At 37.3% G+C, this 72,089-nt stretch overlaps 2 protein-coding genes across 5 annotated transcripts in view; both read left to right on the top strand.

Moving 5' to 3' along the window:
- The window catches only part of FILIP1 (filamin A interacting protein 1), a 303,731-nt gene extending 279,789 nt beyond the window's left edge, over positions 1-23,942 (top strand). For 2 of the 4 annotated variants that reach the window (XM_058734500.1, XM_058734501.1), the window contains exons 5-7: positions 1-2,040; positions 5,409-5,632; positions 20,112-23,942. The exon at positions 1-2,040 is cut by the window's left edge and continues 766 nt beyond it. In XM_058734500.1, the coding sequence (XP_058590483.1) occupies positions 1-2,040; positions 5,409-5,615 (2,247 nt within the window). In that variant the 3' untranslated portion in view covers positions 5,616-5,632; positions 20,112-23,942. Of the gene's footprint in view, positions 2,041-5,408; positions 5,633-6,095; positions 7,088-20,111 lie in introns of those variants that run through there. The other 2 variants (XM_058734498.1, XM_058734499.1) reach the window with 2 other exon arrangements.
- Positions 23,943-32,822: 8,880 nt separating this feature from the next.
- Positions 32,823-71,889, top strand: TMEM30A (transmembrane protein 30A). Its single transcript, XM_058734510.1, has 7 exons — positions 32,823-33,222; positions 56,660-56,767; positions 59,451-59,558; positions 64,526-64,613; positions 65,744-65,887; positions 66,553-66,759; positions 69,210-71,889. The coding sequence occupies exons 1-7, from the start codon at positions 32,986-32,988 to the stop codon at positions 69,401-69,403; spliced, it is 1,086 nt and encodes a 361-aa protein (XP_058590493.1). The 5' UTR covers positions 32,823-32,985; the 3' UTR covers positions 69,404-71,889.
- The last annotated feature ends 200 nt before the right edge of the window (positions 71,890-72,089 follow it).

Here is a 72,089-nt window from a genome sequence, read left to right as displayed (position 1 = left end):
CTGCTAAATGAGCTGGAGGTGGTCAAGAGTCGAGTTAAAGAACTGGAATGTTCTGAAAGTCGATTGGAAAAGGCTGAATTAAGTCTAAAAGATGACCTTACAAAGTTGAAGTCATTTACTGTGATGCTGGTTGATGAAAGGAAAAATATGATGGAAAAAATAAAGCAAGAAGAGAGAAAAGTGGATGGACTCAATAAAAATTTTAAGGTGGAACAAGGAAAGGTTATGGATGTAACTGAAAAACTAATTGAAGAAAGTAAGAAGCTTTTAAAACTGAAATCTGAAATGGAGGAAAAGGTGTACAATTTGACAAAAGAAAGAGATGAGTTAATAGGTAAACTGAAAAGCGAAGAAGAAAAATCCTCTGAATTAAGCTGCAGTGTTGACTTATTAAAGAAGAGACTTGATGGAATAGAGGAAGTGGAAAGGGAAATAACAAGAGGAAGGTCTCGAAAAGGATCTGAGCTCACCTGCCCAGAAGATAACAAGATTAAGGAACTAACACTTGAAATTGAGAGACTGAAGAAACGCCTCCAACAATTGGAGGTGGTTGAGGGGGATCTGATGAAGACGGAGGATGAGTATGATCAGTTAGAGCAGAAATTTAGAACTGAGCAGGACAAGGCTAATTTCCTCTCTCAACAACTGGAGGAGATAAAGCACCAAATTGCCAAAAATAAAGCAATCGAGAAAGGTGAGGCTGTGAGTCAGGAAGCAGAGCTGAGACACAGATTTCGGTTAGAAGAAGCTAAAAGTCGAGACTTAAAAGCCGAAGTACAAGCTCTTAAAGAGAAGATCCATGAATTAATGAACAAAGAAGATCAACTTTCTCAACTTCAAGTGGATTATTCTGTCCTTCAACAAAGATTTTTGGAAGAAGAAAATAAGAACAAAAACATGGGGCAGGAGGTCCTCAATCTGACCAAAGAGTTGGAGCTTTCGAAGCGTTATAGCCGAGCTCTTCGACCCAGTGTGAATGGGAGAAGAATGGTGGATATTCCTGTGACGTCAACTGGAGTGCAGACTGACGCGGTGAGCAGTGAGGCGGCAGAGGAAGAAACACCAGCAGTATTTATACGGAAATCCTTTCAAGAAGAAAATCACATCATGAGCAATCTTCGACAGGTAGGATTGAAAAAACCTATGGAACGATCCTCTGTTCTAGATAGGTATCCTCCAGCAGCAAATGAGCTCACTATGAGAAAGTCTTGGATTCCATGGATGAGAAAAAGGGAAAATGGGCCCCCAATCACTCAGGAGAAAGGGCCTCGAACAAATCCCAGTCCAGGGCACCCAGGAGAACTGGTCCTTTCACCAAAGCAAGGCCAGCCTCTGCATATTCGAGTGACACCAGACCATGAGAATAGTACTGCAACTTTGGAAATAACAAGCCCAACATCTGAAGAATTTTTTTCTAGTACCACCGTCATTCCTACCTTAGGGAATCAGAAACCAAGGATAACCATTATTCCATCGCCAAATGTCATGTCTCAAAAACCAAAAAGTGGAGATGCTACTCTTGGCACAGAACGAGCCATGTCCCCGGTCACGATTACTACATTTTCTAGAGAGAAGACCCCAGAAAGTGGAAGAGGTATGTTTGCAGACAGGCCCACATCCCCCATTCAGATAATGACAGTGTCTACATCAGCAGCACCAGCTGAGATTGGAGTCTCTCCTGAATCCCAGGAAATGCCCATGGGAAGGACTGTCCTCAAAGTCACCCCAGAAAAACAGACTGTTCCAACTCCACTACGGAAATATAACTCCAATGCCAATATCATAACCACGGAAGACAATAAAATTCACATTCATTTAGGTTCTCAGTTTAAACGATCCCCTGGGACTTCAGCTGAAGGAACAAGTCCAGTTATTACTGTCCGACCTGTCAACGTGACAGCTGAAAAGGAGGTTTCCACAGGCACCGTCCTTCGCTCCCCTAGGAACCATCTCTCATCGAGACCTGGTGCGAGCAAAGTGATGAGCACTATCACCATAACACCGGTCACAACCTCATCTACTCGAGGAACCCAGTCAGTGGTGAGTAGAAGAGGCTCCAGAGTGGAGGCTGAGGGAGGGAGAAGTGACTTGTGAGAATCACCCAGTGCCCAAAGTACAACAAAAGCACATGCCTCTCGCTCTACCTGAGCCCACTAGCAGATGTTTCCTAGAGGACCAGCTACACCAAGACATGAAAATAAAAAGTGGCCTAATGTTTTAATAAATTGAACTCATTTTGAGGGAAAATTTCTTTTTTTTATGTAAAGTATGAAGACCCCCCAAATTCTTGCAAATATGGCCTCTTTATAATGTCAGCATACGATAATAATCAGGTTTAAAGTTTAGTTTTTTGTTTAAAATACTTTTAAAAATGGAGACTGAGAGAAATGGTCAATATGCAGGAAGAATTAAAACTGCCTCCTGGGTTATATTTCTATAACTTAAAATATTCAATATGTGGTTATGTATGGCCATAGTCATATTTTTTCCAAAAATAAGATTAAAAGTTCTTAATATTAACTTTTTTAAAAGTAAAAAAAAATGGGTTTATATGTCTAAGCACTATATTTTATTAATAGTATCTTTCAGAGAGCAGATGCTTGATAAATATTTATTTAATAACTAGAAGGCTAAATGAGTGATTATGAAAAAGCATGTCTCAGACATAAAAACCAGAGCTTAAAAATAAATCCTGTTTTTAGAAATACTTCCAGTGATTGTCTTCATTTACTTGGAACAAATTAGTAAATTAAATTATAGAAGAACATGTACTGTTTAGATTTTAATTTAAACCAATAAACTAGAAATTATTATTCCTAGATTCTGAACAAATTCTGTTCCATGTATTAGAAACTCTTAGGAAAGACAGGAAGCTTATTATTTAAGTATAGAAACTGTGGCTTATTGTCCCATATCCTCAATTAAATTTACTTTAATTTTCTGTGTACCAACACAGATTCAAGACAGACTTCAAAGTGTGAATTACTAATTGCTTTGTTTGTAAAGCTTTTCATTACTGGCTCTATAGGAGCTAAATAGCATTCAGAATTGCTCACACTTCTTGAATGGTTCAATATAATATTGCTTTTTAAGCAACACAGAGCATAGTTTGCTTGTGCATGGTCACTTCTCTCTAATAATTTTTATAAAAAAGATAGTGGAGGTTTAAGTTGTAGCTCAGAGCAGATTTTCTGCTGAAACATCTTAGTACCATTTTAAGGGTCAGATCAAAATAGCTTTACTTTCTTTAGCAACATTGTTGGCTACTGATTAAACCCATATACAAACAAGATTTCAAAACAACTGTTTAGGATTTATAGGCCTAAAGGATGGCCCACTTAATTCAGATATGTCAGATTCCATAAAATCAAGGATAACAAAAAGTTTGGGACGCCTCTCTTAGAAATAGAATAGTGAGACTAGTTCATTTGTACATGTATTTATTCAACATTTATAGGGTGTTTAGCTACACTCTGGGCACTGGGTTTGGTGCCCAACTGCAAAGAGGACCTTTAGAAGTTCCAAAGGCAGGATTGGAACCTACCTAGTGGTTCTAGGATAGAGGTATGTACAAAGGAACCCAGAGAAGACTTCCTGGAAGAGGAAGTTTTCACAGATAAGGAGAAATTTTTTAAGAAGGAAAAGGGAAAGAGTATGTAGAGAGAACAGCCTGTGCAAAAGTGTGGCTCTGTGAAGAAGCCTGACATGTTCCAGGAAAGGTGACCATTCCTATTGTACTGCAGCAGTTGGGTGTAGGGACATAATGCAAGAACAGAAAATACAGAGGCAAACTGGAGTCAGATACTGAAGAGACGTATGTGGCGTATTATGAAATTGACATTTGATCTCATAGAGTAGACAAAGGGAGCCATTGAAGGGGTATTGATAATTTAAAAAAACTACATTACTTATGTTTTAGAAACATATGTCTATAAAACAATTTAAAAATAAATTGGAAGGGACAAAGACTGACAGGGATACTGTTGCAATCTTCCAGGCTAGAGACGGTGTAGGCTTGAACTGTGGTAGTGAAAATGAAGACAGAGATATCTTAAAGATAGGATCGAAGATTTCGTGACAAACTGAGTATAGAGGGTGGCTCTGAAGTTTCTGGTGTGGCTCTATGGGTAGATAGGATGAAAAACATAGGAAGGCTACTCTTTGGGGACAATATAAGTCATGTTTGGGGCACTTATATTTGAGATGTCTGCAAGACAGTGGTAATGTCTGGCAAGTGGGAAATATAGATGTGTATTCCAGAAGATCATTGAAGGGACTGGAGCTCATCAACACATGGGGTGACAAATGAGGTGATTCTCAGGGTAAATGTGAAAAATTAAAAGAGAGCTGAGAATGAAGCATGGTGACACCCACGTTTAGAAGAAAGGCAAGCTATGACAAGGAGCCAACCAGAGACTGAATAGGAGTCATCAGACAAGAGGTGAATGTGTGAGACTCCAGGAAGAAGGTATCATGGGCAAGAGAGTTTTAAAAGAACTTCAAAAAGAAGGGTATGGCCAGCAGTAACTGTAAAAAATGAAAAGAGGGGCACCTGGGTGGCTCTGTCTGTTGAGCGTCTGACTCTTGGTTTTGGTTCAGGTCATGATCACAGGGTCATGGGACTGAGCTCCACGTTGGGCTCCGTGCTGAGCGTGGAGCCTGCTTGAGATTCTCTCTCTTTCCCTCTGCCCCCTCCCCTGCTCACATACTCTCTCTCTCTCTCTCTCTCTCTCTCAAATAAAAAAATAAGGGGCACCTGGGTGGCTCAGTTGGTTGAGTGTCTGACTGTAGCCCAGGTCATGATCTCACAGTTTGTGAGTTCAAGCCCTGTGTCGGGCTCTGTGCTGACAGCTCGGAGCCTGGAGCCTGCTTCAGATTCTGTGTCTCCCTCTCTCTCTGCCCCATCCCCACTCATGCTCTGTCTCTGTCTGTCTTAAAAATAAATAAAACATTAAAAAAATAAATAAATAATAAAAAAAAATTTAAAAAAGTCTTTAAAGAAAATGAGAATCCAACATCATTAAGAGGTGGAGGGAGAGCTGCTTCATCCACTCCAAGAAAGTGCAGATAATTTGGGGGACAGTGGGAGTAAAGTTGCCTGAGTTTATGCCAGATGGCTGTATTTTCTCTGTGAAATAGGAGTTAAGGTCACTTCTGGAAGGGTAGATAGAGGAAGTGGGTCAGAGGCTTGAGAAGAGAAGGAAGTTTGGCGTAGGTGTTTCAGGACATGGAAAAGGGAGGCAATCAGAGTGGATTAGATCCCAGCTCCAAGTTTCTAACCATTTTATCTGGGGGGGGGGGGGTTGTCATCTGTGGGCATTCCTGTCTTGCTAATGCTCAGGTTGACGGCAAATCCAGGTGGAAACTCACCAGTATCTCCCTGTGTCTCTATATTTTCTCTCTTACAGTCAGGACAAGACGGGTCATCCCAGCGACCTACACCCACCCGCATTCCTATGTCAAAAGGTATGAAAGCAGGAAAGCCAGTAGTGGCAGCCCCAGGAGCAGGAAATCTGACCAAATTCGAGCCTCGAGCTGAGACTCAGTCTATGAAAATAGAGCTGAAGAAATCGGCAGCCGGCAGCGCTACCTCTCTTGGAGGGGGGAAGGGCTGAGGGCAGTGGCTGAGGGGGTATGTTGTGCAGATGCTACTGCTGCCATGAAAACGGACCTTCGTCTGTTTGTGCCAACTCTCTACATGTACTAACAAGTTTTAAATATCTTGTTTATAAAATAATCGACTAATAGCCATGTGTGTTTCCTATTTTGTAAATTTGTTTTGATGCTAGAGAAAAGAACTAACCAGCAGAACTACAGTTTGCTGTGTGCTTTGTTGAGGATGCTGGGCCTGAGGCAGGGCCTGACTTCTAGTCCCATTTTTGCTTCTAGAAAGTGGACCCACCAGTTAATCCATCTGAGCCTCAGTCTCTTTGTCAGTAAGATATGTGAGCTGGATCTCATCATCTCCAAAGACAGATCCCGTATTTCCTAATTGTAAATCAGATTTAATAGGCCTATCTCCACAATAATTGATTTTTCAGAAATTCTATTATGAAATAGGAAATAGTTTAACAATTGTCATTTGCCTCTATCAGATCCTGAATTTGCTTCATGTGCTGGAAAAAACACCTCCTAGCTCTCACAGGGCCTGGACCTCTAAAGTTTTGCAAAACTAAAGCCTCTGGGATGATTTCAGGAAATAATTTGAATATGAAATAAAATGGAAATGAAATATGGAATCCTAAAAACAGAGTTTTACTTATTTGTGTGTGTCTGTGTGTACTAAAGAGGTTTTGGCCATCTCCAAAACATTCCCAGAATTTTAGAGATGATAATTTTAGAACCACTAATGTCAAACTCATGCTCTATTCAAGTGTGCAATTGATTTAAATTGTGGAGCAGTTTGAATAGAGCTGCCAAATGGCCCTTCTATCCATTACAACCTCAACAGAGGTTGTAATGGATAGAAAATAGAAGAAAGTAATTGTGATACACTAATGCCAAGAAAAAAAAATGACATCATGCACAGCTTAATTGAATTCAAATATTTTCCTCAGTTGAATGTGGACTTTACTTGCAAATATAGAACCAGTTCATGATTGTGGTGTGTGTGTGTGTGTGTGTGTGTGTGTGTGTGTGTGTGGTGTGATGAAATGAATTATTATTCCTGTCAGTTTTACTTATATTTGTATTATTTTCATTAATTTCAAGCATGTTTTAATAAGCATGAAACTGTGTGAATGCAAAATGCCAGGTGTCTTTGTGAGAGGATTAACCATGTTATTAAAGTGGACATTGTGCTTCCTGGTCAAATAACCACAAATGAGCTCAAGGCTAATAACCCGCAGCTTAGCATCTGAGGTCTCATGTAGGCAGCACCTTTGCCAAAATTTTTAAGCCAATTGAGTGAACTTTATAAAAATACAATAACTATAAAGTTACAGGTTGTTATTTTTCCACTTCTGAATTGTGAGGGTTCCAAAATTATTTGTATAGTCCCTGCTGTTGATATTTGGGGAAAGATAGATTTTTTAAAAAAAGATATTTGATTAGCTTTTATCATTAAATCATCATGCTTCATAATAAAGAGGCTCTTCTTTGAGTTCTTTCCATACCAATTTCCTATCTCTTGCAGAACTTGGACTTGAATTGTATATGATGGCAGTAGATGCCTCACAGAATTCATACATTTTTTTAATGTTTATTTATTTTGAGAGAGAGAGAGCACAAGCAGGAGAGAAACAGAGAGAAAGAGAGGGAGAGAGAGAGAGAGAATCTGCACTGTCAGCACAGAGCCCAACATGGGGCTTGATCCCACAACCCTGGATCATGACCAGAGCCAAAATCAAGAGTCGGATGCGTAACTGACTAAGCCACCCAGGTGCCCCCATATTCTTTTTAATCAGCTATCTTATTGCCTGTAGCTTATCAGTTCTCAGCATATGTATTAAAAGATGTTGAGTAACCATACTAACATGCCATAATAATGGGATTTCAAGGTAGCAGGAGAGAGACTGAGAAAAATGATTTTATAAAATGTGATTTTGAGGGACACCTGGGTGGCTCGGTTGGTTAAAGGTCTGACTCTTGATATTTGCTCAGGTTATGATCTCATGGTTCCTGAGACCCAGCCCCTGGTGGCCTCCACACTGACAGCACAGTGTGGAGCTTGCTTGGGATGATTCTCTCTCTACTTCTCTCTCTCTGCCCCTCTCCTGCTTGCACACTCAAGCCTTCTTTCTCTCTCAAAGTAAATAAATAAACTTTAAAAAATGTGATTTTTGGGGGGCGCCTGGGTGGCTCAGTCGGTTAAGCGTCCGACTTCAGCTCAGGTCATGAACTCGTGGTTTGTGAGTTCGAGTCCCGCGTCGGGCTCTGTGCTGATAGTTCAGAGCCTGGAGCCTGCCTCAGATTCTTTGTCTCCCTCTTTCTCTGCCCCTCCCCTACTCATGCTCTGTCTCTCTCTGTCTCAGAAATAAACAAACATTAACAAAAAATTTTTTAATGTAATTTTTAACAAGTTTAAACAAGATATCTTTCCATTTCCAATACTGACTTGTATTTTCTTAAAAGGAAATTTTCCCCTTTTATAAAGTGCACAACCACCCCTTTGAGGAAAGAAAAAAAGGATATTCACTCTTTTTTGAAATGCTTCTTTGGCATTTAGGGTATTTAGTGTTACTGTGAACAAATGGTGTCAAAAATGAAAACTGAGACATTATATTACTTCTGACTCTACCTGTCATTCTCCAATGACTTTTATTATAATCTATTGTCACCGATGCTGTTTTCTGCTTTTACCCACTCATACCATGCTTATTTCATTCCTGCCTGGAAGTCCATACCTGCCATCTGCAGGGAGAGTGCCCTGAAAGGCTTAGCAGTGCATGTACAGGATGTTTATATATCTGGATGCTGGAATAGAGTCATCTACAAAGTACAACTGCTAGGAAAACTTGGCAGAACAGCACATTCACTTTTAAGAAATGGTAAGAGCAGCCATGGCAGTGTTTCTTCGTAATTTTATTTTATTTATTTATTTTTTTAATGTTTACTTATTTTTGAGAGAGAGAGAGGAGGGGCAGAGAGAGAGAGAGAGAGAGAGAGAGAGAGAGAGAGAGAGAGAGACAGGGAGACACAGAATCCGAAGCAGGCTCCAGGAGCCTGACGTGGGGCTTGAACTCACAAACCATGAGACCATGACCTGAGCCGAAGTCAGACGCTTAACCAACTGAGTCACCCAGGCGCCCCTATTTTAGAACCAATTCTACATTTATTGGATAGCTTTGTTTTTTGTTTTGTTTTGTTTTTTATTTTTTTTTTTAACGTTTTATTTCTTTTTGAGACAGAGACAGAGCATGAATGGGGGAGGGGCAGAGAGAGAGGGAGACACAGAGTCGGAAGCAGGCTCCAGGCTCTGAGCCATCAGCCCAGAGCCCGACGTGGGGCTCGAACTCACAGACGGAGAGATCATGACCTGAGCTGAAGTCGGACGCTTAACCGACTGAGCCACCCAGGCACCCCAGGATAGCTTTGTTTTAAGCCACATATTAGAAATGAAATCCACTGAGAATAGGAAGTAGAGGATTAAATGCACTCCAATTCCAGCTTCCATGTGTGAGGATAATGTTTTTACAGTGCAACTTGATGGGCTTTTATAAGAATGAATGGGATTAAAAGGTTAGAGTCTTTTCCCTGTCCTGGAACACAGTATTGTTCCAGGGCCTCACCAAGGCTGCTGTGTACAGCTGCTATGCAGGTCCCACCCTAGGGTTGGGGGGAGTGTGATGGCTCCCCCTGGGGTTGTGCAGGGCACAATCTGCACAGCTACACAGGAAGCACTGGTCTTCCCCTCCAGAGAATAGTTTTTATGGGTTGACTATTTCAGCACGCTATGATGGTGGCCATTTAGCATGCATGGTATAAGAAATGTTCCTGGGGCGCCTGCGTGGTTCAATCCATTGGGCATCAGGCTTCGGCTCAGGTCATGATCTTGCAGTTCATGGGTCCGAGCCCTGTGTCGGGCTCTATGTTGACAGCGCAGAACCTGGAACCTGCTTCAGATTCTGTGTCTCCCTCTCTCTGACCCTCCCCTGCTTGTGCTCTGTCTCTCTCTCTCTCTCTCAAAAATAAACATTAAAAAAAAATTTTTTAAAGACATGTTCCTGTATGGGATATGGCCCTAAGGGTATTTATCATTTCTTGAAAATGACCTTTCTGTCTAGGACACTTGCTTAAACAGACATATTCAGTTTCTGCTGGTAATTTTGTTACATTTTCAGTGAGGGCAAGTTAATGGATAGCAACCAGACTCCAGAGGTTTTAGCGTATTCATTAACAGCAGGTCTTACTAGATCTCTTACTTGAATGTCTTCAAGAAAGAAGTGAAAGAATGGCTTTGATGTGTCATGTGGGAAGAGTATAGTTGCAGGGAAATGAAAACATATCCAAGAATATAAGATGTACAAAGATTTGAATTTCTCATTTCCTCATAGGTTTAGAACACTGAGGAAAGCATGAGACTTCCCTGATCAGAAAAACCCAGGGATGTTAGATAAGAAGACTGCGCTTATGTGGGAGGTTGGAGGGCAGAGAGAAGGATGGACACAGAGGGGGCTTCCCAGTAAACAGGATACACAATTCCAAATTTTCCCCAACCCAGATGGAATTCAGGGTTTCCCCTCCACAACCTCCTCTAGGGTTTCATTGTTGGTTATGTCCTCATCCTCCGCTGTTTCAGTTTCTCCTTTTTACCTGCTACTTCCGCATAGGATATAAATATGCTCTGGACTCTTCCATTGGAGCACAATTCTTCCTTCAGCCATGCAGTACTCTATAGCTGCTGCCCTGTCTCCTTTCTGCCCAGTTAAGCCACAGACCAAACACTCAACCTTTTCTGCCTCCACCTCCACATTTCCATTTATTCCTTAACTCTTTTTTTAAATTAATTAATTTATTTTGAGAAACAGGGAGAGAGAGAGAGAGAGAGGAGAGAGAGAGAGCAGGGGAGGGGCAGAGAGAGAGGGAGAGAGAGAATCCCAAGCAGGCTTTGCACTGTCAGCGCAGAGCCTGAGTGGGGCTTGAACTCATGAACTGTGAGATCATGACCTGGGCTGAAATCAAGCATTGGACGCTTAACTGACAGAGCCACCAGGTGCTCCAACTCCTTTAAAATTTTTTTAAAAGTTTATTTATTTATTTTGAGAGAGAGAGAGAGAGAATGAGCTGGGGAGGAGCAGAAAGAGAAGGGGACAAGGGATCAAAGCAGGCTCTGTGCTGACTGTGGAGAGCCCAACACGGGGCTTGAACTCACTAACTGTAAGATCACGACCTGAGCTGAAGTCTGATGCTTAACTGACTGAGCCACCCAGATGTCCCTCTTTTAAAAATTTTATTAGTATAATTCATATACAGGGGCACCTGGGTTACTCGGTTAAGCATCTGACTCTTGATTTCGGCTCAAGTCATGATCTCACAGTGTATGAGTTCCAGCTCTGTGCTGACAGAGAGGAGCCTGCTTGGGATTCTCCCTCTCCTTCTCTCTCTGCACCTCCTCCACTCACTTGAGTGCATACTCTCTCACTCTCTCTCTCAAAAACAAACAAACAATTAAAAAAAGGTAATTCATATACAAGGTTAAACTATCAGCCAGCACTAAAAGAAAATTAAAACCATTCTTCCTTATCTCACTCCCCTTTTCCCTCAGTTTTACTCCCTGGAAAACATCATTTCTAACTCTTAGCTGTTTTTCTGGTGTTTATCTACATATTTCTAAATAATATACTTGTATTCTTTGTCAATTTAGACATTATTTTCTGTCTTCCCATTATTGCTTTGATGGTTGAGGATGCTCTCATATGTCACCTCTGTCCTTTTTCCCCATCCTCCCAGTATGATTACAACACGAATTTTTTGATAAATTATCAGTCAGCATTTATATGTTTATGTGTTTATATGTTTACAGTGTAAATTTAAACAATGTTCCCTGTTGGGGCAACTGACTGGCAGAACTCATGACTCTTGATCTCAGGGTTGTGAGTTCGAGCCCCATGTTGGGTGTAGAGATTGCCTAAAAATAAAATCTGTAAATAAATAAATAAATAAATAAATAAATAATAAATATTGTTCCCTGGTGAGGCATATAGTATACTATGCTTGTGTTTCCTTTCTCTTGCCACTTTTCACCCATCAATAGGATAATTATTTTAATTTTTCATCTACTTTGTTTTCTATGTATCTTTTTTTAAAATGCTCCTATAGATCTGCCAAACACCTATCAATGATTTTTCCAAACACTTAAACACATAAGTTTCTTAATTTTGCCTTGGGACTTTCCTAGTTCAGCCCGTTAGTTTCCTAGTTTAGCTCTCGCTTCCCTACTTAGCCTTGGATTGGTCATGCTCTAGGCCAGGTTATGCTATTGTCCTATTGTTCTTTTGCCTGAGTTGAATCCTGTTTCCTGCATTTTTTCTTAGCATTTTGCTTACACGTCTATCTGCATATCTATCTATTGAAGTACAGTTAATCCTTGAAAAATATAGGAGTTAATGGCATTGACCTCTAGTGCAGTGTAACTTTTGACTCCCCAGAAACTTAATTACTAATAGCCTACAGTTGGCTGGAAGCCTTACCAATTGCATAACCAGTCAATTAATACATATTTCATATGTTACATGTATTATATATCGTATCCTTACAATAAGAGACAAGAAAATATTAAGAAAATCATAAGGAAGATCAAATACATTTATAGTATTGTACTGTATTTATGAACAAAAATACACATAGAAGTGGACCTGCACAGTTTAAACTTGTATTGATCAAGGGTCAACTGTACATCTTCCAGTAGTTTTTGAAGAAAAAAAAATCCCTCGGTAACCTTCTTGGGGCAGGCTACATGTATTCTGGGAATAGATCAGGGAAGGTGAGATGAAGAATCTCACAGTAAAGTGTGCAAACATTTTTATTCCCTTGCATTTAGTCTATGCTTCTCTTCATATGCGTAGGTCTAGAACTTCCTAGGTTAGTTTTTTGTTCTTTGTTTTTGGTTTTTGGTTTTTTTCCTAGAAAAATAAACCTTGGGTTCTGGTCAGGTGACTAAGACATCTAATCTCTTTTGGTTTTCCTTTCATCTCTCTGACCACTCCACCTCAGTCTCTTTTTCTGGCTCCTTATTTTATGCATACAATCTAAATGTCATTGTTTTCCTTATCTCTCCCAATTTCCTACAATACATGCTCATTCTGGTTATTTTATGCACTCCCATGGCTTCAGTTAATCACCCATATGTTGATGGCTACCAATCCTCTATCTCCAAATGCTTATCCAACATTGTACTATATATCTCCAAGTTAATTTGTTTGGAAACAATTCTTGGGGTACCTGGGTGGCTCATTTGGTTGAGTGTCCATCTTCGGTTCAGGTCATGATCTCATGGTTCATTAATTCAAGCCCCCCATCAGACTTGCTGCTCTCAGTGAGGAACCTGCTATGGATCCTCTGTCCCCCTCTTTTTCTGCTCCTCCCCTGCTTGAGCGAGCTCTCTCTCTCTCAAAAATAACTAAACCTTAAAAAAAAAAAAAGCAATTCTCAACACCTCCTCCATCCTTCTTCCAAGTCTTCTTCTCCTTACTATTCTGCATTTCAGCAGATATCCACTGATCCACTCAGTCGCCCACACAAGAAACCTGGTAGCCATTCTAGCCTTCTTCTCCTACATCCATCAAGTAGACTCATTCAGCACGTCTCTCATAGTCTGATCCCCTATCACTTCTATCAGCTGGACTCACATCTCCATTTCCCCTGCTACTGCCTAAGTTGAGGTTTTAATTACTTCTCATCTGGATTCCTCCAATGTGCCCCTAACTGGTCTCAAAATCTCTAGCTTCAAAACTCTCAGATTCATTTTTCATTTTGTTTTCCAAAGTTCAAGTTGATCATATCACTCCTCTATTTGAAAACCCTTCAAAGGCTCCTCATTACCTAAAGAACACAATGCCAACAACTCCATATGGCCCTTGAGGCTCTCTGCGACCCGGCTCTATCCCTCCCTGATCTTTGAGCATCCCTCCCCTTCCCTTTCCCTTGCCTGGACTCCTGTTCCCCAGCTGGACAGAATGGCTTGTATACCAGACCAGTCCACCTTTCCTTGACTTGTTCAATTTGTCCCTTCTCCCTACTTTTCCTTCTGGTGGTTGTGGCCATCTCTGTTTAAAATTTCTTTTAAAAACATTGCCTCTACTAGAAAGACAAGCCATTATTTCAGAATCTAACCTGGGTTTTAAAGCCTGTCGACTTCGTAAAAAACTTGGCACTTTACTGTAGAGAAAGAAAACCAGAAGTTGATGGCTGGAAGTTGCAGAAGAAAGAGGTGTTCTCGCTTCCTGCCTTTGTCTGCAACGCAAACCTGTGAGAATGTGGAGGGTCCTGACAAATCATGCGTGAGAACATGGACATAAAGAGATGGTGAAATTAGAGGAAATTCAGGTACTGCCATTCTGGGTAGTGTGAGTTATGTCTATTTCCCTTCAAAGTCATGATAGGCCCATAATGGGTGCAGAACAGCCAGGGATCCTGGACTGGGGAGTTGTCATCTCTGAAGCCATCACACTACATGTGGAGAACTTAGGAGCACTGAGAGCTTTCTCACATAGACAGATACTTGAATGAATTACAAGTTGCTCTTTCCTCACCCTCTTGAACTCTCCCAGAGGCACATGAAAGACACTTCTGGGAAGAGAAATTTTCAGGTGATTTGTCACGCTCTTCAGGTTCACGAAGGACCTTCTAAAATAGGTCAGGAGAGGCTCTTGTTTTAAAGGACCAAACAACATTACCAATAGGCAGGATTTAGATTTAGGATAGATATTAAGGTGAACACCCAGAGAAAGTGGATTGCTGAACAATGGACTAGATACCTGATATAGACCTGAAAACCTGGAGATCAGAGTAAGGTTGTGTGACCTTTGGCAAATTGCCTTACTTTAGCTTATGGTTTAACATTTAGCTATAACCATTTATGATTCTGGCATTCCTCCTTATAGTCAAATGATAGGCTTCACTATTTAGCAAGCAACTTAAAACATTTTACCATAGCACTTTTCCTAAGAACTAATAAATAATTGCTTATCTGGTAAATGTAGTTTTGGCCTTTCTACTTGTGCTAATGTTATATATGTATGATAGAATTGCAAAATCAAGTGCTGGTAATAGTGGAACCAGACTTTAGAGGTCAAGAAGATAATTATCTCTATGATTAAAGATGGAAACAAAATCAAAACCAAGAACAAAACAAAAAAATTCCAAGGTTTAGAGGCATCCAACCATCTTATTAGTGATGGTGCCAGGTTTTCCGTGCATTATTCATTATTTCATATGAGAAACAACCTCAGGTGAGCGAAGTATGTTTTCATATATAGACTAAAACATCCACACTCACTAGGCCAAAATAATATGGCCAAAGGATTCTGAGATATTGAGATAGCTATGTAGAAGCTGTATGTGTCAAAGTTTCCATAACAGTACTTTGATAAATATTGTTGTCCTTATCTAAAAAGCACAGGCCATTCCCAAGTTTCACATATAATATTATTTTCTATGCTATTCTGTGACCAGCCATAGACTGAGATCAACCTAGGCATTTAGCATTTGTGTCCAAAAAGGTAGAACATAAGCAATCTTAACTCAAATGCTTAACTATTTTCCACCATTGAACTTTGACTTATAGTTAATGTTATATGTGAGATAATTATTTCCAATTTACTTGTATATAGAAATAGTAAACTATGTGAGAGATAAGGATTAAGTTGCCTAAAAAAGAAGTTACCAGTCATAACTGATATTGGTAACTCTGCAACTGGAGAGGTAAGGGGATGGTTTGGGCTGATGATGGAGTGGGAAATGTTTTGGAAGGAAGCAAATAAACTATTAGATGGTTGAGAAACCCCAAGGGAGTGTATTTCATCTGGTTCAAAAGTTTCCTCAAGCAAATGACAGAACTGATTAGCGGAAGTATTTTTAATTAGCTGAGCTGAATCCAAAAGAAAAGAAGGAATACAAGTCCAAGTCAACAGAGGAAGTTTATTGGACTTCCTATTTAAAACAGATGTTTTCTCAGAACTCTGATTAATTTCTGAATGTGATAATAACAGGAATGAATACTGAAATAGTTTATTAAAATGAGAACCTTAAAAGAAAACAATATCTAGGCACTTTAGAAAACAATATCTAAAAGGTCTAGGACATTTTTTAGGTGAATAAATCACTCTGCAGACAGCATGTTAAAGCTGGTGTTGGGTCCTAGTGGAGAGGAAGAACAGCACAGCCCTAAGCCTGTGCATTGCCCTTTAGGCAGAGCCCACAGGGAGTAGGGAGCCATGAAACAAGGGAAACAGGTCATAAGCCAGCCAAACTGAAGCAAAATCCAAGAGGAAATGTTTTCTGTAGTAATTTGGTGTGCAGTTTCCTGTGGATAAAGCAGCCCTCCTTTGCAGAGAGAAAGTCCTGCTATAAATTGAACTTCTATCTTAGTCTTTAGTGTGTGAACTTAGAGGCTATCTATTAAAGCAATCTTGTCTCATTTACTAGAATAGACTTTTAAAATTCAGAGCTCAAGTGTCCCCTTGCAGAGAGTTTGGCAGAGTATAAACATATGTACTGCTTGGGAGGAAGACATTGACTTTCCAGGGAATACATCTTTCCTACTCCACAGCCAAGGAGCTCTCCTGGGAAGAATCAAACTTGCAATTTTTTGCCATGTTGCCACACTCTAGCACTCAAGAGAGAGTCTCCCCCAAACTTCTCCCCAAATCCCATCTTGCATATATAACTTTGGATCTCAAGTCATTTGGCTGGCCAGTAGTTTGGGATTACCACCCAAGGAGCATGAAGAGTAAGATCAAGTGTAATTAGGAATTGATAATATGTTGAACTTCCTTTCCATGGACATCATCTAATAGCTGGTGTGTTCATGTTATGAATTCATGTTATTGTGAAACATCTTTTCACAATAATATCATAATTACAAATAATGTATTAATGTGTTACCTGAGAACACATCAAGATAACACTTGAAAGAAACATACAGAGGAAAGTGTCTGTAAGGGCTTTTGGTAAACTGTTAATGTCAAAAATACATAAAAATCCAATGTCCCCATGTGTGTATGCTGATTAAGATTTACAGTTTTCTCCTTCTTCCAATTAGGGAAAAAGGAAATGATGTTATTAACTGTTGGCACATCAGAAGGCCCTAAATTTAAGTACTTTGCTATTTTGAGTTTGCGATAGAAGTAGAAATTAACTGGGGCGCCTGGGTGGCGCAGTCGGTTAAGCGTCCGACTTCAGCCAGGTCACGATCTCACGGTCTGTGAGTTCGAGCCCCGCGTCAGGCTCTGGGCTGATGGCTCAGAGCCTGGAGCCTGTTTCCGATTCTGTGTCTCCCTCTCTCTCTGTCCCTCCCCCGTTCATGCTCTGTCTCTCTCTGTCCCAAAAAATAAAATAAACGTTGAAAAAAAAAAAAAAATTAAAAAAAAAAAAGAAATTAACTATGGCCTTTGGTCTCAAACTGTCTATTATATTCTCTACAAATTACTAATGTCAGAAAAATGGTGTCTGTAAAAAGAGAAACCTTATTGAAGAATAATACCTGATTTTACTCAGGTTACTTCAGAGGCCCCAAATGACCTGTATTTGGGTCTAATTCTGAGATGAAATGAAGACAAGCAGGAAATGGAATAAGATTTGCTCACTGACTTTGTAACTTCAGTAAAATTTATATCATTATTTTATTGTACTGAACCATAAAAAAAGCCAAGGAAAGACTTGAAACTCTGTCCTTTAAAAAAAAAAAAAAACCATAAATAATGGCATCATCCCTAAAGCATTTTTTTTTTTTTTTTTTTGCTGACAACCAAGGACTCTGTATGCACCAGATAGTTTTGCTGTGTAATGAGTCACCTCAAAATCTACTGGCTTAAAGCAACATTTCTTTTTAACGTTTATTTATTTATTTTGAGAGAGAGAGAGAGAGAGAGAACATGGGAGAGGCAGAAAGAGAGAGAGAGAAAGGGAGAAGTAACATGTTTTTATCTCTCACAATTTGCTGTAGTGGCAGGGTGATTATTTTCTGAGTCAGTTTACAGACTTGGGGAAAACAGATAATAAGCAGATGTAGATTTAATAAATATGTTTAGTACATTTCAATTCATAGAGCTTCTATTATATAGATATTTTTTCACTATCTCTAGAAACAAGATGAACTGTTTTCATGTGTATAAAACAAAATAACTTGGGCTTGATTGTATTCCTTTAAATAAAGCTTATGTATATAAAAATAAAATATCCTCTTTTATTATTAAAGTAGAATAAAATAAACTGTTACTTAGCATTGTCAAGTATTTTTAAGATAGTTGTTTTAGAAAGCAGACTGATTAATAGCGTTAGTATATATATCATGCGGGATTGTTAGTTTGCTAATTTAAATGTAATAATAAAATGTAATGGTCCAACCAAGACATTGTTTCTTCTATGTATGGACCCTTTTGCCATATGTATTTTCACCAATTACTGAAAATTCCGAATTCTGAAAATTCAAATTCTGCAAAGCTATTATTATGATGAGGATTGCAAAATGTTAAGATTAAGGCAACTCTAGGAATTTTGAGGTTTGCACACTCAAGGTGAGAGAAGGTATTCTAGTAACACAAAATATTTACACTGCAAAGGACTTTAGTGATGATCTCTAATACCCTCATTTTGTGGTGAGGAAACAAAGACATGCCCGTTCTAAATCACATCTAGGATAATAACAATTCTGGATTTCACTCTTTTAAATTTAAGTTCTCCATGCTTTCCTATGGGAGGAAAATGGGCCAGATACTTTAATTCTTTTAGGGAGACTTGAGATCTGTCTTTTCACTCTTTGAAAACTACAGAAATTTTAAAAAGGAAAAAGTGTTGAGTGAGAAATAGAATTTGAACCTTAGATCCTGATTTTTGACTGCATAGTATTTTAACTAGTGCTTTTAGTTTTTGGATGAAGATTTCAACATATTTTTAGGCATTGAAAAAATTTAGAGATAGACCAATTTTCCAATGAGAAAAATGAGATGATTTTTAAGGGTTTCTCATTGTGAAAAATCATATGTGGGTCTTAAAAGCATTACAAAGCCTTCATTGCTAAATATTATTAAATATATAAAACTTTTATTGATTTCGTTCTACTTTGCTTTCCCATCTGTTTTATCCCAAATTCAAATCGAAAGGTTGAGGGAAGGAATGGGAATATCTCCATCTAGTGGTCAGCATGAAGTCAAGTTAATAAAATCAAATTAAACTTTTTGACAAAGGATCCTCCACTGTATATAATTAGCACAAATCTATAGGTCTATGATATAATGTGCTTTAATTAATGTTTACTTAGATGTTAACTACTTAAGTAAAAATAAAATGTAAATATTAATTATTTGATATTAAAGTGAAAATAATAGATGAAAATGTCCTTGGTATTGACTAACCCTGACATTAGTTTCTAAGCTTACCACACTGCCACATGCTGACAGGGAGGTATTACATATTTCAGGTGAAGGAACCATTTGAAGCTTAGTTATTTCTTTGCTCTGTTCTTTATAATCTCAGCAAATGGCAGGACTCTCTCTCATTTTGATCACTTATATAGTTCCATGCTTAGCACAGCGATGGACACATAGTAGTGCCTAATAAGCAATCCTTGGGGGCACCTGGGTGGCTCAGTTGGTTGAGCGTCTGACTTCGGCTCACACACCCATAACATGGCTGGTACTATCTCAAGCTATTTTTTTTTACCCTTATAAGAATGAATCTAGATTTAAAAGCATATACATAACTTTGCAAAAAGAAGTAGTCCAAGACAAATGTGAGTTGTCTGTGTTTAGTGACTTCTTAGGAGTAGATAATGACTATTTCTTTATTAAAACTCAAATCCACACACATAAAAAAAGAAGTAAAAAATATGTGAATATTGCTCAGATTAGAAAGAGTATGGGGGTGCCTGGGTGGCTCAGTTCGTGGAGAGTCCAACTTTAGCTCATGATCTTGCAGTTCATGAGTTCGAGTCCTGTGTAGGGTTCTGTCCTTACAGCTCAGAGCCTGGAGACTGCTTCAGATTCTCTGTTTCCCTCTCTCTCTCTGCCCCTCCCCCACTCACACTCTGTCTCTCTTCCTCTCAAAAATAAGTAAACATTACAAAAAAAAAAAAAAGAAGAAAATGTATGGCTAGAGGAGTATAGTTATTTCTGGAAAATAGTCTAGCTTCCCAGCATGGGGCTTATATGCAGTAATTAATATCTTTGTGTTCAGTTCTTTCCTGGGGGTAAAATCAACCTACTATCATTAGAATATTAGACATAGTTTCTAAAAGGCTTTGAGAATTTTGGAGGTAAAGCACATATGTCAATATAAAGAAATTACCCAAGACTAGTAAAGAACTGCAGGAGAAGCTATTGGGCTCATGTATCTGTTTTTGTTTGTTTTGTTGTTTAACATCTAGTCTTTAAGTGAGATAATGTAGTATTGATCCCACATAAACTACTGAGTTTTCAGTTTAATTGAAAATACTGTCTTTCTTCTCTTTATAGAAAGCATCGTCATTCACCAGTTACGAATGAACTCCAGATGAAATGGTAAACCAAGCACATACTGGGTGTGTGTACTTCCTCTGAATCCCTGTTGAATGAATAGTATTTCTACAGCCCTTCATCATCACTAAGGTCCTCTGTGCTACTGATCACTACTGGGAATAATTTTCTACTTCCAGTGATTTTTTTTTTGAAGATATAATGTAAAAGCTGAAAATGGCATTGCTGATAATATGAAAATAGGTAGCAAGAGCAATTCACTCTTTGTGTCAAAATAAATTTCTCTGCCTTTTGTAAAGCTTTCAGGTCCATGGGCACATGCTATGTAATTTATTTTTATAATATACTCTGTAATGTGATTTTTTTCCTAAAGTGTTTCCTTTTTCGTAGTCTATGGCACATATACCTGTAGAATACACTATCAGTTATTCAAAGTATTGGTACTGGTGCATTCAAAATGGAAACCTATAATTATTTTCCTTTATCAATTTGTTATTTTTCTGAAGGAAAAGAAAGTACAACACTCTATATATTTCCTGGGGTAAATTCAAAACATAAAGTAGAAGCAGGAGATTCTAGAAGAGATTTTATTATTGCCGTACAATACTGTGTCTGATCATGGCTCCACAGTAATAACGCTGATTTAAGAGTTTAATTTTAAATACCTAGAGCCAGTTTTAAAAGTTGCTCTTTCTAGTGTTCTGTGCCAAAACCCCTGGATGAATTGAATTTCATACGGAACAAATTAATAAAAGGAGATATGTAAGTTTAACCAGTAAGCGTTATGGGAATTGCTTTGACTGACAGTTCAATTATATTTCTGTTTTCATTATTTGCTTATATATACAAGACTTATATTAAGGACTGTGATATCAAGATATTTCTCACAGTCTGCCCAAATGAAAGCCCGAAAAATAAAAAATGACCTAGGTAATGTCTGCATCTTTTAAAAAAATGGTAAGAGAAATCTCATGATAGATAACATTTTTTCTTCTCGATAGGTAGGATTTAGATATTTTTTCATAACTGCATATAGGTTGCAGAATATATTCTTTAAAGATAAAAGCACAATGTGCTTTACTCAAATCTCAGTGTCAGAGCTGCTGTCGAATTTAGGTTTATGGAAAAATGTGCATCTAAAGTCTACTTGAAACCCTAATAACAAAGGTTTTTAAAAAAAGACTTTGCTAACGTGGATATGTTTTCAATAAGGTGTTTAAAAAGATAACTTTAAAGGTAAATGAAGAATTGACATACTAGTTTCTGAATGTAGAAATCATATATCATGTAACTCTACTGAGATTAAAGAAAGAATGCTTCCCAGTGTCACATGAATACCTAAAAACCACGCAAACAACACTGTTGGCTCATTTCTCTAGTTGACAGGTTGTATCCAGGTTATAAGCCCATAGAGGTGAGTCCACAATGAGTCCCTGGAATAGAAAAATTAATTTGACTTCTTCCCCCTAGGTACCTTTGGAAGGTTTTAAGGTATACTTTGTGGAATTAGCAATCATATTTGGTAGATATTATAAATTAAATTATATTTTATGTAAAATTAGTTTGATTTTTGTAAGTAAAAGAAATGCTATGGTAGGCTTGTCCTAGCTTGAATGATTGTGAAAGTATCACATATCCTTCAGAGCTTTTGATTAACGATTAAGCAAACTAGAGTGTGTATGTGTGAAGATTTTAAAAACTGTTGCTAGGAATTTTGTTTTCTGAAAATGTTTCTGAACTGTAAAGGCATTTTCAATTAGAAAAGGGTTTTATCTTGTATTGTTATCTTTTTTTGACACACAGTTAAGTTACCTATTTGCCCATGGTTATACTTCTGATGGCAAAATATTCTGATATATCACAAATTAGCATTTGAAGCAATAACTTTTTCTCAACTTGCAGGAATTTTATTAAGCTAACAGTGAAAAGGCTAGAGAATGAGACTTTACCTCTGGAATTTAAAATATTACAAGTAATTCACTTGGATCTGAAGTTTTAATTTCTCTTGACTTTATAATAAAATTTGGTACTTGCGATGCAAAGTATGGTGGTGCGATCAGAGTCACTTAGATGGATGCTGAGACCTTTTCTGCTCATGCTGTGATCAAGTCCTCTGTGCAAACCTAAATGGAATCTGAGTGACAGATGAGTAAAACTAATAAAAATTAATACAAAAATTGTTCTGAAATAAAAAAATATTAAAAATTAACAGAAAAGTGAAACCACCAACTAGTTGTATCCTTATCTAATGAATAAACAAATAAGATCATAAATAGTCTTATCCCAATATCCACATCCAATTGAAAAAATTGCCTCCATGTGCAACCCTGGAACCATCCTAGACTCACATAATTTCTATATCTTTCATTGTAAGTAAATCTCCAATCATCAATATGAAAGATAATCAATTTTGAATGGAAGAATTGTATTTTCTGAAATGATTCCAGTTTAAAGTGCAACAATTGAACTACCCATTATTTTACCCCCTTTTTTTTGATAAGAGCATTTTTTGAGGTATCTTCTGTAGAGATTTTTTGAGGTATGTTCTGCAGACAGTGGATAAATTTTCCAGATGATAGATGCCTAGAATGTTCACAAAATGTGAAGAATTAATTGTCTCTTAGGACAACCATAAAAAAAAAAATTCATGATGTGGAATACCTAGCTTAAGCATTAAAAAAGACACTAGCGCTATTGAAATAATTCACAGGTTCTAAAAACCAGTGGTAGAGCAAGAGTAAATGTTGGATCAGACAAAATGACAGACAATATTTTGATAATATCAGACAATATTTTGTCAATATTTTGACAATTTCAGACAATATTTTGTTCTTTCTCTTTTTGCTGTGGTTGAATTTTCCTGGAAGTGAATAAAAACCAGCAAAAGTTGGGTGTGTTATGAATCTGATGAGGAACAATTCTAAAATAACAACAATGCAAAATGGAAGTTAAAAAAATCCCACAACTGGCACCTGAGGCATACAACCCCCCTTGGACTCCAGTGCTAAGCTCCTGCTAAAGATACTAATTAGAAGGCAAAGAGGAAAACAATAAAAATTATTGTAATAAATTCATAAAAATTAGGAAATTTTCCTGAAATTAATTAGTGTTTAGTGACCACTAATATTTTATTGTCTTACATTGTCAACATTTACTCCATAACTATATGATAACATAGGGAAACATATGATACATAGGGAAAATGTTACAGATTAATAAATTTGAATAGAAATGTTTATAGGTGTCATCACATAATACGTTTATTTTTTGGTGTTGTTTTTTCATTTATATCGTTTAGGTAATTTTGCCTTACCATTCACAGATTTTGTTATTTTTACCAGTGCAGATTGTATTTATTTAGATTTTGTTTAAAAAATATCAGATGTCAGCCTCTCCATTATAAGAGGCTTACATGGTGATCAGATATTCTTACAAGTCTTGCAGTTTAATTAATGGATTTACGAAAGCAAAAAAGTGCATTGAGAAATTTTGGTGTTACATTATATTTTCACAGCATTATCAATTTTGTCTCCTTTAAGTTTTATTAAGTACATGAGAAGTTTGTTATTTTTCACTCCAGCCAAGTGAATTTATGGGTATCTACTTGTCTTTTATATGAATGTAATATCTTGCTTTCAGTTCTTCAAAGGTTATTGAAATTATTTAGCCAACTAAGGTGTTCTCTTTGTGTCATTTCCAAAGTCAACCATGTTTATCCAAGTCTCACTAGAGAGTGAGAAAAAGAATAATTGTGATATAAAAACATTGTGCAATATTCTTTTTTGAGTTGGAACATAATATTCGTAAAATTAAAATCATTTAAAATGAGGATTCAACCTTCACCTTATTTTTATTTAAAATTATTTGCTTTAAGATAGTTTTCACTTCTGCATTTCATGTTTTCTTAAAAATATGTTTTTCACTGTGAATAAGCAGAAGTGGTACAGCAGATCTGCCAAAATGAGATACTTTTCCTCTGAGTTACATCATAGTCTGATTCTTTAGTAAGATGAAAACTGCAAGACACCAAGAGATGGAACTGGTTATAGGGTTTCCCTCAGCCCTTTATCCTCATCAAATGCAATGCCAGTCAGTATTCAGATTTTCCTCTACTACTTTCTGCTGTCAATCTGAAGGTAGATTGCTCAGTAGAGCAAATGCTCCTGAGGTTTTGCCAGCAATCCATAGCCCCTCTTCCAGAGAGGCAGTTGGGTAATGCTTTCAGCAAGGTGGGCCAGGGGGACAGTGGGGCTATTCTCCGGCCCCTTTTATTGTGTCAGAAATGGTGGTCTGTAGCCAATCTCTACTTATCTTTGCCTTATTTGGAACAAAGGAATGGTTTTCTCCTGTTTATTATTTAAAGATCAAAAAAGCAGGCAAGGATGATGTCTAAACAAAGATGCTTTCTATAGGAAAGTTGCAGATGTTAGGGGTCTTACCCAAAAAGCAGCTCTGTGGCCCCTTTTTGGAGGAGTGGAGCCCTTTGGTGCACATAGTTTAAGAGCACTGGCCAAAAGTCGTCGTCTGTTTATTTCGTGACTTCCCAGGAGAAGGAAGGTCTCAAGCTTTCTACCATATTTGCTTAAATAAATTTGTTCCCCTTGAGCCCTGGGCTAGAGTTACTTTTTTGTTTTTAACTGTTTGTTTTTGAGAGAGAGAAAGCAAGAGCAGGGGAGGGGTAGAAGGAGGGAGACATAGGATCCAAATTGGGCTCCGTGCTAACAGCAGGAAGCCCAACATGGGGCTTTAACTCATTAACCTTGAGTGAGATTGTGACCTGAGCCAAAGTCAGAAGCTCAACCGACTGAGCCACCCAGGTGCCACTAAAGTCACTCTTAATGAGCACCAGCCTATTCTCCTGTACACAGAAACTGGAACAAGTTCCCCGGGCTCCATGCATGTTGGAAATAGGGTACATTGCATCATACTTGTTTTCTTTTTTTTGCATATCATTAAAATTTACTTTTGAAATTTGTATTTAACAGTATCCCACGGAACCTATAAAAGATGTCAAGCTTTGAGACCTCCCCTCAATTCCCTTTGAGATCAACCCTCACTGACTGCACAGTTCCAGGGATAGCTACCTGATCCACAGATAATGGTTGGGTCCCAGTTCCCTGGAGTTCCCAGATAACTTTTTTTTTTTTTTTTTTTTAAAGATAATCAGTCCTTCTTTAATTTCCCCTGGAATTATCTTCAGCATTTCTTTCAGAGATAAGCATCTCTAAGAAGAAAATATTTTTTTCCTTTCTCTTCAGTAGTCCATTTTCCCATTCTTATATTGCCTTATATTGACTGGTATTGGTGTACAAAGTTATTCTCCAGTTGGCCCGTAAGCTTCTTAAACACAGAACTTGCATATTCCTCATAGTGAATCTAAGATACTGTATAAATGTTTGCAAAGGGCAATATAATTCCTTCTAGGGAGAGGCCTTTTCCCACTTTTCTTCCAGATGCTCTATCTCCTTTTCCCCAATCTTTACAGACCTTTTCCATGACCATCATCATTCTCATTTTTGGCTTCTGGCTCCTAGGACACATTTCTTTCTTCTGACAGCAGGATATATTTAGTCAAAGTGGCAGGGTGTTTTGTAGGCACCCAATTACTTACTTAACCCCAAAGGGTTGCTCCTCTAGGAGTAGTACCTTAGCCAAAGTATTCTGTGCCAGATCTTCCTTACCAAATTATTCTGCCTGCTGATCCTTCCCTTGTAGAAACCTCTGTGCCCACTGAAGGTTTTAGATGCAGAGTTTAGATGCAGAGTATTAAACAAGACTCTCCATCACTGATCTTAAGGGAAGATAGGCTCTCTGCAAAGACAAAGGGCTTTCATCTTATCAGACTACCATATGGCCTATGCCATTTTAACAAGAAAAGTGTATTCAGTCATTTTCAATTCACAAAGAGGCCAAGCATTTGTTCCCACATGGAGCGTTGTTGCAAGTAGATAAGTGGCACAAATGGACTACATAAGCTAACAGAGTATTTCCCCAAAATGGAGGGTACCAGAAATCTTGGTTTCCAGCGAAACAACCTAAGCCCCTGAGAAAAAGCACATGATCAGCTATGGTATGGAGTCCTGCAAATCATTAATAATGAGTGTAGTATAAGGTTCAACTTTCTCTATGTTCTTTTAGTTTTGATCCTATTCTTTCCTGCATGGAGAGCCATAATGTCACTCAGGCCTTAGGACCCACTTCTTCACAGTTTAACTTTTGACATCACAAAGAGAATGAGGTATGGCATCCCCTGTAACTCCTTGTGCATACATCTTATATGGCACTGACCTCTGTATTTTTCAGTTGTTTGTTGCCAAGATGTCTCTTCCACTAAAATGTGAGTTGAGCGTAGGTCAGGTTAGTTCAATAGGATTTACTGAATACCTTTAAGACCTTGGCATTTTTCCAGGTGCTGTAACTATCGAGACAAATAAAAAGTCTCTGACCTTGAGCAGCTTATTATCTAATAGCAAAGACAGACAAAAACATATTTTTCTGTGCTACAGTTAAGTGCAAGAATAGAGGTATGTACAAGTTGCCTTGAACTCAGAGAGAAACTGTTAGCTTAGCCTGAGGGACAAAGAAAGACTCCTCAAATTGGCTACTGTCTTGCATCTTGAAGGATGAGTAGGAATTAGTTAGCAAGGCCACTTCAGCAGAAGTGGGGTCTGAAGTGGGGGAGCAATAGGTTGGACAGGTTAGGAATTGAAGACAGTGAGTACAGATTCTTCTCAGAAGATTCAGTGAAAATAAAAAATGTTGTGAACAGTCTGTTGAACCCCTACCTTGTCCCTCACCACGCACTGGTCAGAGGGAGGTCCTAGGAGGTCTTGGCTATTTGTTGTCATAAATATTTAGTTCCATTGACAAAAAAAATTGTTTCACTTCTCAGTCTCAATAGAAGTTGACTTCCACATTTAAGTTAATTTTGTGAAAGTCATCCTTCAAAAATATGTTAGAGCTATTTTAAAGAAGTGACCCAAGTGTTTAAAAAAACAAATAATAATGAAATGCCTGCTAATTCTCCCTCCCCTCAGACTTCCCATAATTTAAAACCTGGAAAAACAGAAAAATGTAGGTATGTCTAAAAATAGTCCAAACGTGATTTGTAAGAGGTTTTTTTATTTATTTTTGAGAGAGAGAGAGAGACAGAGCACGAGTGGGGGAGGGGCAGAGAGAGAGGGAGAGACAAAATCCGAAGCAGGCTCCAGGGCGACTGAACCACACAGGCAGCCCAAGAAGTTAAACATTTCCCCCGTATCTTTCTATTCTCATGGAGTAATAAGTCTCTTCTTTTGACTCTCTCCTTTAAAAACTAATTTCACTATTATACATGTAACATCTGTCAGTTGGCCGTCAACTGAGAGATGGTAATGTCATATTTGAAGGAAAGACCTTATCTATAATTGATGGCACCTATTGGAAAATATATCCCATGGGATGTAATCAACTGAGAGAGTCCATACAGTGGAAGTCATAAAGTCTGAAATCTTACTAGGGTTATATTTTTTCATTTAAATAAAGTGTGGAATTATGAGAAATGAAACCTTATTTCCTTCCCTAAACAAAGTTCTTAGGCTGTCTACTCTTTCTTCTAATGAGACAAACCATTAAAATATTTTGTTTGACTGTGTTTCTGACTACTATGATTATTATTCATGAACTTTCAAAAGCTTTCAGCACAATGACCTCAGGCTAACCAGATCTCTCAGTGTGAAAACAAAAGAATTTTCTTAAATGCCTAACTGAAAAGGTTTAATAAATACACAACAAAAAAGGCAGGAAGAAGTCAACTTTAAAAGTAGTAATTTTTCAATGTCAGTTGGAATCGATTTCTGATGCAATAAATATAACAAATTAAATTTATTTTACAAATTCTATATGATCTTTTTCCTAAAAATCTTATCAATTACAAATGAATATTTAGTCCCACCAAAGTTCTCTAAAGTAAGCTGCCATTAACTGAACAGAAAAAAAATTTTTTTGCTTCAAAAATAAACAAGCAAAAATATTACACAGTCACTAAAAACAATTCAAACCACTTCCAGTCTCTAAGAACTTTCTCTTAAATTCATGCTGGTAAAAATTATAGCACATTTCTTAGGTCTCTTTAACTTGAGGTCTTGGAACATTGTTATGCTACACATGGGAATGAAATGGCTTAAATATGGCTAGAAGCTAGAGAGCTAAAGCAGACTCAAATACTCAAAAGAGTCTAATGAGCAAATCTGGCACTTTGGCTAAACAGTAAGAAGCCCAGTTTCAGTTTCCTCTTCTTAATTCTTTAAATTACTCAATAATTATTCAATATTTTTTACCTTAATGTTTCTGGTTAACTAGTTCAGTAACTTGAACAGAGCAATTGAGCTAAAAAAAAAAATATTATAAAACTACCCTGCCAAAGGCTATTTACGTACATCTTTTCAGATCATGGGGTTTGACTGCTTTATTGTTTTGGATTTACTTTTATATTTGGGCTTATGCAATCATTGCATACTTATAACAATGATCTGGTAGTTGGCATTAATCAAAATCATTTAGCCACATAAATTCTTTTACTAGGAATCAGCAAATGAACAATCATTTGAACAACACAAATGTTATCTAAATGTATCAATACCCACACATACACACACACACACACACACACACACACACACACACACACAGTCATACCTACAGTGAGAAATGCATATACTGGTAATCCACTATGAGAACAACCACTGGCTTTTGTTACCCTAGAAATGCTGACTAACATTTTCCTTTAAGAATTTCTACTTTATGGGGCACCTGGGTGGCTTAGTCGGTTAAGCGGCCGACTTTGGCTCAGGTCATGATCTCGCAGTCCGTGAGTTCGAGCCCCACGTCGGGCTCTGTGCTGACAGCTCAGAGCCTGGAGCCTGTTTCAGATTCTGTGTCTCCCTCTCTCTGACCCTCCCCTGTTCATGCTCTGTCTCTCTCTGTCTCAAAAATAAATAAAACGTTAAAAAAAAAAAATTAAAAAAAAAATTTCTACTTTATCAGATTAAATTAAAAAACAAAAACAAACAAACAAACAAAACCTACCTGGTAAGGATTATCATAAAACAATGTGTAACTACGGAAATTATAAAATTGAGTCCCCTGAAATAATGATGTGGATATAAAAAAAATGTTAGCTCGGTAAAGCAGCATATTGTGACGGCACAGTACAAGGAGGAAAAGGAACTGTAAGAGCAGAAACCTCTTTGACCTTGGCCAGAGCAAGTTCTTACTAGACATGTAAAGAAAAGTAAAAATGAACTATTGGGACTTGATCCAGAAAAAAGGTTTCTGCACAGTGAAGGAAACAATCAACAAAACTAAAAGGCAGCCTGTGGAATGGGAGAAGATATTCGCAAATGATATATCTGATAAAGGGTTAGTATCCAAAATCTCTAAAGAACTTATTAAACTCAATACCCAAAAAACAAACAACCCAGTTAAGAAATGGACAGAAGACATGAATAGACCCTTTCCAAAGAAGACATCCAGAGGGGCTAACAGACACATGAAAAGATGCTCAACATCACTCGTCATCAGGGAAATACAAATCAAAACCACAATGAGATATGTCACACCTATCAGAATGGCTAAAATTAACAACACAAGAAACAACAGGTGTTGGTGAGGATGCAGAGCAAGGGTGACCCTCTTGTCCTGTTGGTGGGAATGAAAACTGGTACAGTCACTCTGGAAAACAGTATGGAGTTTCCTAAAGAAACTAAAGATAGAACAATTCTATAATCCAGCAATTGAACTATTAGGTATTTACGCAAAGGATACAAAAGTACAGATTCAAAGGGGTACATGCACCCCAATGTTTATAGCAGCATTATCAACAACAGCCAAATGATGGAGAGAGCCTAAATGTCCATCAACTGATGAGTGGATAAAGATGATGTTGGTTTGTGTGTGTGTGTGTGTGTGTGTGTGTGTGTGTGTGTGTATACACACAGTGGAATATTAGCCATCCAAAAAATGCAATCTTGCCATTTGCCATGATGTGGATGGAGCTAGAATGTATTATGCTGACCGAAGTCAATCAGAGAAAGACAAATAACATATGATTTCACTCATATGTAGAATTTAACAAAACAGATGAACATACAGGAAGGAGAGGAAAAAAGAATAGAGGGAAACAAATCACAAGAGACTCTTAATGATAGAGAACAAACTATGCGTTGACAGAGGGAGGTGGGTGGGAGATGGGCTAGATGGGTGATGGGTACTAAGGAGGGCATTTGTTGTGATGAGCACTGGGTGTTGTATGTAAGTGATGAATCACTGAATTCTACTCCTGAAACCAACATTGCACTGTATGTTAACTAACTAGAATTTAAATTAAAAAAGGAAGGAAGGAAGGGGGGAGGGAAGGAACTCTAAGGTTATCATCAAGAGATTTTAAAAAAGGAAAATGTAAGGAATCTAAGGAAGCTTTCAGTTTTACAACTGTTTCAGTCAAAATAGAATTTCTAATAAGAAAAAAAAAAAGAGACAAGTTGTTAATCTTTACTATGACAAACACAACTGAAAAAAAAAAGCAGATAAACATATTGCCATCATTCAGATCACTAGAACTGATAGGGAAAAACCTGTTATAAGATGGCCAACAGGATCGATAGGGGAATTGCAGTCCCTGCCTGAAGACTCCTCTTCTGGGTTCTTCTTCCCACCCTGCTCGTGGCTGGCGCCAAATTACTACTAATGAAGAATGTGGAAGTAACAGACTATCAACTGTCCCCTCTGTTGATGCTCTCGACTCAGACCTCTGAAGAATGATCTCTGAGCCCACCGGTGTAAAATAAACCTCCTGCCTTCCAAGATATCCAAGTGTAGCTTGGTTCTTCCGTGGGGTGATCCAGACCAGGTTCCGTAACAGAACAACAAAAATCTTAGGGCAAAATAACTGACCATTTACACAGAATGCTGAAATAGCAAATCTCTTAAGGAACTATGACATTTAGTGGATGTGATAATATAGGCCAAAACGGGGAGAAAAAAAATGTGCCTCATACTTTATATTTTTGCAGTATGTCTAATGTTGTTATACACAGTTTTACTAACTGACAGAACTTAGCAAAATAAAGGTATTCCATGCCTTCTCCATTAACTGTGATAGATGAATGTTTTCCATTTGAGCCTTAGGTTAAAAGTAAACTTGCATAGATCAAAACAAAATAGACCCACCTATGTCAATAGGGCTAAGAATGTGAGAGATAATGGATGTCATATAAGGGCAAAACCAAGCAAGCCAATTATCTGCCAGATCTTAATTGGCTCACATCTTGAGACTTGTAGTCATTGTGAAAATGTATTTAATTTTAAATTATGAGGCCCAAAGACTCTTTTCATTTCCCTTTCCTTGGCTTACCTTACAAAAGGCATAAATACAGACAAAGCCTGACAGATAATAAAGTTTGGGTATTTGTTTTCGGATACTATAATTTACTTTCTGGTTTCGGTTTCAAAGACTCCAATATAATGTGACTTGTATAAAATTAAAAAAAAAAAAATGGGGCGCCTGGGTGGCTCAGTCAGGTAAGCATCTGATTCTTGATTTTGGCTCAGGGCATGATCTCACTGTTCCTGAGATGGAGCCCCTCATGGGGACTCTGCGCTGACAGCTTGTAGCCTGCTTGGGATTTCCTCTCTCAGAATAAATAAACTAAAAAACAAAAACAAAAACAAAAACAAATATATGCTTATTGCAGGAATTGTGGAAAATACAAAAGTGCAAAAAACAGCGAAAAAGTATCCTCCATCCAGTCAATGGATATTACCACTATTTACTTTTTAGTTGGGCTTTATACTATTTAGGTGTAATTTAGTTATTTTTTATATCAGGAATATTTCCGAGGGTCATTAAGTACTCAGCAGTTTTAAGGTGTCTACATAGTATCTCATTTTATAGTGTTGCCATAATTCGTTGAGGTTTTTTTATTAACAGTAAAATAAAAAGCTACAGCTTCTTACAAGAGACTTCTTAAAGTGCAAAGGAGAAACGCAGACACAGAAAATAAGGTAAAAGTTAACATAAAGACCATTAATGGAGGAGAAAATAGCTTAGAGGTAAGCTAAAAGGGTTCACCATCTGGTAGGATTTATTCTTACAGTACAATAGGGTCACTCATCACGCATCTCACTTTAACGTTTACGTTTGCGCCTTGAGTAGAGGTTTATATATTTAAGAGAAAGTCGCGGTTTTATAACCTAAGCAAATACTGCCAATCCCACCAGGCTTGGTGTGGTCTTTCAAATGCTCGGATACCCCTCAGAGGGCTTCGAGGCAAGACAGAAACCTGTTTGGCGCCAAAGCCACCAGAAAGACTTCAGCAGCTCCAGGGCTGAGGAAGGTGATTTGGGCCCAGTGGGCTGGACTTGCGTCCCAAAACGGCCCTCGCCATGATAACCACAGCAACAGTCAGGTGAGAGAGCAGAAGCTTCGGCCCGAGGAGCTAAAACAAGCGTACGGCGTAAGCGTCGAGACCTCTTCGCTCCCAGGGCGGCGCAGGCGCAACGTAGGTCCACGCTCTGGGGGATTGAGGCCCTCACATTGTCGTCACAGGGCAGATGATCAGGGTGCGTCCGCCTCTTCCCTCTCCCTTCTACCCTCCTCCCCTTTCCCCTCCCCTTGTCCCTCAGTCTTCTCCCTCCTTCCTCTCTCCCTCCCTCTGGCGTCCCCAGCCGTCTCCCGCTTCCGGTCGGCGGCAGTCTGCGGAAGGGTGTCCCGCCTCTTCCGCCTTTACAGAGGAGGTGGCGGCGGCGGCGGCGCCTGCGCGTCTTCTGTCAGGGTCAGCAGGCGGGTCCCCTGGGTGGTCCACCTGCGCTTCGCGGAGCCGCGCCGTGGGGGTCGATGGCGATGAACTATAACGCGAAGGATGAAGTGGATGGTGGGCCCCCGTGTGCTCCTGGGGGCACCGCTAAGAACCGGAGGCCGGATAACACGGCCTTCAAACAGCAACGGTTGCCGGCTTGGCAGCCCATTCTTACGGCTGGCACGGTGCTACCTACCTTCTTCATCATCGGCCTCATCTTCATCCCCATTGGCATCGGCATCTTCGTCACCTCCAACAACATCCGCGAGATCGAGGTGAGGGGAGGGAGCGGCGGTGAGAGTTGGCGCTGCTCTGGAGCGGGGTCCTCCCTGTCCGCTCCACTCCAACCTCAGCTCCCTGGAGGTTGACAGGCGGGCTCCGCCCTCCCCCGCGTCTTCCCTCTCTTCTGTTTCTTCTTTTTCTGTGTTGCTTTCTATATTTGCAGTTTTGTCCGAGTTTCCTCTTGCGATTTACAGGGTTACGGACGGAATGGATGTTTAATGCAGGGAGTGGGTCAGGTGAAGAACGCCCGCCCCTTCAGTGCGCGGTTTGTGTGGTTCGGTCGGGGTTTTCGCCTCCAACGGAGGTTTAAAAAAGGGGGGTGGGGGGGAGAAGTTAGATCTGGATGTAACTCCGGAAGAACTGATGTGGTCAGAGTCATTACTCGTGTAGGGATTACAGAGATTAACACGTTGGCCATTGTTAGGAAAGGAGCCAGAGTCATAGAGGTATTGATGATTTTTATGTAAAGTTGTCGTGTTATCAGGTCACATATTCGGACACGTAACCGAAGTGCGCACAGAAGTTTTCATTTGGGGCTAATAAATGCTCTTACTTGTAAGGCATGATATAGGTTAAAGGTAACCAGAATCTTCAATTCTGGTTTGCTTTTAAACTACGCTTAATCACTGTGAAATACATCGCTCTAGTACCCCCCCCCCCCGAATTTAAATTTGGAAAAGAGTCAAGGGCTATACGCAGAGAATTGGGTGTACACTATCTACTGAACATTTTACTGTTATAAACATGACATAGAAACTTGGGAAAGCATCTTGACTGTCGGAGCCGAATCATAGTATCTTCATCTATCTGTAGTGGTGAAGATAGGTTGATACTGGAATGTAAATGCTTTGTAGAGATGCCCTGTATTAAAATCTGCCCATCCTCTTGTATATCGAAGGGTATAGTTATCTGTTTGGAAGGGCAAGAACTGGTATCTTCTCATGATTCCTTCTGTTCTGTTAGGTTATGCCTTTTTTTTTTTTCTAATTTCATTAAATACTTTAAATATGTGCATGTGATTTAATGGGTCTTTCAGAGTAATTTTATTTCAATTAATGGAATAGGAACAAAGATACCTATTTTATGGTATAATTTACGATGTTACTTCTAAAGCAAAATCCGTTTGTCTTTTAATTGTACAGTGCTCACTTTGATGTTAATAATACTAATGAGAATAGTATCAATAGCATAGTTTTTAAATGTTTTACTAAAAATTCATTTTTGTTTAGTAACAGGAGAAAGTGCTACAGTATGTTTCTTCAGCATGTATTTTTTGTTTTATCCTTTTTACCTCCCTAAGTGTCCTGCATATGTAGATAGTACTTGTTCACCCAACCACAGTAGGATCACACATATTAGGATCTGAGCAAAAACAGTGTAATGCAAGGGCCCATGGGCTCTAGGTTGGAGTTAGGCAGAGGTGGGGTTAAATTCCAGCTCATCTACTAACTAACTAGCTCAGTTTCTTGGAAAATTTAATCTCTCCAAGCCTAAGTTTCCTCACCTGTAAAATAGGTGAATGATGCCTCTCTTCTAAAATACGAGAATTAGGAACAATATAGGTAATATTCCTGGCACTAAGTTTTTACAATAAATAGTTCCTTTCAATATGATAATCACTGATCAGGAGATGAGAAATGGAGTCAGAGGGATTGATATTTGTCACTAAGCTATCAGAGTGTTGTAAAATTAAGACAAAAACCTAGATGTCTTGATTCCCAGCCTTGATCTTGTACACTACACTAGAATCCTACTGCAATGTTCATAGTTAAGTAGAAGAAAAGAATTTAACGTTAGAAATTTGATCATTTTACTTAAACTTAAGATAATAAGATGAAAGTAGCAATAATTTGGAATTTTATATGATGGGTATTTGCTAAATTATCAGAACTTAACTTCTGTTAATGTTTAATATACCATGAAAATAAATGCTTTCTTTAAAACTTTTGGGTTCTGAAATAAGTAAGCAGTTGTTGAAATGGAAATTTCAACTAACTAGCTCTCATATATGTGATTCTGAATCACGGGGGCTGAGGAGTCTCCTGCACCTTGGTCTGATGAAAAGGGCACTGAAGATTCAAGGCATTAGAGTTGAGGTCTCAGCTCTGTTACTCTCTAGATTGTGATCATAGGCATACTTTTGAGTCGCAGTTTCTTTTTCTTGAAGAATCAAAAGATTCAGACTAGGTGATCTCTGAAATGCTGTTCAACTCTAAAAATCTATGACTTCGAGGGGCGCCTGGGTGGCGCAGTCGGTTAAGCGTCCGACTTCAGCCAGGTCACGATCTCGCGGTCCGTGAGTTCGAGCCCCGCGTCAGGCTCTGGGCTGATGGCTCGGAGCCTGGAGCCTGTTTCCGATTCTGTGTCTCCCTCTCTCTCTGCCCCTCCCCCGTTCATGCTCTGTCTCTCTCTGTCCCAAAAATAAATAAAAAAAAAAATGTTGAAAAAAATAAAAATCTATGACTTCGAGCTTTAACATGATTTTTTAAAATGCTGCATATTTGAATTGTATCACCTTTAGAACCAGATGAAATGAAAATTGGTAATGATTAGGAATTTTGTACCAACGCTGATAGTTGTGTAAATAGAATTTTAAAAATTAATTTGGCTGTTAAATATGTAGAAAATTGGTTCTGGACTAGAACCAATGTGAAATATTAGAAAAACTAGGGAACATTCCCAAAACATACATGCTTGTTTCTGCCAGCTCTCCACCTTTTGTTAGCCACTAGTTTAGGTTAAAATATGTTGAGGGTTATTAAAAGTAAATGGGTAATGAGAAGTTCTTGCCAGTCTCTACACTGTAAGTTGTTCACACCTCTTTAGCTTATTTCCTCAATTTTGAAAATTAAAAAAAAATTTTTTTTAATGTTTATTTCTTTTTGAGAGCGAGGGACAAAGTGTGAGTGGGGCAGGGGCAGAGAAAGGGAGACGAAGAATCCGAGGCAGGCTCCGGGCTCTGAGTTGTCAGTGCAGAGTCCAACGTGGGCCTTGAACCCATGAACCGTGAGATCGTGACCTGAGCTGCAGTGGGACACTTAACCAACTAAGCCACCCAGGCACCCCTCAATTTTGAAATTTTAAGAACTTTCTTTGCTGTATTACATCAAATTACTAGGCCAGAGGAGACTTGTCAAATAAGAATCCTTTTGTAATTTAGCTTAAAGTGCTGATAAGATCAGAAATCCATATTTTTGAGACACAAAAATCGATGGGTCTTTACCCTTCTCCCAGAAATGTTATATTAAAAAATTACTCTTACAGAGCACATTGGACTCCCCTGAAAAGGGAGGGTATAGAAAAGATATTTTTAAATTTTAATGCTTCTATGTGGCAGTATTATCTTCCCAGCTCCATCCTGTTAGGTTTGTATATCTTGTTTAGTTGGGTTTTAGATTTTCCACCATCTAATTCAATGAAGTTGTTAGAAAACTAAAGTTGTTAATTTTATCATTCATAAGAAAATATTTTAAATATTTAATATCTCAACACTAAGGTTTAATATCTTCATTTAATATTAGCAGCAAGGAATGAATATTTCCTTTAATTTGGCAGTTGTAGGAGTCAGTCACATACTTTTATGGCAAAAATAATGATTTTCTAGTCTTGGGACCTTGTTGGTGAGGCTGAGATATTTCTTGAATAGAGTTAACTTGAGAAAGGTAATGAAGTATTCTTTTGCAAAGGTATTTATCAGTGTGAAGTTATATTGTTTTAAATTAATGGTTAGAATCAGATGAAGACATTTTTCAAAGTAATATTCAGAGTAAATTTAAAAACTAAATATTTACTTCAAGTTAATATTACCAAAAGGTTCAAGATAATGTTTTCTTAACTTTTAGTGGAATAGGACCCCTCCCACCCACTACGCCCTTGCTGCCAGCATGTTTGATAGAGAAATTCCACCTCTCTTCTACTTTATCTTATGTCATTTACTGCCCTCAATTATTTAATTCTGGTTATTTTCTGTTTCCCTAATTTCTGATAAAAATATTTTCTATCTGTTGTTTGTACTCCTGTGTAACTTGGATTCTTACATAATAAGAGTTTTAAGATGATTAGATTTCTCTTCTGCATTTAGCATTATTCTTTGTGTATGCTTAACTTACAGCTAAGAGTCAAGGAGGAATAAGTTGCTGTGTAGAAATGATTGTTAAAGATAAGGCACTTTATGTTAAGAAGTTTAAAATTTTGATATTCAAATGAATTGCAGCTGCTTAGAAGCTGACTCTTGGAAATTAAGAAGTTTGTAGTGTTTTAATTTGTTTCTCAAGTAACTTTAGTACTTAGAGCAAGATATGACAAAGTAAATATGGCTGGCCCAGACCATTTTGTAAAGCTCAAGAACTGAGAATGAATGGTTTTATAGATGAACAATTGCAATTGATTTGATGATAGGGAACACTAATTTTGGACGTCACTTACATGAAATGTTACCCCTCCCTCCCCCAAATAATTCCATTCTTATTAGTAGACCTGTATTACCAAAATATTGTATGCCATTGTTATTATTATATTTTGAATTTCATCAATAAAAATTTGTGCAAAGTTGTTTTCTTTTGTTATATAGGAACCTACATAATATCCTTGACCTTGCTTCTTGATTTGCAAAGTCCAGAGTGTTTACTTTCTGGCCCTTTACAGAAAAGAATTTCCTGCCCTTGACTTCAAGTTTTAAAGAAACATACAGGCAAATTTAGCATTTGTTACAAAAATAGCAGTGTTTAATTTATACATTCTAATCCTCAGTAATCTTTCAAGGTAGATATAATGATCCCTGATAATTGCTTGTGTTCAGTCTTCTTTGTACACATTTAATAGATGTATAATACCTTAGCTAAACTTAACATTAATCTTGACTCAGGTGGTATCATTTTTCATTTTTTTTTGTCACAGATTAAGTTCAAGCAAGGTAAAAAAAAAATTGCTTTTGAAATTTTTACTTTGAAGAAAGGATTTCAGATAAATTCTTTAGCATGTAATTATTAGTTCAAAGGGGTACTTAAAATGCCATTAAAAAAATTAATCTAATTAATACCTACAATGATTTACCTTATTACTCAGCATTTTGTTGGGTGACCTGTTTAGGTCTTAACATTGATTTCCTTTAAGACAAATTCACATTCAAAAATGGAAGTTTTCCAGTCCTTCTTATATAGTGTAAATACTGCATGTCCTTCAAATTCCACCTTTCCCAGCACATTAAATTCAGTTTGTTTCTTAGGAATAGGATGTATTTTTAGAATTACTAAGAAGAAGTGGAAGTTTGATTTAGAGGAACAATTATAGTGGTAGCAAAACAAAGCTGAGAAATATGATAACTCTTAAACTAATCTAGTCATCTACATCTGTTGTTCTGTTTTACCTCTGATTCTTTTGTGTTTTGTATTTAAGCTAATGGGCAGGTCTACAGTTTATCATTGTATTCTGTACTGTGCTTTGTATGCTTTTTACATTTAATATTAACTTTTTAAAATAGGGGAACTGTATGTAGTTCCTCTTCCCCCAGTAGCCTCTTTCTTTCTAGGATAAGTTATGGACTATTGTCTTTAGTATAAACCTTTTCCCTACCTTTATTGAGGTATATAGTTGACAAATAAAAATTGTATGTTTTAAGGTGTTCAGTGTGATGGTTTGATATATATATGTGTGCATTGTGAAATGATCACCATAATCAAGCTGATAAGCACATCTGTCACCTACAGTTACCTGTTTAAAAAAATTTTTTTTTTTAGTGTAAACACTTTGGTGAGAACACTTAAGGTCCACTCTCTTAACAAAAAGATGTGAAATGACAAGTGTTGGAGAGGGTGTAGAGAAAAGGAACTCAGTGGAATGTAAATCGGTACGACCTTTATGGAAGATCCTCAAAAAATTAAAAAAGGAACTACCATAGGATCCCACAGTCCCACTACTGAGCATGTATCTAAAGGAGATGAAATTAGTATCTGAAAGAGATAACTACACTCCCATGTTCACAAACTGTGTTTATATCCAACAGATTTTATTACAATCTGGACATTAGGACAGGCTACCCTTGAATTTTAGCTGATAAAGGACATAATGGGTTTTGGTGGTAAAAACTCTATAGGCTGAATTAAATTTATCAGGAGTTTTAATTGATATTGAGCACATTCTGTACACAAAGTGCTGTTCTGGATATAGTGCATGTTAGAAAAATGTTTGTGGACAGGGCCTCTTAATTTTTTTTTTTTTTTTTTTTGCTCATGCAGAGAGCCTGTCTTAAGGAGCCTAGAATCTTTTGGGATGGGGGGGGGGGGGGGCGGGTAGATGAGATTATACACCTAAAAGGAAAACTAAGCATTGCTAGCTGAGTGGCACAAATAGAATATGCCTTAATATTTCAAAGGAAGATAAGATCACTATCTGTCTTTAATAACCATGGAAAGGTTTGTGGTGGAAGTGGGCTTTGAGCTGGAACTGGAAGGATAAATAACACTTCTAAATGGGAGGTTGGATGCCTTCCAAGAAAGAAGGTTAATATGAACAGAGATGTAGTGACAGGAAATCAAAAGGTATAGAGAAAATCAGAATAAGGGCAAATAACCCAGTGCTAGGTTGTGGATAGACTTGAGTATTTGATATTGAGTATATTGAACTAGGGAAGTGACAGTGATTGATACAGTGTGTATCCATTAGGATTGGGTTCAACAATGAGGAATTAAGATTTTCATTCTCATGTAAAAATCCCTTAGAAACTTGGTTTCTGGCTAGTTGTAGAGGTTGTTTTACTGGGTCCTCATTCTGTCTAGTTTACTGTTCTGCCATTCTTAGGGATTGGATCCCGTGCTGACAGGCCAGAATGGAGGAGAAAATTCTGTTGTCACATCCTTTTCCAGACAGAGGTATGAAAGAAGGGATAGAGAACAAAGGGATAGGCCTTTTAAAGAAGGTTCATGGAAGCCGCCACATACTCCTCCACTTAGTAACAAGACCATATGACTATAAGGGAGGCTACAGGCTGGAAATGTGGTCTTTATTTTGATAACAAGATTGGGGTGTGTGTGTGTGTGTTTTGTTTTTAGAGAAATTGCTTTTCTTTTTTTTTTTAAGTTTATTTATTTTGAGACAGACAGACACACGCAAGCGGGGGAGGGACAGAGAAGAATCCCAAGCAGGCTTTGCCCTGCCAGAACAGAGCCTGATGTGGGGCTCAAACTCATGAAACCACGAGATCATGACCTGAGCTGAAACCAAGAGTCAGATACTCAGCTGACTGAGCCATCCAGGCACCCCTGTGTGTGTGTGTGTGTGTGTTTTAATTAAGATTTTTAATTTTGGTGTAGTTAACGTAAAGTGTTTTATTAGTTTCAGGTGTACAGTATAGTGATTCAACAAGTCTATATATTACTCAGTGCTCATCATGATAAGTGTACTCTTTAATCCCCATCCCGTATTTCACCCATCCACCCGACCCAGCCCTCCCTCTGGTAATCATCAGTTTGTTCTCCATAGTTAGTAATTGAGTTTTCAACTATGGAAGAAAGGTAGCACAGAGATTTGAGGTTGGAGGATGTTAGGAGTCTCTGCAAAATTGGGCTATATATAGGAAGATTTGTCTGGTAGTAATATGTTGGCTAGATGGAGCTAAATCATCTTGTATGAGTCTAGTAGTTTAGACACTGAAAAATAGATTGCATTTTTATATTGATTATAGTTGTGAGTTGAACTTGATTTCATAGTAAAAGCCATTATGTGTTGTTTTATATGTGAAATGCAAATCAGGTGTATCACTTTGTTGATAAATTTTTAAAAAATAAGTTAATAGAAGGAATATTGAATATCATTACCTCCCTCTTATTTTCTCCAGACTCTCTTTTTTCCTTTTCTGTTCAACATGTAAGTGTATTCTAGTTCTACCTCTTAAAAAATGAAAAGTCCTATCTTAATTCTGTGTAGTAATAAAAATATTAATGGCTTAACTTTGAGTGTTTACCCTGCTAAAAATTTTACATCCATGTGTCATTTGATATAGTGATACATGGTAATGTTATTATTACTTTTTTTTTTTTTTTTTTTTTTTAAGAAGGGGATGTTAACTCTGAGATTAAGTCGTTTGCTTAATCACATAGCTAGAATTCATATCCTAGCACCCTTACCCTTTGTTTTCATTCCTGTAGTTGCTGGTCTGTATTCTTTTTTTTCTCCACAGTCTGTTTGAAAAGAAGGGTCCACACTTGTTGATAATGTCCATTCTTATCTTTCATTAACTTGCTCCTTAATTTATCGTATCTGAAGTATATTGGATAGTTGGATGTAAAATGCTATGAAGAAAAATAAAGGAAGGAAAGGGAATAGGAAGGGTTGAAGAATGATTGACAATTTTAAATAGAATAGTCTGGGAAGGCCTCAGTAAAGTGGTATTTGAATAAAGATCTGAAAGAAGTCAAGGAATGAGCCATATTGATAACTGAGGGAAGGATGTTCCAGGCAGAAGAAATAGTAAGAGCAAAAGTCTTGAAGAGTGTGTTTAATAGGATGTTTGAGGAACAGCAGAGAGGCCGGTGTGGCTGGAGTAGAGTGAGAAGTGGGAAAGAATAGTAGAAGATAGGGTTTGAGTGGTATAGTAATGGGGTGCACATCATATGGGTAAGGATAAGGATTTTGGAAGCTATTGAAAAGTTTCACACAGATTGGTGACATGATCTTACTTATGGTTAAAAGAGTCATTCTGGCCATGATATGGAGAATATTACCTGTGGGGATAAGAGTAGAAGTGGATTTGGGGGAAGCAAGAGTGTCCTGTCTTCTTCAAAGTCCTTCTAGCTGGACTGAGAATCAAACTGACATGAGATGATCCAGTTTAACAGTGTACATGTGAGGAATCCATACAGATATGGAAATTCTAAAAACAGGCAAAATGAGATATATGTATCATAATAAACTAAGGAGAAGGGATAGAAGCTTGGAACTTTAAAGGGAAGAAATGTAGTTCACAGGGACATAATTGTTTGGTAAACAAATGTTTGCTGGGCCATTCAGAAACAATAGGGCATAGAAGACTGATCAAACAGGCCTTGGTAGGTTCCTCCCTGTCTACCATATGTAGTTCATAGTATGATGTAGTTATCTATGATGATAACTCTCTTCCTGGAGCAGGTCCTCTATCTAAATTATTTTTAGGCAGTTGTGGGGGAAGTAAAGACCTTTTCCTGAATCTGCTGGGTTTTGATGGCCTTTTAACTCCAAGTAATCTTTATGCCAAAGTGACCCATCTTGGAGCAGCTTGCCCTTGGCCCCTGCACAGGGAAACGAGATAAGGGTCTATTGCAGTAATTCAAGCAGGAGATGATGGTGGCCACAGTAGAATGGTTGCAGTGAAAAGCAGTTAGATTTAGCATATATTATGAAAATAGAGTTAATAGAATTTTCTCAGGTAGTAGACTTGTGGGGGTGGTGGTGAGAGAAATGATAGAATCAAAGATAACTTTAAGATATTTTGACCTACTTTGGAAGAATGGAGTTGTAGTTTATTGAGATGGCGGAAGACTATAGAGGAAGTTTTGGTGTAGTACTAAGGGTGTGAGTGTGAGAGGCTGAAAAAAAAGGGTTCCATTTTTGACTTGCTAGGATGAGATGCCTTTTAGACATCCAAGTTGGAAATAATGAGCAGGCAATTGAATATAAGAGTCTAGGGGGAAGGTTAATACTTTGGTTACATATTTTGAAGGTTAATTAACACAGATGATATGTAAAGACAAGATAAAATGAAGTCAAGAGAGTGGTTATAGGTCAAAGAAAAGTGAGAGCATCTAGACAGCCCTGAATCACTCCAGTGTATATAGAGGTTGGGGCGATGGGGAGGAACAGCCAAGGGGATTAGAAAGGAGCAGCCAGTGAAGTAGGAGAAAAACAAGGTAAGTGTGGTGTCCTGGAAACCAGTTTTGAGGAAGAGTAGGTAGGTGAACAGCAATGCCCAGTGCTGCTGCTGCTAGTTCATATGAAGGGAGTGTTGAGAGCTGACCTTTGTATTAGCAACATAAAAAGCATGGTGCACCTTCCTTACAGTGAATGCCATCACCATCTACTGGGTTTTTCCACACCAGAAATCCTGGAAGTCAAACTAAACTTCTTTGTCATCATCCCATCTCTAGGTACTAAAGTTCTGTAGATTCTAGATTCTAGTTTATATATCTTGAATCTGTCTTTTCCTCATTTCCAATGCCCTTTTCTTAGTTTGTGTTCTCAACATTTCCCACCTGGATTGTTGCAGTGACATTCTGTTTTCTTTGCTTCTAGTCTGATATTTTCTTTTCCTTGTTTTAAAAAAATGTTTACTTTATTTTGAGGGGGGAGTGGGACTAGGACAGAGAGAGAAAAGAGAGAAAGAGAATCCCAAACAGGCTCCTCACTGTCAGCGCAGAGCCTGACACAGGGCTTGATCACATGAACTGTGAGATTCTGACCTTAGCTGAAATCAAGAGTCAGAGGCTCAGCAGACTAAACCACCCAGGCCCCCTAGTCTGGTATTTTCTTTAGCAGGGTGAACTTTTTAAAAGACTAGTTAATATTTCATTTTCTTGCTTAAAGTTTCTCCTATGGCCCCCTCTCGTATTCAGGCTAATGTTCAGACCCCTTAACGAATGTAATTTTCTTTATGCTATCATAAATACTTCTCTACTCTCTAACCTCACCTCCTACCACTCCTCTACCCTTTGCTCTAGCCATAGCAGACTACTGTAGTTTCTGGAATGTGGCATGCTGCCAGGTCTACCTGAAATGTCCTTCCTTTTCTTATTCTGCCATTTGTTTCAAATTTCATTTCTGTCAACACTGTGGAAAGTGTGCCTCGTTCCTCCCTTTTCCCACCTGATATATATGTTTCTCAGGTTCCATAAGTACTAGCTTATGGCCTGACATAACATTATCAAATTATATCCTGTAATTATTAACATGACTTTCTATTTCACTAGTCTAAATTTTTTTGTAGTATGAATAGTGTATTTTTCCATTATGTTTTTCCATGCTATGGCACAATGCTTGGCATCTAATAGGGGGTAAGATGTTTTAATGAACAAATTAATTAAACCGAATAAGTACAATCAAGAAATTTTAAAACAGTTTATTGATCATCTGAATGGTACTGTGGGTCTGAAGGAATTCTTGAAATTAGCCAAGGAAAATGTTATAGAGTAGAAGATGAAATTTGTATGATATGATACCCATTGTCAAGAGCACCCTGTGACAGCACACACATGAGTTGTCTCTTTCCACAATCTCAGCTTTATTCAATAATAGAACAGAGTTAATCACAATTATAAAGCAGGTTCAGGATTCCAAACTCAGTGTCATTTCACCATGAGATTAAACCTGACTTCTTACACAGCACACAGAGCAGAACATAAGATAAACCATACAACAAACAAGATAACAGAAGGGTATAGGAAGTTAAAAAGTCAGTCTGTGGATGCACAGTTGAGATAAGACCTCATCTGGTCCAGGTCAGCTCTGGGCACTTGCTGCTTATGTTCAAGCAGTGAAGGATCTCAGTTCTGTTTGGAGATAATCAGGCAGAGCCTTCGGTGGCAGTTGCCTTTTTTAAGTGGTCAGACATAGAGGTCAAGTCTAAAGAGTGACATTTTGCTGCAAAAATCCTCCCCCTTTTAAAGGAATTTAATCAGTTTTGGGCCCCTGCATATCTCCTCTGGTTCTGCTTGTTATCAGTTCTGGGGTGTCAGCTGATGTTGGTCCTGGCGATATCTCCTAGCTGCAGTACCTTTAACTACTTGCATCATTGCTTGACACAGGCTCCTGCTTGTCATAAGAAACTCCGCTTTGCTCTCTACATCCATCTATGTCTAAAGGCAAAACAAATTTGCCTGTTGAACAGTATCTAGATAGTGCTGAAAATTTAGCAAACAAGTTGATTGGCAAATGTTGCAGCGAGGGAGGGGGGTGCATAATTTTAAAAATGGCATAAAATACACTCACTGCTCTGCACACCAACATAGATTTTTTGGGGGGGGGGTTATTTTAAAAGTAAGTGCTGTTGTATACATATTAGTTCTGAAAATTTGGAAGCCGAAGACCAACTACCAGTTACATGGATTTGTAGTTTGATTTCTAAAATTAATTGAAATTTATTTAAGGATGATTATATGACATTATAGCATCTAATAACATTGTTCATCAATACACTAAGTTGGCTGTTGTTCTCAGCTCTCAGGTCTCACATTATATACGATTATATTTAGTTTTTTTTTTTTCTTTTTAAGTTTATTTATTTATTTTGAGGGGGAGGGGTGGCAGGAGGGTCAGAGAGACAGGGGAAGAGAGCGAATCCCAAGCAGTCTCCACAGTGTCAGTGCAGAGCCCTATGGTGGGGTTGATCTCATGGTTCATGAGATCATGGCTTGAGCTGAAATCAAGAGTTGGACTCTCAACTGACTGAGCCACAGGTGCCCCTGATTATATTTAGTTTTGAAAAAAATTTTGTGACTTATTTTTACTTAATTATTTAGAAGCTATAATGTAATTTTTCCCCTCCCTTTAAAAAAATTAGCATGAGGTCTCAAGTTTGATCTGTAGTGGAAGCAATGAGAGTCAAATTTATGGATGCTAAATATATTGTTAAGGAAGAATTCGCAGAACTTGGGGGCTAATGCCAAAGTTGAGATTTTGAGTTTAGATGCCTGGGACAATGGTGATGCTTTAGCCAGGGCACAGGGGTGCAAGAGCACCTGGCTCTAGGGGTCCCAAATAGATCAGGTTCAGCCAGTGGCTGCTGACAAAATCCCAAGACAGAAAAATGAGTGGTGGTGAAATAAGAGAGCAATTTATTTTAGTGTGATCAACACTGGGGAGATAGTGGACTAGTTTCCAAAAGTGCTGAAAATACTTCTAGGTTTATATAAGGAAAATGTGGGGGCACCTGGGTGGCTCAGTCAGTTAAACGTCTGACTTCAGCTCAGGTCATGATCTTGGGGTTTCTCAGTTCAAGCCCCTCATCAGGCTCTGTGCTATCAGCCTGGAGCCTGCTTCGGACTCCATGTCCCCCCACCCTCTGCTCCTCCCCACTCTCTCTCTGTTTTTCTCTCTCTCTCAAAAATAAATAAACGTTAAAAAAATTTTTATAAGGAAAATGTGGGACAAAGGTCAGTGGGTACATTCCGGTGGGCAGTAAAGGTCTGGGCAGTCATTGTCTTGGAGTCAGTCTTACAGACTCTTGCTTGCTCAGGGCACTCCTTATTGCTTAAAGGGGGGTAGTTTCAGTTCCCATCTCGGGGTGCTTTCCCAGAGGGTCTTTTGCTTGAGTTAAGAGATAAGCTGGAAAGAACTTAATCAATTAGAAAGTACAGACTGAGGTCAGAATGGAGGTAGTTGAAGTCCTTTTTCAGTACCATTTACAGACATCAAACGAAAAAAGTTGGGTGTAAGATTAAGGGATTCAATGAATCATCAGTATTGATTTTTTTTTAAGTCAAATTTTTAGGGAAGTACAACCAAAAAGGATTAAAAAATCATATATGTATGAGCTAATTTTCAAAAGATCACCATAAATTTGAATAGAGATGGTTAAGAGTTCCAAGTAGGAAGGAAGAAACACAACCAAGTGAACTCAACATCTAGGAAAATAAAATGGGACTGGGGGTGGAGATAAGACCAGTGACAATTTAGAGAGGGGAGTATAATGGATGCCACATGATACAAAGTAGCATGAGGTTATTGTCAGAAAATAGCGCTTGAGACATAGGTAAAAGCCACTAATGTTTGGACATCAGTTGTATGACTATACAGAAACAGTATTTTATATAGAGGTGATCATGTATTTCCTCAAAATAGAAAGCTCTCTGCTTTATTCATATTAGTTTGTCTGTTCCTTTAATCTACCCTATTATATAGGTTGGAGCATAATTAGCAATGCCCTTTTCATTAGTTTTTCCTAGGCAATTTTTGTAACTTGATACCTTAGTAAGACTTTTAAGGTATAGACTAAAACGTTATGTTGAAATTAATTTTTTTGTTGTTGGTAGAAATGGATTAAATGCCATATATAAAAACTTTGTATTATAAAATTCTATTTCAAACTCTAAAAGTTAAGATGGTCCTGGGATTATATTGTCAGGGAGGAAGAATTTCTGCTACCCTTCAGGGTTCTTCTAGTTGGACTAAGAATCAAATTGACATGAGACAGATTAACAAGAGAAAATAAAATTTGATAATATACTACAGGGAATGCATATAGTCATCGAAATCTCAGCAGTCAAGCAACATGATGTTTATATATGAGTGAAGGAGAGGAATAGGGGTCTGAGGATACAAAGGAGAAAAAAAAAAACATTAGCAGGAAGGTGAAAGGAGGTGTTGGGAAAGCAAAGGTTGCCCTGTTGTGTAGGTAAGTTTCTTAGGTAAGAGGAATCTGTTAAGACTCTCTTCCTGGTACAAGTAAGCATTTGAGGGGGAACTGAAGGGCATTTCCTCAATCTGCTGGGTTTTGATTGCTTTTAACTTAAAATAATGTTCATGCCAAAGTGACCCATCTTGGGGCTGCCTGCCCTTGGCCCCTACAATATCTACTTATCATAGCAAAGTTGTTTTTAATCTATATTTTAGTTGCAAAGTATGAAGATTTGGTAGCACTGTTTAAAACAGTGGTGTATTCACAATTGATACCAATTTTATTTGAAAATACAATGAATGACTTTAGAATTGATTTCCGGGGCGCCTGGGTGTCTCAGTCGGTTAAGTGTCTGACTTCGGCTCAGGTCACGATCTCACGATTGGTGAGTTTGAGCCCCACATCAGGCTCTGTGCTGACAGCTCAGAGCCTGGAGCCTGCTTGGGATCCCATGTCTCCCTCTCCCTCTGCTCCTCCCTCGCTCATTCGCTATCTCTCAAAAATAAATAAATATTAAAAAAAAATTTTTTTAATTGACTTCCATATTTGTAAATTGTCCTGTGGTGCATGCTGTTCAAGGTTATAGGCAGCAGCAGTGCAGTGTAATGGAAAGAACAGCAACTTTGGAGCTGGACAGATACGAACCTATCACTGTTGTGGATTGAGTTTTGTCCCCCCCAAAACACATGTTGAAATCCTACTCCTAGAACCCGTGAATGTGACTTTATTTGGAAATAGAGTAAGATGTAATCAAGTTACATGAGGTCATTTGAGTGGGCTCCTATGCAATATGACTGGTGACCTTATGCGAACAGACAGATGTGCATAGAGGGAAGGTGATGTGAAGACACAGACATAGGGAGAATCATGCAGCAACTGAGGCAGAGGTGGAGTGATGCAGCTGCAAGTCCAAGAACACCAAGAATTGATGGTCACCACCAGAAGCTAGAAGGAGGCAAGGAAGGAATCTACCCAGAGTCCCAGAGGGAGCATTGCCCTGCTGATACCTTGAATTCAGACTTCTAGCATCCAGAATTGTGAGAGAGTAAATTTCTCTTGTTCTAAGACACCCAGTTTATGGCTGTTTGTTACAGCAGCCCTAGGAAACTAATATAGTTACATAACAGCTGTTTAACCTCTGAATCTCAATTTTTCTGTAAAAGGTTAAGAATGTATTGGCATGGAGAAGACATTTGGGAATTAATAGCTAGTTTTGATATTGCTGTCCTTCAAACATAATTTACATTATTTATTACCTACTTCATCAATGTATCATTTCCAAGTGTGAGATTGAAACTTACTGATTGAATTAGTAGTAAAATCCTTGTCTATGGTTCCTACTTAGGTTCTCTAATTTATAGAAACATAAAACAGATTTCATATGGTCCATAGAGTTTGATTAAGATATAAAGGACTAAATTGTTTTGTAGCTGTAAGTTTAGAATTAAGCTTTTGATTTTTTAAAAAGTAATCTTCAGAAAAGATTAAAATGGAGTAACTGAACCTAAAAAAAAATCATTCAACTGCTTTTAAGAGGCTGTAAATAAGTTAAATATGGATGTTTATTTCTTTCCTTTACTCCCTTTATCTGGTGAGCATTTTTGACAGGAATTTGTCTATAGTGATATATTACCTATTAATAAAACATTTTAAATACTTGAAAATATATTATTCATTGCTCTAAGGATACCCTGCTGCCTTATTGTACCCCTGTTACTTCTTTCACTCACACAGTGCAGACCCACCTACTTTCCTACTAGGGTGAAAAGAACATAGATTTTGGAGAAAAGCAGAGCTGGGTTCAAATTCTTGCTCATCATTCCTAACAGGGTAATCTTGTGAAAATTATTGAACTTTCTTAAATAACAGTTTCCTAGGTTAAAATAAGGAAAATAAAAACAGACTTGCCAGGACTATTGTAGTTTTTAACAGACAGTGTGTATTAAGTGTTTATAGTGTCTGTGCTCTCTATTTTCTTGCTTCTCTATTCCCCCTCTTTCACTTGTACAAATGTTTTTTTTCTTTTTACTTTTTTTTTTAATGGCTCAGTTCAAATTCTTTTTTCCTTTCATTTTTTTTTAAATGTTTATTTATTTTTGAGAGAGAGAGAGGGAGTGCCAGCAGGGAAGGGACAGAGAGAGAGGGAGACACAGAATCCAGCTCCAGCACAGACTCCAGGCTCTGCGCTGTCAGCATAGAGCCCAAGGTAGGGCTCGAACCCACGAACTGTGAGATCATGACCTGAGCCAAAGTTGGATGCTTAACTGACTGAGCCACCCAGGTGCCCCTCTTTTTTCTTCTCACTAAGAAAGTTTTGGTTCACCTAGTACTCACTGTCCTCTTTACCATTCAGTTGGCACTTAGCATTTATAGTTTTCTTTGTATTCACGTGATACCTTTGATAAAGTAGTCTTCTAGAGGGAAAGAGGACTGATGAGTCTTCAGAAAAAATTTAGTGGGAGGAACATTGGGTTTGGAGTCAGAAATCTTCGGTTCTAGTCTACTACCAGCTATTGCTATTTGTATGACTTTGGGCAGCTTTCTCAATGTATTCTCTTTGCATACAAGGGAGATAACAATACAGAATTTTGGTGAGGATCAGATGATATACAGTATGTATATAATAGAAAGGAATGTGTAAAATGTATTGAAGTATAAGATACGATTGCTTTTGTATCTACTTTGTACCATATGTTATGCCTTGTGTGTAGTAAGGCTTAATATGTTAATGATAGTGATTTTTAAAAAATTCCTTTCAGGGGCATCTGGGTGGCTCAGTCTGTTAAGCATCCAACTTTGGCTCAGGTCATGATCTGATCTGTCAGTGCAGAGCTTAGAGGCTGCTTCGGATTCTCTGTCTCCCTCTCTTTCTGCCCCTCCCCTGCTTGCATGCACTCTCTCAAAAATAAATAAATATTAAAAAAAAATTAAAAATTCCTTTCAGATTTCCTGAACTCAAAAGACATGCAATTTTTTTGTATATTTTGAAAACTGTAATCAGAAGATTGTAATGTAAATGTTTTGGCTATCCCTTTATTTTGTTGAAGTATAACTTAATATTCAGCAATTATTCTTGGTTCCAATAAAATGTTCAGTTTTAATATACTGTAGTATAATTGATTAGATTTAACATTCTATCATATTATGTTTGTTCAAATAAATAAATAATGTATACCCTTGGTTAGTCACAGCTAATGATCCTTCTTTCCTACTTTGTCCTAGAAACTAATTTGAAAGAGTGATTTGAGAGGATTTTGTTCAAAGGCATACAAAATGGTAGTAGGCCCAGCTGGCAACTTTTTTTTTTTAAATCCTTAAATTAGTCTTAAAAAAGAGAGATAGTGTGTGGAGATTTTTGAAAATAAAAATTTGAAAAAAATTAATGAAGTTTAATACAGATTTTAAAATATAGTTCTGTCTTGGGGCACCTGGGTGGCTCAGTCGGTTGAGTGACCGACTTCCGCTCAAGTCATGATCTCACGGTTTGTGAGTTCGAGCCCTGCGTCGGGCTCTGTGCTGACAGCTCAGAGCCTGGAGCCTGCTTCTGATTCTGTGTCTCCCTCTCTCTCTGCCCCTCCCCCACTCATGCTTTGTCTCTCCCTCTCTCTGTCTCAGAAATAAATAAACATTAAAAAAATAAAATAAAATAAAATAAAATAAAATAAAATAAAATAAAATATAGTTCTGTCTTCTAAATGGTCTCATCTTTTCAGTATCATAAAACTTGGCTTTCAATGGAATATTGTGCATATAGAGGCCCTGAATGAAAGGTTGTGGCCCAATAGGTCTAGTGCTAAATTACATATGCTTTGCCTCTTTTCATTTAGGAGACCTGTGTTTTTAGCTTGTTGTAGTTATGTGCCTAACTTTTCCTAGATATTTGCAGTGAATAAAAATTTTCTTGGGGCGCCTGGGTGGCTCAGTCGGTTAAGCGTCCGACTTCAGCTCAGGTCACGATCTCGTGGTCCGTGGGTTCAAGCCCCGCGTCGGGCTCTGGGCTGATGGCTCAGCGCCTGGAGCCTGCTTCTGATTCTGTGTCTCCCTCTCTCTCTGCCCCTTCCCCGTTCATGCTCTGTCTCTCTCTGTCTCAAAAATAAATAAACGTTAAAAAAAATTTTTTTTAATTAAAAAAAATTCTCTCTAAACAAAGTTTTGTTAGTAAACAAATAAGCTTGATGGAGAACATTTCAATATCAGAATTTGACAAAACCAAGGTGAAGCAGTTTTGTGTTTTTTGAAAAGCAGTCAGATGTTGCAATTAGATCCTGGCTCTATTTTCTATATATTGATTTTAACCTTTTTTCCAATTATAAAGAAAAAATGAACATCCATATATAAAGTTTAAATGTTCAGTTTCAGAAATAAAAATTAAACAGCTATTTTTGTACTTTACTAAGGTAAATTAAATTCTTATTTATCGAAAGAGTGAGAACACAAGCCACAGACTAGGAAAACAATTTTTTAAAGATATATTTGACAAAGGACTATTATCCAAAATATGCAAGGAACTCTTAATATTTAGCAATAAGAAAATGGAAAACCCAATTAAAAAATGAGCAAAGACCTGAAGAGATATCTCACCCAAGAAAGTATACAATATCTTAACTTGGGCTCTTATGACAAGATACCATAGACCAGGTGGCTGAAACAACAGATAATTATTTCTCACAGTCCTTGAAGCAGGGAAGTCCTAGATCATGGTGCTGGTAGGTTCATTTTCTGGTGAGAACCCTCATTCTGGCTGGCAGAATGTCACTTTCTTGCTATGTCCTTACAAGGGCAGAGAGAGAGTTCTAGTCTCTCTTCCTCTTTTTATTAAAGACACTAATCCTGTCATAGGGACCCCACCCTAATAACCCTCATGTAAACATAATTACCTCCCAAAGGCTCACCTCCAAATGCCATCATAATTGGAGGTTAGGACTTCACAGTACAAATTTTGGAAGGGATAAATTCAGTTCATACATTCCACCCTTGTGCTCCTCAAGTTCATGTTTTTCTTGTATGCAAAATATACTTTGATTCCATCCCAACAGTCCCCCAAAGTCTCAGCTCATTCCAGCATCAACTCTAACGTCTCATCTAAATATCAGTTCAGTCAGATATGGGTGACACTTCAGTTTCATTCATTCTGAGGCAAAATTTCTCTCCAACTGTGAACCTATTTAACCAGATGAGAAGTCTGTGCTTCCAAAATACAGTAGAGGAACTGATAGGGCATAGACATTCTTATATGAAAGGGGAGAAAATGAGAGGAAAAAAGGGGTTACAAGTTCTAAGCACATCTTCAAAACCTAGCAAGGCAAATACCATTAGATTTTAAGGCTCAAGTGTAATCCTCTGGTTTGATGCTCTGCCTTCAGGATCCACCAGGCTGTCAGTCTTGCTGCAAGGCTCTTTCTTGGCTGCTGCCATCTGGCCTGTTGAACCCTTTTTCATCTTTGAACTGAGGATGAAGTCCTGATGGTGTCTGAGTCATCTTTGGGGTAGTTCTTCCCTTGTTTTGAAGGATAATAGCACATGTTTGCAGTGAATTGGTTCTATTGATCAGTCCGGTAGGATCTAAGAAGTCCCACAGCCCTCTTCATTTTGTCCCGACTCTTTCCTCTTTGGTTCAGACTGGTATCATTTCTGCTGGCGTGGCTGTTTACGTCCATGGTTCACACCCACACTAACAGCTTTACCTAGTGGTTGTTCAGCCACACCCATAGTATTCTCTTCAGTACAACATTTCTCATTTTTTGCAATGTGGATAGCCTTGAGAATCTCCCAAATCTTTTAAGTTTTGGTCCCTTTTTGCTTAACATTATTTCAGCTTCTATTCATTTCTCCCTTCTTGCATTTAACTATACGCAGTCAGGTGGAACCAGGCCACTCCTTCAACACTTTGCTTAGAAATCTTCTAACTAAATATCCAGTTTCATCTCTCACAAAATATCCTTCCACAAAACACTAGAACACAGTTTAGCCAAGTTCTCTGCCACGTCATAATAAGGATCACTTTTTTTTCTCCATTGCCAAGTAACATGTTCCTTGTTCCTGTCTGAGACCTCATCAGAATGACTTTAACCATCTATTATTTTGACCAGTATTCTGTTCATGATTATTTATGCATTCTCTTAGAGGATGGTAGCTTTCTTTCTGACTCTTCAGATTTCTTTCTGAGGTCTCAGCAGAATTACTCTTAATGTCTATATTCTTAGCATCGATCTCCAGTTTCTTGCAGCCTCTACCCTTTATACAGTTCCAAAGCCACTTCTTTCTTTGTAGGTATTTGTTATAGCGGCACCCCACCTTTCAGTACCAAACTCTGTTTTAGCTTGGACTGCTGCAAAAACAAATAAAAATAAACCAAAACCCCAAAAAACGAACAAAAAACACAGACCAGGTGGCTTAACCAACAGACATTTATTTCTTATGGTTTTGGAGTCTGGGGAGTCTAAGATCAAGGTACTGGTAGATTCAGTTCCTGGTAAGGACCCTCTTCCTGACTTTGCAGATGCTGCCTTTTCAATTTGTTCTTACAGGACAGAGAGAGAAAGAGAGCTCTGGTCTCTGCTTATAAGGACACTAATCCCATCATGGGGGCCCTACTTTCATGACATCATCTAAACCTGATTATCTTCCAGTGGTCCCACCTCCAAATATAATCACATTTAAAATTAGTGCCTAGGGGCGCCTGGGTGGCTCAGTCGGTTAAGCGGCCGACTTCGGCTCAGGTCACGATCTCGCGGTCCGTGAGTTCGAGCCCCACGTCGGGCTCTGTGCTGACAGCTCAGAGCCTGGAGCCTGTTTCAGATTCTGTGTCTCCCTCTCTCTGACCCTCCCCTGTTCATGCTCTGTCTCTCTCTGTCTCAAAAATAAATAAAAACGTTAAAAAAAATTTTTTTTTAAAAATAAAATAAAATTAGTGCCTCAACATGTGAATTATGGGAGGATATATTTTGTCCCTAATGTACAGATGGCAAGTAGTATATGAAAGATAACATCATTAGGGAATTGTAAATTAAAACGAGATACCACTGTACACCTATTAGAATGGTGAAAATCCAAAAAATTGACAGCAGCACATGCTGGCAGGAATGTGGAGCAACAGGAACTCATTCACAGGTGGTGGGAATGCAAAGTAATACAGATAGTTTGGCAGTCTTACAAAATGGAGTGTGCTCTTACCTTACAATCCAGCATCCCTACTCTGTTACTTACTCAAATTGGCTGAAAACGTAGGTTTACACAAAACCTGCACAAGGATGTTTATAGTAGATTTACTCATAATTGCCTAAACTTGGAAGCAACCAAGGTGTCCTTTAGTTGGTGAATGGATAAATAATCTATGGTGCATCCAGAAAATTGAATAATGTTCAAAACTAAGAAGAAATGTGCTGTTGAGCCATGAAAAGACATGGAGTAACCTTAAATGCATATTAAGTGAAAGGGGCCAATCCGAAAAGGTTACATACTGTGTGATTACAACTGTACGACATTCTGGAAAAGGCAAAACTGTGAAGACAGTAAAAAGATCAGTGGTTGCCAGTGGTTAGGGGAGGGAGGGGTGTATAGGTAGAGTACAGAGGATTCAACTCTGACACTAACCATTGTGAGCTAGCATCAAACTCCACAGGTGTAAGGGCATGGTTCTCAACAAAACCGACACCACTTTAGACACCAGCTGCAAGTCAGGTCCCCAGGCTACCCACACTTCTGGTTAACTAGCACAAATCCGGGGGTTTCCTAAGACCTCCCCTCCCAACACATACATACACACACACACACACAGACACACACACACACACAACTGTCCTTCTGATGTCAGTTGCAAGTTTAGAGGTCTCCAGGCCATCTGCACTTGACTATAAATCTGGGGTTCTTATGACCCTTCTCAGATTTAATAATTTGTCTGAATGACTCAATTTGAGAAAAGTGTTATACTTAGGATTGCAGTCTTACCGTAAACAACATAAATTAGGGCTAGCTAAATGAAGACACATTGGTTGAGGTCTGGGACGATCCTGAAAGAAGAATCTTTTGCCTTTCTATAGAATCAGGGCACATCACACTCTCTTGGCACATCAATGGGTTAACCAACCAAGAAGCTCCCCTGTGCTTCCATTTCCAGAGTTTTTATTGACATTTCATGGCCAGGCATGATTGATTAAACATTAGCCCACATGATTGAACTAAATTGCTATCCTTCTCCCTCTTCCCAGAGGTCGGGCTGGGCCAAAGTCCCTAACCACATACAGTCTTTCTGGTGACCAGCCCCCGTCTTGAGCCATCTCTTTAGCACAAACTCTAGTGTGTGAATCAAGAGGCTTATCAAAAACAAGTATACTCCTGTCATTCAGGAAATTCCAAGGGTTTTAGAAGCTCCCTGCCAGAAAACCAGGACACAGACAACACAAATTCTTTATTTTACAACACCAAGTTTTTTTGTTTTTGTTTTTTTTGAAAATGTACCATGGAAAGCTGAGGTGACTGAAAAGTATTCAAGATGGGAAGATTTGAGAGCAATGATTGGTTTATTGATCTCTGTTATCAGTTTGGTATTTTAATTGTTTAGACTTTATATAGCAGTTGAAATCTTTATACATCATGTAGTTAGAATTTTATATCTGGGACGCCTGGGTGGCTCAGTTGGTTGAGCGTCCGACTTTGGCTCAGGTCATGATCTCTCCTCTTGTGAGTTCGAACCCCACATCTGGAGCCTGTTTCAGATTCTGTGTCTCCTTCTCTCTCTGCCTCTCCTCCACTCATTCTCTTTCTCTCTCTCTCTCAAAAATAAATAAACATTAAAATTTTTTTAAAGAATTTTATATCTGATTTTATGTAGAACTATATTTCTCTTGGTAAAAAGGAGAGACGAATTTAGGAAAGATGAGCCAGTAGAATAATATAGGACCCTTTCCAGTTTTTATTACCTTACTTTGTCAATATAAACAGATACCTTAAAAACAACTTTTTTCTGTACTATAAGTTGTTTCATTGGACTCATTTTTCCTTTGAATAGCAATTTATTTCAGAGTGTATCCACTTTCTTCAAGGGAGTGCTTACTTACATTTTTCTCTTACAGATTGATTATACCGGAACAGACCCTTCCAGTCCCTGCAATAAATGTTTGTCTCCGAATGTGACACCTTGTATTTGTACCATTAACTTCACACTGGAACAGTCATTTGAGGTCAGTATTCCCAATGTGTTAGAAAAGCCTGCTTTAAAAAATACTTCATTAAAAATTTTTTACTAGTTATTTCATTTTTTTGTAATCACTTTAATTTTTGAAGTACATACACTTTTGAGCAAGATTGTTTTGTTTGGCTGTTGCATTATGCTCTCTGGTAATTAAATATATGTATTTATTTAAGTAGTTAAGTTAGTACTTTATAAACTAAATTTAAAATATTTTATCTTTTCACTGGAAAATTTTATTACTATACAAATCAAGGTTTTATCATGTTTATATCAAATAGTTTAACCTACTTTTAATTCTAAAGCAAGTTTTACTTTAGAACATTTGTTTATATCAAATAGTTTAACCTACTTTTAATTCTAAAGCAAGTTTTACTTTAGAACATTTACTAATTCATTCATCATTTAATTGTATTATTTTCTATCCGATATGAATTACCATAAATGCAAACACTTAGTGAAACCTTATTGATCTTTTATGTCTTGATAAGCAATTAGAACACTGTGTGTGTGTGTGTGTGTGTGTGTGTGTGTGTGTGTAGTTGTCAGTGTGTCTTTTGCTTTCATACTTATCTGTCATTGGAAATTGAGCAGATGCTATAAAAGACATGAAGATATAGAATAGGCATTATACGACCAGTTTGGGCTTTCCTTTACCTAAAAATTGAGCTTAAAAAATTAGTGTTTTATTCTTCAGGGAGCCAAACTACTTTAATACATGTCAACTTTTTAGATTTTTTCACACTTAAAATATTTTTAAAGGCCTCAGTGACTTTTATAGTCTCTGGTAGATGGTTGCCATCTAGTGGTTGTAGATGCTCTTGCACTGAGATAAAGGATAATAACACTATCTTAAAAAACATGAAAATAAATTTGGGAGAAGACAGTAATTTAATTATTTTACTATGTTTCAGCAGAAATAACATATGAATTTAATTTCTTTTTAATGTTTTGTTTTATTTTTGAGAGAGACAGAGAGTGTGGGGGCGGGGGGGGGGGGCGGGCAGAGAGAGAGAGGAAGACACAGAAACGGAAGCTGGCTCCAGACATTGAGCGTGTCTGCACAGAGCCTGACGTGTGGCTCGAACCCACGAACTGTGAGATCATGACCAGAGCCGAAGTCAGACGCTTAACCAACTGAGCCACCCAGGCGCCCCCATATAAATTTAAAACATCATAAAAATTCTATTCTTTTTCACTGTGATGAAGAAAACTGTAAAGATAGGTGCATTAAGTTCTGCTTTTGTCAAAACAGACAGAATTAAGGAGATAAAACAGACTTGTAATGATTAGTATCAGTAGTTTCTGTCCCCATCCAAAAACACTTATTTCAGAGCTTCTCTTTCTGAAAAGTGCATTCTTTTGTGGGCTCTGTGTCCCTTCACAAGACCAAACTTTGAATTGGATTAACAGCCTTTTCAAAGTTATTTTGTCTTAGTATTCATTGAAAGGATTTCTTTTTCCGTTTATAAGTTGAATTTACTATACTGTTTCTTAGTTGAGATATTTTTAAGCATATTCTTTGTTTCTGTGATATTTTTGATAACCAAAAAAAAAGTTTTTATGTATATAAACATTTTCTCTATACAGAGTGGGAAAGTTTGCATAATTTGACATTTGAAAATCAAATTTTAAATAAATAATTGTGTATGTGAAAATAGCAAATCAAATAAAGCATACTTGAAATGTTACTGAATTTTTTTTAATTGAGTTACTTTTGATTATAGATTATGGAGGTGGCAACCAGAAATGAGAAAATAGCTTACTGTTTCTGCTACCTCCTATATATAACCCTAAGTCATTCAAGATGGTTTTGTGGTACCTTCTCAACAATTGTAGTGTATATAGATTACCCTTCTTTCACAAGTTATTCCAATTGGCTCCTCCAGCTATATTAAAGTATTTTTTTATTGTTACACATTGACTCATTATCTTAGATACTTTACTAATTGTTAATTTATTAATTACTTATATTACGTGTAGTATCTTGTTGAGAAATATATTATGTCTCAATTCAAGTTCAGAATTTACTTGGGCAATAAATAAAAGTTGACCATTGTCCCTTTGAAAAATTGACTCTGGGGGGCGCCTGGGTGACTCAGTCAGTTGAGCGTCCGACTTTGGCTCAGGTCATGATCTCATGGTTCGTGGGTTCGAGCCCTGCGATGGGCTCTGTGCTGACAGTACGGAGCCTGGAGACTGCTTCGGATTCTGTGTTTCCCTCCATCTCTGCCTCTCCCCCTCTTGTGCTCTGTGTGTGTGTGTCTCTCTCTCAAAAATAAATAAACATTAAAAAAATTGTATAAGAAAAAAATGAAAAGTTGACTCTGGGTGAAAACCAATCTGAATTGTAAAAAATTTGAAGTTGAAAGTAGAGAATAGGCTAACAGGTTCCCTGAGGTATTTTTTTTTAATGCAGATAGTGCTTCTTTGAAGTCTTTAAGGATATTTTCAAAGTTTACTCTTCGAGTTTTGTACCATACCTTCTTTAACTTTGTTTACAATTTGTACTGCTTTAGATTGTTAAGGATTGGTAGGGTTCAGTCTAGTGCTTATTTTAAGTTACCACAAATTCTCAACTAATATAGTCCAAATGACATAGCCTTTAAGTATGCATGAAACAAGTTTATACTTAATAGTTTCATATGAAAATTGTTTCCCTTCTCTTTCTCTAGGGTAATGTGTTTATGTATTATGGACTGTCTAATTTCTATCAAAACCATCGTCGTTATGTGAAATCTCGAGATGACAGTCAGCTAAATGGAGATGCTAGTGCTTTGCTTGTAAGTAAAATGATGAAATATGAAAATGTGATAGATGTAAATAAGAATGTGTAATAATTATTCAGTTGCAAATGTTAAATTTAATAATGTTAGGATGAAATTAAAGTGTTACTTGTCATTTATACTTGTTTAGTGAGGGTTTTTAGTTAAAAATTTTTTTCGCCTGGAATTTGCACAGATTAATGATTTCTTACAACTTCTTACTACCTGCTTCTTTCTAGTAGTGTCATTGGATTTTTGCTTTATTAGTCTGTAATGGAATTTTGATGAGTCTAGTATTCTGGGTATATAATTGGTTCTTTTTTGAGTTTGTTCATTACTGTTATACTCGGTAAGAATGTATAAATAAACTACTTTTAGTTTCTGAGGTTATGTTTTAGAATTGAACATGTATGCTGTCTGTTTTTTAACTTGTGGTAAGCCTGAGTAGTAAAGTTCAAAGGATGGGTTACCGAAAAATTGTCTGAGAACCTTTTTGAAAATACAGATTCCAGACTTCTCCTAAGTGTAGTAAACCAGTCTCTGCAGGGGTGAAGCTCTAAAATATCTTTTTAACAAGCTTCCCTTATGATGCCCAGCCTTATTTGGGCTAGAGGATCTTAGTTTCCTGACTGTTGTTCAACTTTTCATAGTGGTGGGTGGTGCCCAAGTATTTTATGTAATTGTTGCTAATGCAGCAAATCTTCAGAGTTCCAGAGCTATTGAGGATTTCTTAGAAACAGTGAATCTCAGGGTGCCTGGGTGGCTCAGTCGGTTGAGCATCGGACTTTGGCTCAGGTTATGATGTCATGGTTCATGGGTTTGAGCCCTGCGTCAGGCTCTGTGCTGACAGCTCGGAGCCTGGAGCCTGCTTTGGATTCTGTGTCTCCCTCTCTCTGCGCACCCCCCCCCCCCCGCGCCCTCCCCGCCCCCCACTCATGCTCTGCCTCTCAGAAAAAAATAAACATTGAAAAAAAAATTAAGAAAAAAAAGAAACGGTGAATCTCTTAGAATGCAATTTAAGACTATATTATAACCAGAATAGTCCTGTGACCGTATAGCTGCTCTAGGTTATCTTTACTGGTTTTATTGTTAGTCCCTGATGTTTGAGATCTTAAGAAATAGTGAATCTTTTGAAAGGTTCTGGTTAAGTGTGCAATATTCTGCAATCCATGTGGGGTTAGGACTCAAATCCAGAGAAGATGGTGTCCTGTGAGACACACCAGGTTCCTAGTCCTTTCTGAATATGTTGATTGGGATTATGAATTGGGTGTGTTCAGAGACCCAGAAAATGGGGGTTGATTTATAGTTTATAGTTTTTTTAAAATTTAGATACACCCTGTCTTTAGTGAGGGCAAAAGAAGTGGAGACTGATTTTTTCTTACAGGCTTCAAGCAAAGCTTTTAGACTACACTAGGAATTGATGAATTTTTTTCTGTAAAGGGCCAGACAGTAAATATTTTGCGTTTTGTGGGTCTTACAGTCTCTTGATACAGCTACCCCCTTCTGCCACTGTAGAATGAAAGTAGCCATAGATAGTACTTACAATGAATGGGTGTAGTGTAGCTGTGTTCTAGTAAAATTTTATTTGTAAAAACAGGTGCTGGGCTGGATTTGTCCTGCAGTCTATCATTTATTGATCCCTGAGCTAGATCAAAATACATGATTTTAAAACCAGGTGGCTTTCAAAAATTTTAAAGATTTTAAGAGTGGACAGATTGAAGTCCAAGTTACTTAATATTATATGTAAGATCCTTCACAATCTGCTACCAACCTGCTATTCTAGCTTCATTGTTTCATACTCTTTTTTAAAAAAAATATAATCTATTGTCAAATTGGTTTCCATACAACACCTGGTGCTCATCCCAACAAGTGCCTTCCTCCCTGCCCATCACCCACTTTCCCCTCTCCCCCACCCCCATCTACCCTTGGTTTGTTCTCAGTCCTTAAGAGTCTCTTATGGTTTGCCTCCCTCCCTCTCTAACTTTTTTTTTTTCCCGTCCCCTCCCCCATGGCCTTCTGTTACGTTTCTCAAGATCCACATATGAGTGAAAACATGCGGTATCTGTCTTTCTCTACCTGGCTTATTTCATTTAGCATAATACCCTCCAGTTCCATCCACCTTGCTGCAAATGGCCAGATTTCATTCTTTCTCATTGCCAAGTAGTATTCCATTGTATATATAGACCACATCTTCTTTATCCGTTCATCAGTTGATGGACATTTAGGCTCTTGTTGAAATTTGGCTATTGTTGAAAGTGCTGCTATAAACATTGGGGTACAAGTTCCCCTATGCATCAGCACTCCTGTATTCCTTGGGTAGATTCCTAGCAGTGCTATTGCTAGGCCATAGGGTAGCTCTAGTTTTAATTTTTTGAGGAACCTGGTGCAGCCGCTCATACTCTGTCTTTAACGTACCTATGACCTGGCTGCCCTGGGCAATGTAAGCCGCTCCCTAACCATTCCTGGGACCAAGTAATCTGCCCCTTTTACATTTTATTTGCCTAGGATGCTGGTTTAACTCTTCCCCTGGAGGCCCTCTCATCTGGAGGCCTGCTATTGTCTTTAGTGCCCTTTGATACAAAATAACTTCTTTACATATTTAGTTCATTCATACCTTATCCCAAGTCATATCTCACCTTGCTTAACAAACTCCACATCATTCATTCCAAACTCTCTCCACATCATTTGTTCTGGCCCTACTTTGAGGTCATTTTCTACATAGTCACTATAGTGATCTTTTAAAAAAAAAATGTAAATGCCACTTTCTGCTTAAAATTTTTCAGTGGTCTACTAGCACTTGGAGTAAATCTCAGGATGACCTGAACTATGCATAATTCTCCAGTGTCATCATCTCATTCTTGTTCCCATTCTCTAACTAGATTTACCTTTTACCTTCTCAGAAATATGCAGTTTTTTCTCAATGGCATGTATTATTCTCTGCTTAAAACCCTCTTCTGCCTGCTTCTCACATGCTTGTCTCCTATTCTTTAGGTCTTAACTTATATGATACCACCTCCAGAGCCAACTTTTCCTTATCATAGATTCCAAAGTAATTTATTTTGCCATCCCCCATAATCACTTGCACACTATTTTCATAACACTTAGTGTAATTTGTAATTATATATTTAGTTATTTGTCTTCTGTTTTCTCAGCTACACTGTAAGCTCATGAGGGCAGGGAGCATGACTTTCTTTAACCACCATATACCAAACACGTTGCCAGAGCTTAGCACATGGAAGACATTTAATAAATATATGTTGAACTAATATAGACACATATATTGACACCTTCATCATGACTCTTATTTCATATAATAATTGGTTGTGTATGAATCTATTTCCTCTGTTACACTGTGACTTTATTATTTAAAAAAATGTTTTCTGTTTCTAGCACCTTGCATGATACATGATATATTAGGTACTCATTACATGGCTTTCCTAAGCCAGTTACTGCAAAGTATCTAGCATTCAGTACCTGATGCATAGGTAGTAAATAATATTTTCCTTTCTTTTAATTTTTTTTTTTTTCAACGTTTTTTATTTATTTTTGGGACAGAGAGAGACAAAGCATGAACGGGGCAGGGGCAGAGAGAGAGGAAGACACAGAATCGGAAACAGGCTCCAGGCTCCGAGCCATCAGCCCAGAGCCTGACGCGGGGCTCGAACTCACGGACCGCGAGATCGTGACCTGGCTGAAGTCGGACGCTTAACCGACTGCGCCACCCAGGCGCCCCAATATTTTCCTTTCTTTTAAAACTTACTGAAGAATTTAGTGACTAGGATATATTTTCCCTTCTGAGAGTTTATTTATATTTAAAACTTTTATTTTTTGAAATCGCAGTGTTCATCAAAACATTCCAGTAGTCATAAGCCAGTTATATACTGTCTGTCTTCAAGGTCTCAGTGTACTAACTTTATAAATCTAGATGGCTTAGGGAACAGAAAGCTGAGAAGTCAGATATTAAAGAGACTTAATGAGATCCCTGCCACATGTTTCTTTAGCCTTTTTTTTTCCATGCAGGCAGTTCTTTATCCAGTCTAGACATAGAGAATGTTGGATACAAGTCAGTGTTGGTTGGTAATAGAATAGCCCTAAAAGGACTAACTAGGGTCTAGTTAATTTCCAATCAAGAATATCTTAGTCTGTTTTGTTTTATTTTATTTTATTTTATTTTATTTTATTATTTATTTAATTTTTTTATGTGTTTTGAGACATGGCTTACTGTAGCTTCGGAGTTTCAGAACAACCCGGACATATACCTAATCTCAGACTTGGTAGAATCTCTGGTTTAATCCTGCAACTGCTACATCTCCTTGAAATCTTCAGTGGGGACTAAGTCAAAACATTTTTGTTTTCCTAGTATCTGGATGCACAATTTAAAGAAGAGCGGTATATTCTAGGAATGAATCTACCTTAGCCCCCTTCCATCCCTCCCTCCTTCCCTCCTTCCTTCCTTTGACATGGGACCATGGGATTAACCTAGAATTATACAATTTGAGATTATCTAGTTGAACATGTTCATTTTGTGAGGCCCAGGGAAACCAAGGAACTTGCCCAAAGGCACATAGTAGTATATAGCTGGACCTAGAGCCTCCAGTCCACTTTTGGTTTAAGATTGACAACAGACTGCTTGTTAATTTTTCTTGCACAGAAAACTCCTTGTGGTATGATTTTTGTGTTGATATGAAAATTTTTAAAAAGTCAGTTTGATATATGCATGTATGACAAAATATATGCAAGGAAGGGTTACATTATAAAGGTAATACAATTATTACCTTTATGTAAGGTAATTATGTTAAGAAATAATTTGAGTATTTAAATGTGATGTTATTTATAGTCTTTACAATACAGATCTATTCTGTATGCATTGCAGGTGAGACACATGTAGGGATTGAATTTTTAATCAGTAATTAAACTATGGCTAGCTCATAGTTCTCCTGGAGGCCTGTGTAATAATTTTTTCTTCTTTTCCTTTCAAACATCAGAATCCCAGTAAAGAATGTGAGCCTTATCGAAGAAACGAAGACAAACCAATTGCTCCTTGTGGAGCTATTGCCAACAGCATGTTTAATGGTATGATATAATTATAAACAAAAGATACAGATTATAAATATATATAATTACAAAACTTTGTATAATTTATTGATACTGATTTGGTAGTCTAGTAAACATGAATGAAATTGAAAAATTCAGCAACTTTAAAATAAATATATCAACTAGTTATTCAATGGAATGTCATAATGATTTGGGACTTTTTTGAGAATTCTTATACTTTAAGAATGAATTCTCTCTCTGGGAAGAAAGGAACGGAGACATTCTGCTAACTTTCACCTTTCATATATGGTAAAATAAAAGCCAGGCTGCCTTTTCCACCAACTTCAAATATTTATACCATTACAAAGGAGCTATAGTTGATCTTTTAGGGCAGCACTGTCTGATACAAATATAATGTAAACCATCATTGTGAGACATGTATATATAATTTAAAATTTTATAATAGGCACATTAAAAAACACTAAATAGAAACAAGTAAAATTACTTTTACTAATATACTTTATTGAACCCAATATGCCCCAAATATTACTACCTTTTTACTGTATAAATTGTGTTCAGCATATAAAATATGAGTGAGATTTTATATTCTTTTTTTAATTTAAAATCAAGTTAAGGAGATACTTTATATTCTATTTTTTTGTACTGAGTTTTTAATTTCTGAAATGTATTGTTTCAAAAGTATAATAATATATTATTACAAAACATATTCATTTGGACCAGCCATAATGTCAATGGCTCTGTAGCCATGTAGCTAGTGGCTACCATATTGCACAGTGCAGGTAGAGAAATGGATAAGCCAGAAACTATTTAGGAGTGCATTTTTTAAAGAAAAGGAAGAGAAGCAAATTTACCCTGCAAATTATTTTATTTGGGTTAATACTAAAACATTTCGCCTTATCATATACCAGCTAGCCATATAGGAGAAGTGACCTATAACTATATTGAGGGAAGAGAAGTCCATCTAGGATTATAAAGTTACCATAGATAATTCACATATAAGTAGTCAAGAGCAAATATATGTCATATGCCTGCTTACCCTGTTATAACCCCTTTTGGGAGCAGATACCAGATCCTTATTTCTCAGAGTATAGTAGATACTATGGATATTCAATAGATACTTAGCAACTTCTTCTTTTTTGTGTGTTTAGATACATTAGAATTGTTTCTGGTTGGCAATGAATCTCATCCTACACCTATTCCTTTGAAAAAGAAAGGCATTGCTTGGTGGACAGATAAAAATGTAAAATTCAGAAATCCCCCTGGAGGAGAAAGTCTAGAAGAACGATTTAAAGGTAAAATTTACTAATATTTCTTTCAAATATGATATAAGCAAGGAGTTTTAATGAAGTACCTAAAATTTTCTATCTTTAGAATCTTAAAAACTTTTATGCTTTTTTACAAACAGCAACTTTTCTTAACTTCATACCAAGTTAGGTAAAATATGTAGGATGTTCTAATGTACTGAAATTCTAAAGGAAATGTGCATGTACATTTAATCTTGAATTTTTCTGGTATTTTCTTATAAGCATTTCAGCCATTGTCTTTACAAATTGCAGGCAAGTTTCTTTTAAACAAGACCCAATTTTTTATTATAATTATAAATTTAAATTTAGTTTTGATTCTGTACCTCCTAAATTTTGCAATGTAATGTTTTTTACCATTATATCTTTGCATTAAATCATCTGCTTTTTGGTATGTACCTCATAGCGTACTTTTAGTATTTTCTTAATGGAGATAGCCATCAAATCTTTGTAATTAGTTGTTATTACATGAGGAATTGGTTTGCCTCTAGATTTCAAGACTTTCTTGGAATATGCATATATTTATACCTTTGAAAATAGGAAAAATATTCAGATTGTGTCTTGCATATCTTTGTTTTATTTGAGTGTGAATTTTCAGTGAAACTCCTAATAGAATTGAATATTTTGTCCCCTCACCCTTCTCTTCTTTTTTTAAGATACAACAAAGCCAGTAAACTGGGTTAAACCAGTGTACATGCTGGATTCTGAACCAGATAATAATGGGTTCATAAATGAGGATTTTATTGTTTGGATGCGAACTGCAGCATTACCTACTTTTCGTAAGTTATATCGTCTAATAGAGCGGAAAAGTGATTTACATCCAACATTGCCAGCTGGACGATACTATTTGAATATCACATACAGTATCCTTTTTTGGCCATGTGCACAGATTCATAGAATTTGAAAAGAGAAAGTATAGTTTAGTCTTATCTCATTTATGTGACATGCTATTCTGTGTTTTAGTTTTGATCTCATTTTTGTAAGAATATGTGTGTATACGTATGAGAGGGTATCTTTTCACTTATATCTTCTAGAAGTCTTAAACTTTTATAAACTTTGTACTAGGATTCAGGCATATTATTTGATAAAATTATTTAAGATGCTGGTGGTAGATTTATTAATATGCTAGATATTTCTACAATGGAAATTGTAATTGAGCTTAATGCAAAGGCCAGTGAACACAACTGATGCTAAATTAGCATTCAGCTTATTTAGATATATGTATCTATATATACTTTTATATATTCTTTAGATATTAAGAATCAGTGAATGTTAGTTCACATCAACATAATTGTTTGTAACTATTATGTTCATAGTACCAAAACACTTTTATCATTAGCTGTATTATTTTACGTTAATAATTCAGGTGTACTTTTCAGTGCTGATAAATATAATTTATTTCATTCTGATTATATGTCAACATTGTACCAAGTACTGTTCATGCATTATTTTATTTTATTTGAAGCATTATGAGATGGGTATCATCATCTCCATGTACGTAGCCACGTATATAGGAACATAGAGCATTTAAGTAACTTACCCAAGGTTATACAGATAATAAGTAGAAGAGTTGGGGTTCCTAATCAAGCTATTGACTCCAAAGGCCATGACTTTACCATCTGCCACTACTACAGGCCGCATCCCTAGATAGTTCACTCAAGTAATCAGACCAAGCCATAGCCATATTGGCGTGGTTACAAAGTCTTCCTTAGCTGACAATAATTGGACACTACCCTTTATTCTAAACAAAGTCCTTACATCTTTTAATCTGTAGCCCATTGCTTACATATATCATGAATGAAAATTTTCTCAAATATTAGCATTTGAATGTTTGCTAATGCTTCGCATTTTTGATTTTTCATAATCCAAATGAGCTATTAAAACTAGTTTTAGTTTTATAATGTATTAGTGAATGGTTAATAGACCTAATTTCAAAACAAATGTCTTCTTGGATCCTTAGCCTCTTAATTTTGCACCTGAGTATGCAACTGAATATGACCTGATAATGACAGACTAAAAGTAGCCACGTTTTGGAAACGAGGCCCACATAGGAGCAATTATCCTGAGGCTAGTGCCAGAGTAGAAGGCAGCTCTGTTACAGCATCCAGAAGATCTAGTAAGGAGTAAGGGCAGATACCACCCTGTAGTCTAGAGCATAATTTAGGGATGTCTTTGGAGTACTTAGTACTTTGTCTTAGTTAAGAGACTATTTGCATCCAAGGCACTGAGAAGAGAAATCAAAGAACGTAGGCTCTCAAAGACTGACGAGACAGGAATTTGGGTCTGCGAAGCATCAAGGGTAATTATAAAAATGAGGTATCAAGTGGGAACCAGACACCAGAATTAAGATAGAAGCCCATTTTGGGGGGTTGGGATACAGAGAGGCTAGCATGAGTGATTTGATAGTTTGTCTCCCAGAGTGTTATATTAGGTAGAACTCTTATTATAATCACTCCTGCTTCAGGTTTAGGGTTGATTTAAGAAACTGGCAGAGTCTGCCATTTGGAGTAATAGGGCACTTCCGTAGGGATGGGAAATTGCAGAGAGAAACAAATGGGGCCTAAACTTGATTCAAAAGATGTCTTTGAAAAGGTTGTAAACCTTTCACATAGGGATTTAGTTCTGTGTTCTCTGTTCTAATTCTTGCCAAAATCTTAGAATTGGTCCATGTAGATAGCTCATCGAATATACTGGTGTCCCATTTCTTAAATCTCTTTAACAGTTCACCCTTCATTTCTACTCTCTTTCAGCCATCACCTCTGCATCACACTATGAGTTTTGTCATTGCTCCAAATCAACAAGTTAAAACTTCAATATCATACTCTTTGAGCTTGTGCTCTGAGTCCTCTTATATTCTCATAATTACTCTTTTATTACACATGCTCTTTGAGCTCACAGAGACCTCCAACCTCTTCATTCTTCCTTTTTCTTCTGGTCTGTCAGTCTTCTCTTCCTCTGTTGGTTTTATTGCTGTTCATCTGAAATATTTTTTTCACATTACATTTCTTTGTGGTCTTTTGCCCCTTCTGTGTAATGAGAGTAAAAGTACCTGAGAAGCCATTTAACCCTTAAATTCAGTTGTTTTTGCTTGTAAACTATATTGGTTTTCACTACTAATGTTTAACTTGCTAAATCAGTGCTTCAAGGTAATAGTCATGTAATTATTTTGTGGTTCAGAAAATGTGAGTAAGGTGCCTGTGTATCATAGAATTATACCAGTGAATTACAAGCAATTAAATGCCAAATTTTTTTTAAGTTGTGTTTTAAAGATCAAGTAACTAGACATGGAAAAGCCTTCCTATACATTCTTCAGATTACCCTGTACACTCTTTTGATGGACGAAAACGGATGATCTTGAGCACTATTTCATGGATGGGTGGAAAAAATCCATTTTTGGGGATTGCTTACATCACTATTGGATCCATCTCCTTCCTTCTAGGAGTTGTACTACTAGTAATCAATCATAAATATAGAAACAGTAGTAATACTGCTGACATTACCATTTAATTTTATATTCTGAAAACAGATTTACTGCATGTGCATCAAGGCCAGTCCTATTCAACCTAGCTTTCGAATGCTGATGTCTGGTTAGTATGTCATTTTTGAAGTTGGCACATAACTTTGGTTTTTTTAAAAAAAAAACAGTTTTTGTCCTTTGCTTCTTCCTTATGGATGTCTTATGGAACTATATGACGGGTATGAAACAAATTAACTATATAGATCATATCAACACCGTAACTGCTGAAATGGCATTCTAATGTTTGCTTTTTGTTGGGTCAGGCCATATGATGCATAGTCTCTTTTATGTGAAATGCATCTATTGCTTAAATATTTATGCTGTGTTGATAATATTATATTGACATGTGATGCTGTATATGTGTGCCTGTTGTGTGAAGAAAGGGATTACAAGATGTATGAATATAACACCTTGCTAACCTTGCAGGATTCAGAGTTACAAAAAAGATCTAAATCTAAATAAAACACTTCATCATTTTCATGTGTCATGTGTAAAGGCTTAAAGTGCCATCTTTGTTGAGGTTGTTCAAATATTCCATTTATCCAGTACAGTTCTTTGTCAAGTATAGCTTTGATTTCAAAGGACATGCTTACCTTGTCTAGCATAGGAATTAATGGTCATGTCTAAAGAGGTCAGATGGGTCTCAGGTGGGAGAATTTAAAATTCCTTTTTCCATTTGATTAAGATGTTGCAGTCAGGAACCCCAACTCACTTGATATGTTTTTACATGTGATCATTTCCCTTGAAGCTTATACTTCATAAGGGACAAAAGAATATAGGTGAGATGGGAAAATTTCTTGGCAGACCTTCATCTTCTGCCAGATGTAAGTGTTCAGAGGAAACTGTTTTCATTCTTGTGGTATTTAACATTCAGAAATTTGCTTCAGCATTGGAAATACCTCAGGCTGTTTTTATTTTGCAGGTAAGTTTTGATTTAAGTACTAATGTTGTATTGTAGAAAATTTAGAAAACAGTGACTTTCATATTTCATTCAATTTTTGCATATAGGTCAAATATAGAGATGTATGCACATTCTCTTTGGTTAAGGTACCAATTATTTTGGTTGGTTTTTCCTAAGACACTTAAAAAATAAATTCTTTAAATTTCCTAATTAAATTCTGGAGATTTTGCAGTATGCACATGATAAATTATAATATATATGGTTGAAGTTACTTTATTTTCTATTAACTGGAATTATTTTAATATTCCTTATTGAATAAATGCTGTAATTTGTTTGCTATGGAACTTACTCTTGAATGTAAACTTACTTTTTCAACATGCATGAAAATGTATGTCTTAATCAGAGGTGGCTTAATTGCATAGAAATGGCTTTTCTTTTTTAACTAAAATAACTCCTATATTTGTATAGAAGAATGGCTGTTTATTCAGAGTTTGTGATGATTTTGTTCAGTTATATTTTAAATCAAAAGGTCTGGGTAATGTATCAATTTTGATTAATATATGTTTTTTTTTTTTTAAAAAACAACAAAAAATAATGTAATGGTTAATAGAAACGTGCCACACTTCTTAAGTTTTGTATAACATGAAATTTAGTTAAAAGAACTTGTAATTCATAATTACTTTTAACTGGTAGAATAGCACTTGCATGAGGTACTTAATGTATGATTATCCTGAAATTTCTGAGTGCATAGGGTATTCTTTGTCTAAAAATATTCTTTGTCTTGTCAGTCCTTCAGAATATTGCTATTTATTCTGACCATTGACCCTCTTTCACATGGCAATTTATTTTCTGGGACACATCACTGGGAGAGAAGGTTTTTGCCAGTCTTCCCAGATTGAGTTTGTTTGTTCAAGGAGGACTGCCGTCCTGCGTCTCTTTTTCTAATTAGGGGACCAAAGGTGCCACGAAAGAAAAGTTGAAGACCCTTCCAACACTTTCTCATCTGGGGTGAAGACAGAATCTTAAGATATATTTGGAGTTTTATCTATTTACAAGTTCATCGATGGCCTAATTTCCTTCCTGTCTACTGCCGTTTGAGTGCTAAGGGATTCCTGTTACTAATTATGAAGAATGTGGAACATTCATATGGCCTCTGCGAAGCCTGGTGGGAAGGAAAAACATTTCTTTTTTTATAGGGCTTATGCTCATCTTTTGGAAATATTAATGTCATATTCAACTTTTAGAGAATCATACTGCATTTTATTGCATTCAGGTTAAGTAGAAGGCATTGAAGAATGCATTGACTTACAGGAAGTATTTTGATATATGAAATTTCCCAATTGAAGGAATTATTTAATATGTAAAAGCTAAGAAGTTTCATTGAAATCATAAGGCAGTTAAAAATGAATTGGTAAAAATAATTGTACTACCAAATGGAGAATTATTCAACCAAGAGGAGAGTCAAATGAATATTTTTTGTTTATTGGTTAGTATCAGTTTGTTTGTAACCTTGATTATATTTAAAGATAATGTTCTGTTAGTATGTTCTGTATTAATAAAAATGAACAAAATTAATTTTGCTATGTTCAAGTGTCTTGCTAAAATAATAATGCCTCAGTGTTGTTGTTAATGTTTAAGCACTAAATTTTAGCCCAAGGTCAATAAATCCCACGTTTTAACATTTCTATGTCTAGATTTGATTGCCATTATGGATATATATTAATCATTTTGACAGCATTAACTGCAAGGTTTGTATATATTACTTAGAAACGTCT

Source organism: Neofelis nebulosa, chromosome 6, assembly GCF_028018385.1.
Source record: "Neofelis nebulosa isolate mNeoNeb1 chromosome 6, mNeoNeb1.pri, whole genome shotgun sequence".
Classification (NCBI taxonomy): domain Eukaryota; kingdom Metazoa; phylum Chordata; class Mammalia; order Carnivora; family Felidae; genus Neofelis; species Neofelis nebulosa.
The sequence above is the reverse complement of the archived record's forward strand: the minus strand, read 5'-3'. Positions and strand labels throughout refer to the sequence as shown.

Coding starts and splice junctions, on each gene's coding strand:
- TMEM30A (XM_058734510.1), top strand. CDS start 32,986: ATGGCGATGAACTATAACGCGAAGGATGAAGTGGATGGTGGGCCCCCG. Junction 56,768..59,450: donor CACTGGAACAGTCATTTGAG/GTCAGTATTCCC, acceptor CTCTTTCTCTAG/GGTAATGTGTTTATGTATTA. Junction 65,888..66,552: donor TCTAGAAGAACGATTTAAAG/GTAAAATTTACT, acceptor TCTTTTTTTAAG/ATACAACAAAGCCAGTAAAC.